The 72,089-nt window shown below is 43.1% G+C and overlaps 1 protein-coding gene across 1 annotated transcript; it reads right to left on the reverse strand.

The window, feature by feature from the left end:
- Positions 1–6,809: 6,809 nt before the first annotated feature.
- NARS2 (asparaginyl-tRNA synthetase 2, mitochondrial) lies at positions 6,810–52,591 on the reverse strand. The gene is made up of 15 exons (XM_026690131.2): positions 52,242–52,591; positions 51,278–51,424; positions 49,998–50,107; positions 46,273–46,393; positions 45,197–45,337; positions 42,468–42,548; positions 34,887–34,987; positions 30,331–30,463; positions 24,891–24,989; positions 24,032–24,069; positions 23,442–23,508; positions 20,078–20,215; positions 16,789–16,886; positions 11,832–11,858; positions 6,810–9,149 (listed from the first exon to the last, which is right to left on the reverse strand). The coding sequence occupies exons 2-15, from the start codon at positions 51,422–51,424 to the stop codon at positions 9,005–9,007; spliced, it is 1,446 nt and encodes a 481-aa protein (XP_026545916.1). The 5' UTR covers positions 52,242–52,591; the 3' UTR covers positions 6,810–9,004.
- Between the last annotated feature and the right edge of the window lie 19,498 nt (positions 52,592–72,089).

Consider the following 72,089-nt stretch of genomic DNA (forward strand, 5'->3'; position numbering starts at 1 on the left):
TTAAAGCTGCCAAGTTTGAAGACCCGTGGTCTAACTAATAGAGGAGTTGAAGTCCATGCATCTTGAAGCATGCTGGCTGGGGGATTCTGGGAGTTGAAGTCCACCTCTCTTCAAATGGCCTAGGTTGAGGTACAGTGGTGTAACTAATATTGAAGTTGAAGTCCACACATCTTGAAGCATGCTGGATAGGGGATTCTGGGAGGTGTGTGTGTGTGTGTGTGTGTGTGTGTACACATACACACACATACACACACACACTTTTTTCAGTGCTGTTGTAACTCTGAACTAAATGAGTGCTTGCAAGTCAGTGGCTACCTGCACTAGGCCCATGGCTGCTGACTCCATCTTAAAAAGTTGGAAGGACCAACCCCCAATTCAATGTCACTTCCATTGAAATGAAAGAAAACACAGGGAACGTGATCTAACCGTGTTCCTTTTCGATAGCGTGAAAACCTCGTACCCCGAGAAAAAACGTTTGGCGAAGATTTGGCAGCCACGGTCAACCCTTCTTTGAGGTGACACATATTTTTCTGAACCTATTGTTTCCTTCTTCTGTGCCTCATACTTCCAGGTCATAAAGGTGATGGAATTATCCCACAGGCCGGTTTCCTTAGAAAAAGCTGCTGGATTAGTTGAATAAACAATTCATTCTTACATAGAGCCCTGCAAAGTTCTACATGGCCACTAGAGAGCAGCAAAGAACAACAGAAGCTACTCACCTTTTGCCGCACTCTAGTGGTGATCTAGATAATCTCAGGCCACATACAAGTAGTCTTCAAATTACATTCATTTATTGACTGTTTGAAGTTAATAATACTAATAATATTTTATTATTTATACACAGTATACACATACAACGAAGCTAGAACAGCCCTGAAAAAAGTGGTGACCATTTTTCACACTTACGACCACTGCAGCATCCTCATAGTCACGTGATCACAATTCAGATGCTTGGCAACTGGCATGGATTTATGTCAGTTGCACTGCCCAGGGTCATGTGATCACCTTTTGCATCCTTCCGAGAAGCAAAGATTCACTTAACAACGGTGGCAAGAAAGGTTGTAAAGTGGGGGCAAACCTCACTTAACAACTGTCTTGGTTAGCAATGGAAATTTCGGCTCCATTGTGGTCGTAAGTCAAGGACTATCCCGACAGCTCGTCTTTTACCTAAAGCCCTTCCAATGCAACGATGCCAAGCAGCCATGCTAAATGCTCGCACCATCTTATCAATAAATAACCATTCTGAATTATTAAATTACAACGACTGAATTTCACGCCACTTCTTCTCCTTACCATTATTTAAGAAACATTTCCATCCTGGCCAGCAAGGTTTGTAGGGCTAAAGACAAGAAATTTTATACTCAAAAGCAAGCATATAGGGGGCCCTTGACTTACGAGCACAACAGAGCTCAACATTTATGTTGTTAAGAAAGACAGGTCATCATAATAATCAGAATAGAGCTGGAAGGGACCTTGGAGGTCTTCTAGTCCAGCCCCCTGCTTAAGCAGGAGACCTTATACTATTTCAGACCTGTGATTGTCCAGTTTCTTCTTGAAACACCTGGTGGCAAGCTGTTCCACTGGTTAATTGTTCTCACTGTTAAGAAGTTTCTCCTTCATTCCAGGGTTGCTTCTCTCCTGGATCAGTTTCCATCCATTGCTTCTTGTCCTGCCTTCAGGTGCTTTGGAGAATAGCTTGACTCCCCCCTCTTCTCTGGGGCAGCCCCTCAAATATTGGAAGGCTGCTATCGTGTCTCCCCTGGTCCTTCTTTTCTCTAGACTAGCCAAATCCAGATCATGCAACTGTTCTTCGTATGTTTTAGTCTCCAGGACATTCTAATCCTCTTGGTCGCTCTTCTCTGCCCCTTTTTCCAAAGTCTCAACAACATTTTTGGCAGTGGGGTGACCAAAACTGGATGCAGTATTCCAGGTGTGGCCTTCCTAAGGCTTTATAAAGAGGTGCTAAGACTTCACATGATTTTGATTTCATGCCTCTGTTTATACAACCAAGGATTGTATTATCTTTTTAAAGTTATCGTCCACTAGGACGATAGATGATGGATGGATGGATGGATGGAGGGACAGACAGACAAATGCCTTTGGAAGAGTTTGGGTGTGTCTCTGCCTCTCAGTCCACAAACCAGGGTGGTCCGCTGGAGAAGATGCTGGATCAGAAGTGAAGAGATCAAGATTCTAGTCCTCCTTGGTTGCACCCGTTCCGTGTTACGCTCTTGCGGGAAAACGCAGGGAGCAAAACATCAGGCATGTAAGCCACCTTTTGCATGAAATTGGGCGGTCTCCTAGGCACATCTCCTAGGCGGTCTCCTACCGTCCCTGTCCTATTGTTTCTCTTATTCTTTTATTTTTCTTATATGTACCCATTTCATGTATTCACAACTATGTATACATTTATACTTATTATCTTGTAAACAATTGGCAAATCAAATAAATAAATAAATAAATAAATAAACATGCACACCCTAACTTCTTCTTCTTGTAACAAAGGCAGGGAAAAAAAAAACACGCCTTGGAAACGACGGCGATCTTATTAGCATTTTTTTTCCTCATCGGGAAGGAATTGAATGGAGCAGGTTACAGCAATGTTTACAGGCATTGCCAGGTTACCAAAAGCCAGGAAGGTTTTTCTCCCTCCACGCTCCTGTGTGGAAATAGGAATCTCTCGGCTTGCCAAAAATTTCCTCCTCCTGCAAAATCAGCAGAATGTAGCCCGGTGCAAACCAGGAAGCCGAGACGGTGAAGCAACCACTCAAAAAGAGTTCCTTCGTGTCTGCTGGCTGAGAAAAATAAGCCCTAATCTGCTCACCGGTGTTGTGTCATCTGTGAGTCAAGCACCCGCACCCACCGTGGCATGATGAGATGATGTCGCTCTTTCGGTATCGGTGCGAGCCGGGAAACAAATCTGGTGTTGTGCAGAGAAATTCTCCCACAGTTCTTTCTTCCCCAAATATTACAGGGATCTTGTAGGTCATCTGGTCCAACACCAGTCTCGACAGATTACAGATTAATAAAGTTGGAAGGGACCTTGTAGGTCATCTAGTCCAACCTCCCCCCCCCCCCGCCTAAGCAGGAGACCCTACACCATTTCTGACCAACGGCAATCCAGTCTCTTCTTGAAAACCTCCAGTGATGATGCTCCCACAACTTCCAAAAGCAACTTTTGTTCCATGGGTTGATTGTTCTCACTGTCAGAAAGTTTCTCCTTATTTCCAGGTTGAATCTCTCCTTGTTCAGTTTCCATCCATTATTCTTTGTTTGGCCTTCGGGTGCTTTGAAAAATAGCTTGACCCCCTTCCTCCTCCCTGTGGCAGCCCCTCAAATATTGGAAGGCTGCTCTCCTGTCTCCCCTGGTCCTTCTCTTCCCTAGACTAGCCAGGCCCAGTTCCTGTAACCGTTCTTCCTATGTTTTATCCTCCAGTCCCCTAATCAGGGGTGGGATTCTACTGGTTCAGACTGGTTCTATAGAAATTTGGCACGTATGTTCCCCTCAGCTTCTAGGTGCTCACTAAGAAAGGAATTTTCGAATTGACCACCAGAGCATTATATTATTATTAACACGCTCTGATGCTAAGGGATTCTATTCTACCTCCCCACCTGAAAAAATCTGTTCCTAATACAATACACAAGCAGAGGAGAGGAGTTTCAGATTCAGTTTCAGAGCACCAAGCAGCTTTAGTACAGAACAGTTGAGCTAAGCCATGCCCAGGCTCCTTGCTGTCTCCTTCTTGCTCACCCAGCAAATACTGTTTGAGTTTCCAAACAGTCCTCAACTCTCTCACACACTGACAGGACGCTAGCCAGATGAATACCGATGGATGCTGGTGGGCAGAGGCAGAATTTCTTCCCCTTGTTTTCCTCCCCCAAAACCAAGCCCAACCACATAGTTTCGTAGCAGAGCACAGGTATTGAGCTAGTGTGTGTGTGTGTGTGTGTGTGTGTGTGTGTAGCTAAAATTTCCAGAAGCCTCATTCCCTACATCCAATAGTGAAATATCCTAGTAACTGTAATTCAGCAGTAATTTCCTGCTTCTGATTTACACGTCTATTTTACTTTTATTGCCGTTGTAACCAACGATCCATAGAAGCATCCCATTAATTTTAAAGCCCTTATAAAGAAGGTCTATATTATTGGGAGAAAAAAAAAGCATTTAAGATTTGGGCTTCTTCCAAGGTTTTCTAAAAAAATTTTTTTGGCCAACTCTATCTTCTAGATCACATCTCCATATTTACTGCATGCTGGATTGTAACTCAAGTTTGTCTATCCTCCTAGGAATTGAGATCCCTATCACAAGAGCCACTAATAAACCAAGTTACACGCTTAACCCTAACCTGGTTTAACCACATGCAAATGCCATGTTCATAGATCATACTCTAGCCAGATAAAAGAAAGCATATTACAGCATATGACACATGTTGTCCTTACTTATGACAATTCATTTAGTGACTTCGAAGTTACAACGGCAGTGAAAAACTGAGGCCCATTTTTCACACTTACAACTATTGCAATATCCACAAGGTCACCTGATCAAAATTCAGAGGCTTGGAAACTGGCTTGTATTTATGTCGGTTGTGGTTTTCCCGGGGTTGCTTTCCTGAAACCACCTCGCGTGCAAATTCCACGGGGAATCCAGATTGACTTTATAACCTTGCTCCTGACTTAACCACTGCAGCGACTCACTTAACAACGGGGGCAAGACAGGTGGTAAAACGGGACACAGCTGTCCCATTAACAACCGTCTTGCTTAGCCACAGAAATTTCGGGCTCATTTACGGTCGTTCAATCAAGGATTATCTATATGGCTGGACAGCTTGAATCGTACACGGTGACCACACAACATGCTGGATTCACACAACTTTCGGGTTTAAAATTTAGACTCTCATGAGCCAAGTGCAACTCTGGGTGAACAGGTTGTAATTTTTTTGGGCCACGAGGAGGAAACGACTTGCCACTGCCTTCTCTTGGGTTCTTCTAATTTCCCAGTCTCAACAGATTACAGATTACTGGAGTTTGAAGGGATCTTGTAGGTCATCTAGTCCAACCCCCCACCCAAGTGGGAGACCCTACACCATTTCTGACAAATGGCAGTCCAATCTCTTTTTGAAGGTCTCAAGTGATGGCGCTCCCACAACTTCCAAAGGCAACTTCTGTTCCATTGGTTGATTGTTCTCACTATCAGAAAGTTTCTCCTTATTTCCAGGTTAAATCTTTCTTTGTTCCATTTCTATCCATTATTACTTGTCTGGCCTTCGGGTGCCTTGGAAAATACCTTGACCTCCTCCTCCCTGTGGCAGCCCCTCAAATATTGGAAGACTTCTACCCATGTCTCCCCTGGTCCTTCTCTTCCCTAGACTAGCCAGGCCTAGTTCCTGCAACCGTCCATTGTATGTTTTAACCTCCAGTCCCTTAATTATCTTGGTTGCTCTTCTCTGTACTTTTTCTAGAGTCTCAACATCTTTTTCATAGCGTGGTGCCCAAAATTTGATGCAGTACTCTAGGTGTGGTCTTACTAAGGCTTTACAGAGTGGTATTAGTACCTCCCTTGATCTTGATTGTATCCTTCTGTTAATGCAACTTAGGATGGCATTGGCTTTTTTGGCTGCCGCGGCACACTGTAGGTACACACTGTAGGTAGGTTTCCGAGTGGTCCCCTATCCATAATGACTCTTTACTGTGAATGAACAGAATTCACAGAGATGCATTAAAAAGGTTTGCTTTTATATATACTTTGTGTTTGATTTGAATGAGGCTTGGGTCAGAACAGAGACACATCCATAGCCAAGAGTCATCAATCATGCTCTCCAGTTAGAATTTTGCAAAAAAAAAAAAATCAGTCACCTAGTTACTATCTATGAAAACATTTATGGAATGCACTTTCGGTATGCAAGCTGCCGCACTGCTCCCCCTTCCCTTTCTGTTGGCAACTCTAAAAAGACGATAAGAAATATTTTATGAGTTGACACATACCCAATTCCAGCAATTGTTCTTCATACATTTTGTCTTCAGGCATTTCACTATCTCAGTTGCTCTTCTCTGTACTTTTTCCAAAGTCACAATATCTTTTTTTTCTAATGTGCTGACCAAAACTGGATACAGTATTCCAGGTGTGGCCTTAACTAAGGCTTAGTAAGGATTCTTGTTGCTTCTAACGTGGCAATGTTCTTGAGTTGTATTAGTTTGTTTTATATTGCAATGAAGCATGGAACAGCTTTGAATGAAAAGTAGATTAAATATGATTGTCAAGAAATTAATGAGTTCAGCAGCAACTTTTTACCTGTTAGATTATCAAATTTTTATATCACCTTTTAAACTTTATTTTAAGGATTCCTCATGTTATTTTCCACATAACAACAATCCTGTGATGCAGGTTGGACTGAGTAGAGTGACTGGCCCAAGATCACCCAAATGGCTTTCATGCCTAAGGCAGCACTAGAACTCAGAGTCACCTGTTGATGGGCCCAGTCACCCAGCTGGCTTTCATGCCTAAAATCGGACGAGAGCTCAGTCGCCTAGTGATGGGTCCAAAGTCATCCAGCTGGCTTTCATGCCTAAGGCAGGACTAGAACTCACGGTCTCCGGTACACCAGTTTCTGGCATTTCATTTTGTTTTTTGTTTTTTTCAAACTTACGAAATCAGAATATAATTCAAAATGTTAATTAGGGAAACCCCAAAGCTTAAAGTGGAAAGTTGAAAAAACAAAAACCAAGTATCATATTGGAAAATCAGCTTCGTGGCTAAGCTGCGCAGTCTTTTTTCCCCCCCAAAGTCACGAAGAATCAAACGCATCTTGAAGGAGATTTTTATCTTTTTAATCTTGATAAGACCGAGTCAAAAAGCTCAGATGCGCTTGCGTTTTTACAATTTCGAAGCCGTGGCGCTTAACAATTTTGCAGCTGCTTTAATCTTTGCTTTATCCAGTCGCAAGTTAATTAAACGTCTTGCTTTTCCAGGTTCTGAGCTCTCTCTCTCTCTGCTGCGCTCCAATTATCTTAGCTGGTAGATGAAGACCTTGCATATATCTATTTAGGTAGGCCTCGATTTGCAACCACGAGGACTAGAATTTCTGTCACTAAGGGGAGCGGTTGCTAAGCGAGTCGTGCCTGATTTTACGATCTTTTTCGCTCCGGTTGTCCAAGGAATCGTTGTAGTCGTTAAGTGAATGACACGGTCGTTAAGCAAATTCATCTTGACCCCGGGACACATTCCAACAGTCGAAAATACAGGCCAGTTGCCAAGCTCCTGAATTCTGACCACCTGACTGTGGAAATGCTGCTGGTGATAAGTTGTTGTTTTTACCCCCCCAGTGCCATTGTAGCTTGGAATGGTCACTAAAGGAACAGTCGTAACTCGAGGACGACCTGAGTAAGAGGACTTCACCCAAGGCAGGTTTCCTAAGGTTAAAAGGGCCCTGCTGTTTTTAAAAACTGGTTTGTTTTTTTTAAAAAAAGAATAAATACACCAATGGTGGGATTCAAATTGTTTTACCACCGGTTCGGTGGGGGTGGCTTGGTGGGCATGCTTTGCCCAACGCCGATGTGCAGTGTTGTGGTTCGCCGGCAGCAGGTGGGGATGGCTGAGGTCTCGGAGAGCGAGGACTCAGATGGGGGGGGCTGCGGGTGATGCAGGGATGGGGCCAGGACCATCAGGGAGTGGAATGCTACCTTCGGAGATTGTGGAGGCTGGCAGCAGTGAGGAAGAGGTCCCTGAGGAGCCTGTGCCAACTGCACATGCGCGCAGGGCTGTTAGAAGGAAAGAGCAGCTGCAGCAGCACGGGCGACTCGGGAGTAAGGCTGCAAGGTAATGGGCCCTCCCTTATGAGATAAAAGCCAGCTGAGAAACTGGAGTTCTTTGCAGGAAGCAAAGAAGTTTTTGCACTCAAGCCTTGTGGACGTTCAGACTCTCTTAGTTTGTGTTTGGAGACTTTTTGTGTTTGAAATATTTCTTGGCAACTTTATCTAGTGTTCTTGGCAGCCTTGCACCACCTTGGCAAGGCTCGTCCTTATCGGAGACAATTAGATTGAAACAGCCTTTGAACCGAGAAGGAACGGAATTCGTAAAGAATCATTAAAAGGTTTTGCTGTTACCTCTGTTCCGTGTTTGTTTCCTAGGAACAAGGTTTGGGTCAGAACATGCAACTTTTCCCACACCACCTGAGACTTGCAGTGCCAATCAGCTGAATGTCAACTCATAAAACATCCCTATGCCTGTTTTAGTAGTTGTCATAAAAAGGGGGGGAAGGGGAGGAAGGAAATCTGGAAGAGCAGTGCAGCCGTTTGAAAGTGGAAGTACGTTCCAACTCTTATCTTGAAAAGATTGTAACTAAAATACCAGAGCTTTTGCCCACGAATATATTTAATTGGAGAACGTGAATGATGACACCCAGCCCGTGAACTGTGCTCAATTGGAGAATCTGGTTGATGAGACACCCAGGGGAGAGGGGGGAAACAGGGTCACAGGGGACTGTAAATGACGTAGGCCAGAGTTGGCTTCACACAGGGCAGTGCCAGTACGTCACCTGTAATGAATTCTTTGAAGTTTTTTGAAGTTTGGCTCAAGAATCATGATTTAATTAGGGCGATTGCTGGAATCCTGACACTGAGAAGATAAAAAAGAGAAAAGCGCAGGGGCGAGTAATTGGCAGGCGCCAATCCTGGACTTTTCTATTCTTTATCCTCTAAGCTGATTGTCCTTTTTTTCCCCCTCCTCTCAGCTAATCGTTGGAGGCTTTTTTTTTTTTTACTACCGGTTCGGCTGAACCGGTCCGAACCAATATCCACCACTGATATACACGATTAAATATTTCTGCAGGCAGGACAGACTTCAAACCGGAGTTTTTAACTTCTCTTTAGTGGAAAAAGGAAAAATACAAAAAAGAGACAGGGGAACAAAAAAAAAAGGAAGTCTCTTATGTTTTTGCTCTCTCTCAATGTTGCACAGAGTCATTTACACACGCCGTACATTTACAAGAGAAGCAAAACAGAAAGTTGGCTATAAAATGCACGAGTGGGGAAATCGTGGGAACGGGATAACGTCCTTAATATTCTGAACTCCTAGGATGCATTGCAGGTACCGCTCGAACCCCATTCCGAATCCTCCATGAGGGCTGGATCCAAATTGGCGCAGCTCTACGTACCTGCACGGCAAGGAAATGGGATAATTTAGCCTTGGGTTTATTTTCCAATCAGTTTAAAAATCACTTATTATCTGCAATCAGAGCTTCCTGTTTACTATAAAGCTACAGCACCCGACATTCTATTAAAACTTGAACTTACAATCTCCTGGTGATTGGGACAAAGTCACCCAGCTGGCTCTCATGCCTAAGGCAGGACTAGAACTTACAATCTCCTGGTGATTGGGACAAAGTCACCCAGCTGGCTTTCATGCCTAAGGCAGGACTAGAACTTACAATCTCCTGGTGATTGGCCCAAAGTCACCCAGCTGGCTTTCATGCCTAAGGCAGGACTAGAACTTACAACCTCCTGGTGATTGGCCCAAAGTCACCCAGCTGGCTTTCATTCCTAAGGCAGGACTAGAACTCACCATCTCCTGGTGATTGGCCCAAAGTCACCCAGCTGGCTTTCATGCCTAAGGCGGGACTAGAACTCACCGTCTCCTGGTGATTGGCCCAAAGTCACCCAGCTGGCTTTAATGCCTTAAGGTGGGACTAGAACTCATTGTCTCCTGGTGATTGGCCCATAGATACCCAACTATTTTCCATGTTTAAAGGTGACCAGGGCTCCGTGTCCCCTGATTTCTAGTCTAGCACTGGCTCTCTTTACAAAAAAAGGGAAAATAAATAATTGAAAATTACAGCCTGTTTTACAGGGGGTTCTGTGGTTATGTCTTTCTCTAACACTACACCTGTTTTATCTGTACTTTGGCTCCTTTGAGTTATTCACTGCTTCTCGAAAAATTTAAGAATCACAGGCAGAGGAGTTATCTCAGAGGAGTTGAGAGTAGGGTTTTTGGGTTTTTTTTTTTTTTTTTGCCTTTGCAGATTTTTGTAAATTTGGAAAGAAAGAAGGAAATGATGTCATGGAGCAGAGTTGGGGGAGGGAGAGAAAAATGAAGGATAGAAGAAAAGAAAGGGGAACTGTGACAAAATGTAAAAATATCTTTATCTGGTGTTTGGAAAGCTTTCTGATGTCGTCTGACTTGGTGTTTTTTGTGTGTGTGTGTGTGTGTGTGCCTCCAATGGAAACTCAGATCATGTTTTCAAGTTTACCTTCCAGAGGACTTTTCGCGCTCAAAAGTTTAACAAGGACAGATAGCCCTCAACTTACAACCACAATGGAGCCCAGAATTTCCGCCGCTAAGCGAGACAGTTGTTAAGTGAGCTTTACCTTTACCATTTTACAACCTTTCTTGTCGCCGTGGTTAAGTGAATCCAGCTCCCTCGTTGTTTTCGCTTATCAGAAGGTCGAAAAAAAAAAAAAGAAACTGGAGGAAGGCAGTTTAAAACCCGAAGTACATTCCACACTTATAAAGACTTATAACTAAATTACCAGATCTTCTACCTGAGAAAATACTTAATTGGAGAATGTGATTGATGACACCCAGCATGTGGACGTGCTTCATTGGAGAATCTGATTTATGACATCCCCAGGGGGGAGGGAGGAAACACGGCCAGAGCTGACTGTAAATTATGTATGGCAGAGTCGGCTTCATACCGGCTAATGCCGGTCATGTTGCTTCTAATACATTTTCTGGATTCTTTTGAAGCTTGGCTCGAGGCTCATGGTTTAATTAAGGAAATCAGTGGAATCCTGAGAAAGATCACATAACCTCAGGGAATGCTGCAATGGTCGTAAATGTGACAAATGGTCCTAAATCTCTTTTTTTCAGTGCCGTTGTAACTTCGAACGGTCACTAAATGAACCGCTTTAAGTTGAGGACTACCTGTAATGTGCTAAGGGCTATTCACAACCCAGATTCAAGATTCCAACCAGCCGGTCCCCTGAAACCAGTTATGTTCCTCGTATTTTCGGCACTTGGCAACCGGCCTGCAGTTACGGTAATCCTGTGATCCCATGACCACAATTTATGTTTCTGCCATAAATCCGTGTTTTCCTTCCATTTTCCAGCAAAAATGCCCCTTCTGAATAATAGTTTTGCTTAACGACTGTGGCGTTTGTTTTATAACAGCTGCATTCACTTAACAACTGCTGCAAAGGAGACTGCAAAATCAGGTTACAATCATGTTGGTTATCCATTTAATGGCTGGTATGACTAATTTGGGTCTAATTATGGTTGTAAGTCAAGGACTACTTGTATAGTGTGTGTCCAGTGGTGGGATTCAAGTTTTTTTACTACCGGTTCTGTGGCGTAGCTTGGTGGGTGTGGCAGGGGAAGGAAACTGCAAAATTCCCAGTCCCTCCCCCCACCCCACTAACCTGCTTTCCAGCTCCGTTCTCCTGTGCAGGGCAACCAAAGAAGACCCAGCCAATCAGCTGGGACTTGGGAGGCGGAGAATAGATGGGGGCGGGGCCAGTCAGAGGTGGGATTTGCCGGTTCTCCGAACTACTCAAAATTTCTGCTACCGGTTCTCCACAACTGGTCAGAACCTGCTGAATACCACATCTGTGTGTGTCCCTTGGTTAATTTTTTTTTTTAAAGTACTTCCCTGTGTCCCACCTGGTGGCATTTTGTCACATTTATTATAAAAGGTCTAATAAATTTTGTCATGTTTATTATAAAGGGTTGTCACTAACATAAATGCTGGCTTTTGGTTGAATTGAGAATTCATTCGCTTTTTCTCAGAAGATTTCCAAAGGCCAATGAAAGAGATGAATAAGATCTAGGAAATATATCTTACCACTGATAGGTGTCTTCAAGCATCAACCTGTGGAAACAAAAACAAAATAATATATTCTCAGTCAGAGGAAGTTTGCAAAACTATCAAATCCGCATGCCGCCCAGAGCCGACAGAGGAGATGGCACATAAATAATATTATAATTAAATCAGTATCAATGTTGGAAGTTTTGTAGCATCTTAAAAAAATGTCCAAATGAAGGCAGCTAGGGTCATCTTTAAAGATAAAATATGGGCTATAACAGCCTTGTGTTTGCAGAATTTTGTTTTACTTTAAACACGGACTGAAAAAAATGGAAAAGCATCTTTTTTTGTGTTCCGACATTTGAATGAGTTTAAAAGAGCAAATTTATAGACAAAGGCAAGCATTTTCTCCTGCCTGTGAATGGACCCAACAGATTTTACGACAAATTTATAAAGGAAGACAGGAAAGAATACAATCTCTCGTGCTGTTAATGAAGTCGATTCACAGCTGAGTCCAGGAGTTTATGATCTTTAAAAGGTAGAAGGAATGATAGTCAGAGGTCATAGAATCAAAGGTGGCACATGAAAGTGGAAGGCCCTTAAAGGAGTGCAGAGGATATGTAAGAAAAACAATGAAATAAATAATATATTGTAGGTGCAGCAGCCAAAAAAGCCAATGCAATCCTAAATTGAATTAACAGAGGGATACAATCGAGATCAAAGGAGGTACTAATACCACTCTGTAAAGCCTTAGTAAGACCACACCTAGAGCACGGCATCAAATTTTGGGCACCACGTTATAAAAAAGATGTTGAGACTCTAGAAAAAGTACAGAGAAGAGCAACCAGGATGATTAAGGGACTGGAGGTTAAAACATACAATGGACGGTTGCAGGAACTGGGCTTGGCTAGTCTAGGGAAGGGAAGGACCAGGGGAGACATGATAGCGGTCTTCCAATATTTGAGGGGTTGCCACAGAGAGGAAGGGCTCAAGCTATTTTCCAAGATACCCGAAGGCCAGACAAGGAATAATGGATGGAAACTGAACAAGGAGAGATTCAACCTGGAAATAAGGAGAAACTTTCTGACAGTGAGAACAATCAACATATGGAACAGAAGTAGCCCTTGGAAGTTGTGGGAGCGCCATGAGTTGAGACTTTCAAGAAGAGACTGGGCTGCCATTTGTCAGAAATGGTGTAAGGTCTCCCGCCTGGGCGGGGGGTTGGACTAGATGTCCTACAAGGTCCCTTCAAGATAAACTCTGATTATCTGTTATCTGTGCCCCCAACCCAGAGGTGGGCTGCTGCCGGTTCACACTGGTTCAGATGAACTGGTAGTTAAGATTCTGTGCAGTTTGGCGAACCAGCAAATACCACCACTGGCTGGTCCTGTCTCTGCTCATTCTTCGGCCTGTTTTATGGGCCATTTTTTGGACCATTTTTTCAGGCCAAAAATAGCCTGAAATGGCCCCCAAAACAGCCTGAAAACAGCCCGAGAAACAGCCTGTTTTTGTGTTTTCTGGGCCAAGAACAGCCTGGAAACAGCCCCCAAAATGGTCTGAAAACGACCCCAAAAACAGGCCGAAAAATGGGCAGGGGCGGGGCCACCAGTGGTGGGTGGGATTAGTCCCAACCGGATGAATCCTACCTGTTCCTTTGAGGTGAGTGGCTGGGAGGCGGGGCTGGGCGTGATGAGTGACGTGACACACCCAGCCAGAGAACTGGTGGTTAAGTTATTTTAATCCCACCACTGCTCCAACCCTTGAGCCCTTGGTTTGGAACTGGGAAAAAAAGAGACTTGACCATTTTTCACACTTAACGACCATTGCATCATTCACATAGTCACATGATCAAAATTCAGATAGCCCTTAGCAATAGCCCTTAGACTTATATACCGCTTCACAGTGCTTCACAGCTCCTCTCTAAGTGATTTACAGAGTCAGCCTATCGCCCCAAACAATCTGGGTCCTCATTTTACCCACCTCGGAAGGATGGAAGGATGAGTCAACCAGGAGCACGTCAGGATCGAACTGCTGACAGTGGGCAGAGTTAGCCTGAAATAGTGCACCACCAAGACTCCCTTCCTCCCTCCCTCAGTGGTTTACAGAATCAGCCTCTTGCCCCCAACAATCTGGGTTCTCATTTTACTGACCTTGGAAGGACAGAAGGCTGAGTCAACCTTGAGCCTGGTGAGACCCGAACTGCCAAACTGCTGGCAGCTGGCAGTCAGCAGAAGCAGCCTGCAGTACTGCATTCTAACCACTGCACCACCACAGCTCTTAGATGCTTGGCAACCGACTCATATTTATGACGGTTGCAGTGTCCCGGGGTCACATGATCCCTTTTTGTGACCACCTGACAAGCAAAGAGAACGGCGAATCCAGATTCCCTTAACAACTGTGTCCCTAGCTTAACAATTGCAGTGATTCGCTTAACAACTGCGGCGAGAAAGGTTGAAAAATTCACTGAACAACAACAATAATAATTATTATTATTTATATACACAAAAAATGACAGTGTACACAGCAAATGAGATAACAATACGAAACCCAGCATAGTTATCTCATTTGCTGTGTACACTGTTGTTTTTTGTGTATATAAATAATACTTTATTGTCATTGTACGTATATACACAGTATACACATACAATGAAATTCACTTAACACCTAGAGACCAGACCCAACACGCACACAAATGTGTATCTCATTTAAGAACAGAAATTTTTGGTTCAATTGTGGTTATAAGTTAAGGACTACCTGTACTTTCTTGGAAAGAGTTTAAATCAACACTTTCTTTCTTTTCTCCCTTTTTAAAAAAATAAATAAATCTGTATTTCCCCCTCTTATTTTTTTTTTTCTTCATCTTTATTTTCGTTATATTTTGTGTTCTAATAAAGTTCAATTAAAAATACAATTTAAAAAAAAGCAGCCTGGACTTGGCCTGAGCACAAATAGGTTGATTATATGCTGTCAAGTTAAGTCTTGACCTTTAGTGACCAGCTAAGATTATAGAGAATTGCAGAGATAAATTGGAACAGAGAAGGCAGGAACTGTTAAGCAAAACTATTAAAGAGATAATAAAGGGAGAAAGTAAACAACAGCTCAGCCCTGCAGGAGGGTGTGTGAGAAACAGCCACACCTCCATCCACTCTGGCTTTCTCGGAAGGGCAAGTATTTGATCAGGGTGAGAGGGAACCACTTGCCAAATTGCTGGGGGGAAATCCCTAAGTGCTTTCTGGAATCCTGTGGAATCCATTTGATGCTGGGCGTGGAGCCCTTTTGCAGAAGGATCTGGGAGCCACAGAAAAAGCTGAAAAACCACCCCAGAAGAAAACTTAGCACAGCCCCTCAGTGAACATCAATTAGCAATTAGGACAGACACAAACTCCAGAGAGTAATTAGGACTGCAGAAAAAACAATGGCTACCAACCTGCCTTCCATGGAGGACCTGCATACTGCATGAGTCAAAAAGAGGGCTGTGAAAATATTTACAGACCCCTCACATCCTGGACATAAACTGTTCCAACTCCTTCCCTCAAAACGACGCTATAGAGCCCTGCACACCAGAACAACTAGACACAAGGACAGTTTTTCCCATCACTCTGCTAAACAAATAATTCCCTCAACACTGTCCAACTATTTACAAAGTCTGCACTACTATTACTGTTAATCTTCTCATCACTCCTTATCACCCATCCCCTCCCAACTTGTGACTGTATGACTGTAACTTTGTCACTTGTATCCTTATGATTTATATGGACTGTTTCCTAGTATGATTTGATTGCTTATTGTACCCTATGACTATCATTAAGTGTTGTACCTGATGATTCTTGACTCTTGACGAATGTCTCTTTTCTTTTATGTACGCTGAGAGCATTTGCACCAGAGACAAATTCCTTGTGTGTCCAATCTCACTTGGCCAATAAAAGAATTCTATTCTATTCAATCAAAAGTCACGATGACAACTCCTTTAATTTAATAACATATGGACGGACTCAATCCCGGTTTCAACTGGGAAACGGTGAGCAACTAGACCACATTAATAGAGGTGGAAGGGACCTTGTAGGTCATCTAGTCCAACCCCCCCCCCCGCCCAAGCAGGAGACCCTATTTCTGACAAATGGCAGTCCAACACCTTCTTGAAAGCCTCCAGTGATGAAGCTCCCACAACTTCTGAATGCATTGGTTGATTGTTCTCACCGTCAAGAAAATTTATCCTTATTCCTAGGTTGAATCTCTCCTTGATCAGTTTCCATCCATTATTCCTTGTCTGGCCAACAGGTGCCTCCCCAGACTCCTGGACTGGCCCGTGGTCCTCCCCATTGTCCGACTCTGCTGCCATCTCCGCAGGCTGCCGGCAAACCACAACATCCGGTTGGCTCCAGAATTGAATGGGGGGGCCCTTCTGGTTAGGAACCTTTGTGGCTCTTTGAGTGCTTAAGGTTGCCGACCCCTGCACTAAATGAACTATCTTACGTCAACGATTGCTAGAGATGGGATCTCTAGCGAACAGATTTCCCTGTTAAATCCTCTCGTGCCCGAGCCCCTTGCCTCTTCTTCCTTCCATTAATTGTGGATGTCTTTCAGAAAAACTGTCAGAGTGTTTGCAGCGTGGCTACTATTGTGAGACAAACCAGGAGCAAAATACAGCACAGTGGTTTATGTATAAGGCTACTATATACATACATATACGTGGTAATCAAATACCTGGCAAGTAATTAATCTTCTTTACTCTGCACGGAGAACCACAATGGAGACAGAACACAAGGAGAGAGAGGCACATCCTCTCATGGCCTCATTTATATATATATATAGCTTCTTAAAGTGGTAAATCCCTGTGGGACCCATCCTCAGTCTTAAAGGGGCAATAATCATTGCATTAGCCATACAACAGCTGGTCAGCTTTTAAATCTCAATACCTTGACAAAAACTCTTTGACTACATATTAAGAGGTTCCCGGACCCTTCCCCAACCATCCAGGCAGAGAAATCCCCCCTACCTCCGTAAGCGTGACTGTAGATAATCCACACGATCTTCTCTCAAACTTCCACCGAAAAGTTCTCCAACTTCTGGGACCAGTAGATCAACTGCTGCTACCTTTTAGGAAACAGAAGGTCAGAGGTTTGTTCAAAATCTCTCTCTGTGTGAAGGTACAAAACCACCAGGTAATCCCCAGAGGCATTCCTGAATGGTTAAAGGTAAATGTTTCTCCTGTCTGGTCATGTCTGACTCTAGGGGGCAGCATGCATCTCCGTTTCTTGGCCGATGCAGCCAGCGTTGTCCGAAGACACTTTCCGTGGTCATGTGGCCGGCATGACGATACATCGAGGTGCACGGAATGCTGTGACCTTCCCACCAAAGTGGTACCTATTCATCTACTCGCATTTGCATGCTTTCGAATGGCTAGGTCAGTGGTGGCTTACCTTTTTGGGTTCCTGCGCCGAAAATGGTGCGCGCACTCACATACTAGCACCCAGAAGGCAATGCGTGTGCCTTCCCATGCCCCCTGCGCATGCGCAGGCGATCCCCTCCTTCCCCCCCACAGCCCCCTTACCTGCACTGTGTCCCTGCCAGCTGATTTCCGGCCACTTTGAGGCCTTTTTTGGCCTCCCAGAGGCTCGAGGGAAGCCTCTGCAGCCTTTGGAGGCCGAAAAATGGGCCCGTTTTGTCACTTGCGGTATTTCCGGAAATATAGGCATGCCATAGATTCGCCATCACGGAGCTAGGTGGACAGGAGCTGGAGCAAGGGAGGGGAACTCACCCTGTCACGCAACGCCCTGGTCTCGAACCTGGCCTGTCAGCCTTCCAGCTGAAAAGCTTAGCATCTTTAGCTGCTGAGTCATCGCGCACCCTTATCAAAATATGACTTCTCTTGCAACAGAAGGAAAGCTGAATGTGAGTACAGGTAGTCCTCGACTTACAACCGTTCACTTAGTGACCGTTTGAAGTTACAGGGGCACTGAAAAAAGTGGCTTACGACCATTTTTCACACTTTTGACCATGGCAGCATTTCCATGGCCACGTAATTTATATTTGTATGTTTGACAACTGGTTCTTATTTATGACGGTCACCGTATCCCGGGGTCACATGATCTCATTTTGCTACCTTCTGGCAAGCCAAGTCAATGGGGAAGCCGGATTCACTTAACAACCATGTTATTAATTTTAACAACGCCAGTGATTCACTTAACAACTGAGGCAACAAAATTCGTAAAATGGGACAAAACTCACTTAACAAATTTCTCACTTGACAACATAAATTTTTTGGCGTCCATTTTGGTCGTAAGTTGAGGACTACCTGTAAAGACTAAGCCAAAGGACTATATTTTAATGACATTTGCACTCAATGAAACCGAACCCAAATGCAATTTCTATCTTGCCCATCACTCCACAGACAGTCCTCGATTTGCGACCACAACGGAGCCCAAAATTTGTCGCTAAGCAAGACAGTGGTCCAGTGAGTTTTGCCCCATTTTATGACCTTTTCAAAAGAGGATCACATGACCCTGGGAAACTGCAAGCATCATAAATATGAGTCAGTTGACAAAGGTCTAAATTTTGATCACACAACCAATGGGATGCTGCAGTCATAAGTGTGAAAAACAGCCACTATGTTCAATGCCTTTGTAATCTTGGTACGGGGTCTCTAAATGAACCGTTGTAAGTTGAGCACTCCCTGTACTTTCTGAATTGCAAAATTCTGCTCAGGTGCTTTTACAATAAAGAATTACCTCAGCTATGTGCGTTCCTGTATGGTCTACCTGTTCTGACTCAAATCCTTTTTGCAGTAAGACAACCAATAACCAAAGAGAACAGAAACCTTTTAATGATTCTTACGAATCCCCAGTTAAAAGGCTGCTGCAGACTAATTAACTTTGATAAGCACGAGCCTCGCCAAAACTGTGTGAGGCTGCCAAGAATAACAGATAAGAAATATTTCACAACACAAGAGTCTTCAAATACCAACTTAAGATACTGCAATGTCCACAAGGCTGAGTTTCAAAATGTCTTTGCTTCCTGCAAAGAACGTCTGATTCACAGCTGGCTTTTATCTTCTTGAAGGAGGGGCCATTACCTTGCAGCCTTACTCCTGAATCGCCCGTGCTGTTGCAGCTGCTCTTTCCTGCGAGCAGCCCTGCGCGCACACTTGCACTTGGCACAGGCTCCTCAGGAACCTCCTCATCACTGCTGCCAGCCCCCACAATCTCTGAAGGCAGCAGTCCACTCCCTAATGGTCCTGGCCCCTCATCTGAGTCCTCGCTCTCTTCCTCAGCCGTCCGCATCTGCTGCCGGCTAACCACAACACTACCTGGTCAGGCTGACTACCCCTTACTACCAGTCACCCTCTTCAATTAACCAGTGAAATGGTTTGCCTCCAGAAGTTGTTCGTGCTCCAATACCGTGTTGTGGCCCATCGGCACCAGCGAAGCTGGTGGCAGACTCGGATAGTGAGGAGGTTGGGGGAGGAACCTGGGCCAGTCCTAGAGTCTGGGGAAGGCTCTGATGAGGGCTCTGCTTCGGAGGCAGAGATGGGGCCACGACTGTCTAACAGTTATCAGCTGCCTTCAGAGTCAGATATCAGTGGGGCAGAAGAACAGCTGGAGCCTGTTCCCAGTGTGCACATGCACAGAGCTGTCAGAGGAAGGGAACAGTTAAGGAACAAGGATCAACTTGGGAGTAAAGGCACAGGTGGATGGCGAATGGCCCCTCCCATAGGGAATAAAGAGGAGCGAAAGGGGAGTGGTATTTGCAGGAGACAATTAGTTCATTTAATTAGAGTGAGGATTTGTTCCTGATTCCTTGCCAAGTATTTTCTGCTACAGTGTGGTGTTTGGAAGCTATCGGCCTGGCAACTCTCCAAGCCTGATAAGGTCTGTGGTTGTAAATCCCTCTTGAAAGACCATTTGCCAGGATGTTGCTGGATGCGTATGAGAGGAATTCACATTAGCCTAAATAACAGGGGTTTTGTCGGGACGAGGAGTCTGCTTCTTGATTTTTGGGAAGCCTAGGTTAGAACATACCGGAGATTTTTAAGAAGAGATTGGACATCCACTTGTCTGGAATGGAACAAGGTCTCCTGCTTGAGCAAGTGGCTGGACTAGAGGATCTCCAAGGTCCCAAAGACCTCTGGCTCTGTTATTCTTTCCTTCCTTCCACCTTGCCTAGCATTAAACAGGCCCCAAACGCAATGTAAATGCTTGCACCACAAACCAATTTCCCCCGAGAAGAGAATAGATTTCATTCCCAAAAAATCTAAAGAGCGTAACAAGAATGAATAAGTTTCTTACAGTCCTACGGGGTCCATCTTCGTTGTCCCGCATGTAGAACGGCTTAAGGTCGTAGGGATAGTCGTACACGAAAACAGGAATACCACCGCAGTGTCGCACCAGGTGCTTTTCGTGTTCGCTCTGGAGATCCTGCCCCCACTAAGGAAAGAGTTTAAAAAACAAAACAAACACTCAGGTTTTAAAATAAAACAAACTATGATAATCGCAGGTCGCTTTAAGTTTGCAAACTACTTGAAAGCATGGTGAACGATTATGTTCTGTACTTTTCTCAGGTTGCTGTGATGATTAGGTTACACACTTGCATTCAAATCTCCAAAATCAGGGTTTATGAACCTTGGAAATGTTAAAAGGTGCGTGGACTTCAACTCCCAGAATTCCCAGCCAGCAAGCTGGCTGGGGAATTCTGGGAGTTGAAGTCTGCACAACGTAAAATTGCTAAGATTGAAAAAGACTGCTCTAAATAGACAAAATTATCAGAGTTGGAAGGGGCCTAGAGGTCTTCTAGTCCAACCCCCTGCACAGGCAGGAGATCCTAAACTATTTCAGACAAATGGCTGTCCAACCTCTTCTTAAAAACCTCCAGTAATGGAGCACCCACAATGTCTTTTTTTTTAAAGAACATTTTTCTTACTTTTTGACAACAAACATAAACACAAAACAACGAACAAAACCTTCTTTCAGTTGTACAGTATGTGTTGGTTGGTACATATTTCTTGTGCACAATATCAATAGTCTGTCCTTCTTAGATTTAAATTTATACTCATATTATATGAATCAACTTTCCATGTCATATTGTTATTATTACATCATCATTAGACTTTGATGGCAAGTTCACATTATCCTTTTTGAGCAAATCTCAATTTTTACAAGTTCTAATTCATACTATAATTCCTTCCATTGTATTATACTTACTATTGTATTATATTTATATTTCATTCTCCTATTTTTCTATCTAACCATTGATAAAATAAATCCCATATTTTATAATATTCTTTTTCTTCTTGCTCTCTAATTGCCAATGTCAATTTACTTATCTCTGCACATTCCATTATTTTCTTGAGCACCCACAACTTCTGGAGACAAAGTTGTTCCACTGGTTAATTGTTCTCACTGTCAGGAAATTTCTCCCTAGTTCTAGGTTGCTTCTCTCCTTGATTAGTTTCCATCCATTACTCTTTTTCCTGCCTCTTCAGGTGCTTTGGAGAATAGCTTGGCTCCCTCTTCTTTGGGGCAGCCCCTCAAATATTGGAACACTGCTATCATGTCCCTCCTAATCTTTCTTTTCATCGAACTAGACATACTCAATTCCAGCAACTGTTCTTTGTATATTTTAGCCTCCAGTCCCCTAATCCTCTGTGTTGCTCTTCTCTGCACTCTTTCTTAGAGTCTCGACATCTTTTTTACATCGTGGCAAGCAAAACTGGATGTGGTATTCCAAGTGAGGTCTTCTAGCATTATAAGGCATTATAGCATGGTACTAACACTTCACGTGGCAATCCAACCGGTCAGTCCTAGAGGAGATCCACCCTGACTGCTCTTGAGAAGGCCAGATCCTGAAGATGATACTCAAAAAGGCTTTGGCCACCTCATGAGAAGGAAGGACTCGCTGGAGAAGAGCCGAATGCTGGGAACGATTGAGGGCAATAGAAGAAGGGGATGGCAGAGAAGGAGGTGGCTGGATGGAGTCACTGAAACAGTCGGCGAGAGCTTAAATGCGCTCCAGAAGTTGGTAGAGGACAGGAAGGCCTGGAGGAACGTTGTCCATGGGGTCACGATGGGTTGGACATTATTTCACAACTAACAACAACAACAACCACTTCACATGATCTTGATTCCATCCCTCTGTTAATGCAGCCTTGGCTTTTTTTTGGCCAATTTACTATGAAACAACCTCCTGGAGATTAGACTGGCTCTTCTCCATGTTGACATTTCTGACACTGTGGAGGAGGCAGATGTTTTGAGGAGCAACTTTCCCTGATGTTAGGACTCTTATCTTTCATGTTCATTGTTATTGTTTCAACCTCTCGGTTTTATACTCGTCACTGCTTTCGTGGTGTTTACTTCTACAGTTTTGGCTTATCAGGGAGGTTTTAAATTATTCCACCTATTTCTGCGTAAGATGTGGGATGTTGTTTTACTTTGTTTCCAGAGGCACAGAAATGTTGAAATAAATAGATACAGTTATATAATTATACCGATAGTAAAACGGTAAGCTACGCAATAAATACAGAGAGAAGTCCAATTCACAAGGGCAGCATCACCATGGGAATACAAAACCTGGTAAGATTCGTATGTTAGGGTGGCAGAGAATGTACTCTAATCCAGTGGTCCACGAGAAAAATTTGAGGGTCCACAGAGAAATGTCACCCCCAAAGCAATTAATCCAGCCGTGTGGGGACACGAGGCTGCGCCGCCCACATGGCCCGTGGGAACATAAGGCTTGTATCGCTTGCATCGCAAATAATACAAGTGAGGGGAGAGAGGAAAGGGCGGGGGGGGGGGAAACTTACCCCACTTGCCTGGCCTGGCCACTGAGCTGCTTCTTTCCGCTTCTTTCTTCTTCTGCTTTTGGCTACACACAAGGAAAGCAGCAAAAGTCTTTCTTTCTCTCCCCCAAACTCCGCCAGAAATGAGTCTTTAGGACCCTGCAAGGCCTCCTGCTCCAAAAGGCTGCGCTGGTGTGACAAGTCTCATAAAGACTCACTTCTGGCGGAGTCTGGGGGAGAGAAAGAAAGACTTTTGCTGCTTCTGCTGCTTTCCTTGCATGAAGCCAAAAGTTTCTCTCTCTCTCCCCGAGGACAGAGCTGGAGACGGTATTCTGTGATCCCAAATAAAGAATGATCGACTGCTAGGAAAATGCATTTTCCTGCAGACTTTTTGGGGGATTTTCCCAGGGTCTCTGGTCCGCGGGATTTAAAACGATGAGTTTGGTGGTCCTTGAGGTCCAAAAGGTTGGTGACCCCCGCTCTAATCCATGACAGTGAAAGTTGGAACTGCACTGATTATTGTGATGTGGTATATATCTACACAACTGGGCCGGTGAGCAGATGTCCCACATTTATATAGGTAGTCCTCGACGTACGACCACAATTGAGGCCAAAATTTATGTTGCCAAGTGAGATTTGCCAAGTGAGTTTTGCCCCATTTTACAAGTTTTGTTTCCATAGTTGTTAAGTGTAACACTGACATTAAGCTAGTAACACGGTTGTTAAATGAATCTGGCTTACCCCATTGATAGAAGGGGCCAAACTGGCCTTCTGAGTATTTGAGATACAAGTTTTCATTACTCTCACACTTTTTCATCAGCCTACTAAATGCCCGAGTTTTACCAACTCCCTCTCAAAAATCTCTGAAAAATACTCACGGTTGGTTTGTAAGTGAATTCTTGTCCAGCTCTGTCCAAAATTTCAATGGCTTCAGTATAGGACATTCTTTAAAAAATAAAAGGATTGTCAATTATTTTAAAGATTTGTACCCTGAATCCCAACAAAATTATTGGTGTAGTAGGAGAAGAACAGGCATAGTTGGGGGTGGGAGTTAAGCACGTCATCAGCTTAGAATCGTTACATTGCCACAAATGTTCTGAGTCCAGCCCCTCTTAAATTCTGCTGACCCTTATCTGGCACCAATTTAATATTGAACTTTAGTTGACCAGATTGTTGAGAGAAGGAGACTCCAAACTTGGCAACTTTAAGACTTATGGACTTCAACTCCCAGAATTCCCCAGCCAGCTTTGGAGATCCCTGGACTTAAGCAATAAATTATCTGAACTGCAACTTGATGTTTTGATCCACATTCTAAAATCTTCCATCTAAATCCTAATCAAATCCAATTTCAATTCATTTTTTTCCCCCAAGAGGAGTCAAAATTATTATATGCTGAGAAATATTAAGCCACAAATTATGCTTGTAAATTAAGCAACAACAAAACACTTCCCCCCCCCAACATACTTACATTATAAATGGGTTCTTCAGCATTTTTTCTAACTTGGCCTAAAGAGGAAAGGAAAAGGGAAAATTAATGGACAGTTAACATCAGAAATAACTTAGGTTTTGAAACAAAAACGTTTTGCGGAAATAGTTGGGACAAACAGTGAAGATTTCACAAAGGGCTCAAACTGAAAGCAAACAATTTCAGTTACGGGAGAAATTGAGAAATTTGAGAGGGAAAAAAAAACATGAGAAAATTGGGAGAAAAAAACTTAGCAAAATCGAAAGAGTCAAAGGTTTGTATCAAGATAAGCCCATTTCAAATGGGGTTTGAACTAATAATAAAGTGTGTTGCATATAATGAAGTATATTGCCTCTATAATGAAGTATATTGCCTCTATAATTTCAAACATGGGAAAACGCTCTTGTACTTTTGAACAAGCTATACTGATTTACACAAAAAGCTTGTCTAATTCAGTGTTCAGGGCAGCCAACTAGATGCACCCAAGAATAAGTCCACCTACAGGAGATGAACAAAATGTGGGCAGTTCTTGACTTACGATCACAGCTGAGCCCAAAATTTTTGTTGCTAAGCAAAACAGTTGTGAAAGATAATTTTGTCCCATTTTACGACTGTTCTTGCCATGCTTGTAAAGTGAACCACTGCAGTGGTTAAGTTAGCAAACAGTTTCAGTTTCCAAACAGCCCACAACTTTCTCAAACACTGACAGGACGCTAGCCAGATGAATACTGATGGAGGCTGGTTGGCAGAGGCAGAATTTCTTTTTCCCTTATTTTCCTCCCCCAAAACTAAGCCCGACCACATAGTTTTGCAGCGAAGCATGGGTATCGAGCTAGTTATAGATATATTAGAAAATATTTACCTCATGGCCAGGAGCGATACGTTTATGAAAAAGGTCAGCGTCCTGAGGGCAGTTGGAGACAACTCGGTCTGTCACGGTTTTGAAAAGATCTTCTATAACCTGAGGGGGGGAAAAAAAGGAGGAGGGGGAAGAAAACAGGTTAAAAGAGAAAAAAAGATAAGAAAATTTCCTGTTCCAGAGAAGATAACCCCAAGTACAGAAAGTCCTCGACTTATGACCGCAATTGGGTGCTCAAGAATTTATGTTGCTACATGAAACATTTGTGAAGTGAGCTCTGTCCCATTTTCTGGCTTTACTTGCCACTTTTGTGAAGTGAATAACTGCAGTTGTTAAATGAGTAACTGGGTTGTTAAGTGAATCTTGTCAGAGAAGGTCGCAAAAGGGGGAGGATAGGGCAATGTGTCGTAATCGTGAGTCAATGGCTGAGCCTCTGAATTTTGATCACGGGACTATCATGTGACATAAACGAAGTACGGTCATAAATCCCAATTTTCAGTGCTGTTATAACTTCGAACGGTCACTAAACGAACTGTTGTAAGTTCAAGGACTGCCTGTAGATGTCCTTTTTATAAATAAATAAGCCATAAATCAATTGCAAGCAGGTTTATCATTCCTCAGTGGATCTCAAGCAATTTCCCCCAACTTAGTGCCCGTAGACATACTGGACCACAACCTCAATCCAGGTAGTTCTCGACTTATGACCACAACTGACCCCCAGATTTCTGTTGCTAAGCGAGGCAGTTGCCAAGTGAATTTTGCCCCCTTTTTGCGACCTTCCTTGTCACAATTAAGTAAATCAGACCAGTTGTGAAGTCTCACGGTCATGAAATGAATGGCCGTAAGTGTGAAAAATGGTCATGTCACTTTTTTTTTTAGTATTCCTCTACTGTGTCTCAGAGCTGGGAGATGTAAACATGTCATATTTTTTAGAGGAGGGGAGGGAGAGAGAAAGAAAGAGAGAGGGAGGGAGGGAGGGAGAGAAAGAAAGAGAGGGGGAGAGAGTGAGAGAAAAGAGAGGGAGGAGTGGGAGACAAAAAGAGAGAAGGGGAGAGGGAGAGAGAGGGGAGGGGGAGGGAGAGTGAGAAAGAGAGGGGGAGAGGGAGAAAGAAAGAGAGAAGAGGGAGAGAGGGGGAGAGGAAGAGAGAGAAAGAGAGGGAGAAACAGAGAAGGGGAGAGAAAGAGAGGGAGAGAGAGGGTGGGGGAGAGAGAGAAAGAGAGGGAGGGAGGGAAAGAGAGAAGGGGAGGGGGACAAAATGAGAGAGAGAGAAAGAGAGGGGGGAGAGGGAAGGAGAGAGAGAAAGAGACGGTGGGGGAGAGAAAGAGGAGGAGAGGGGGAGAAAGTGAGAGAGAGAGAGAGAGAGAAAGAGAGAGGGGGTTCTGTTGCGCCGTGTGAGAACGGGAATGGCGAACTTGTGGCCAAGAAACGTTTCCTCGAAAGAGGAACTTTCCATTCCACAAACTTCCACCATGAGCAAAACTACACAGTCAACAAAAGCCGGCAAATATTTCCATTCATCTGTGCTGAAATTAATTCCAGGAAACCATTTTTTTTTAAATTGTAAAAACCCCTTTTATTTTTCCAGCAGAGGAGGTACGTATCCTGCCCTGTCAGCAGCAGCAAAAACTGGCTAGAATGAAAGAGGAGAAAAAGATATATATATATAAGATAGATAGATATCTAAGTTGCCATAGAGATTGAAAAAAGACCTGAAAGCATGAATAGAAGAGATGATTCCACCGGACTGTCAATCATTTGGAAGCCTGCACTCTCAAACAAAAAAATCTCCACACCACAAGCCAGGCAAACACCTGGGCACAAACAGATCCCCCCTGATACCTCCAGCTTAAACACACCCCAACCAGGCACCCAGATGAAACCCAGCTTCCTAACTAATGATAACCGTCCCTTTACTCGGAGCCAAGCTGCACTAAAAGCCTCCAATACAGGGACACAATGTTGCCAGCCAATCAAAACACAAAAAAGCCACAAAACAGACAGAAGATATTAGAAACACCAATCAAGCAGAACACAACTCCAAGACCAATAAACACAGACCAAGACTCCCAACCAATCGGGATGAAGAAAAAACCATTCCGGCACAGCAGTAGGCTAGCACCAAATTTAAAACTGAAACAACTGTAAAAGTCTGACTCACAGACGAACAAAATACAGAAGCCTGATGATGGCAGATGAGATTCTGCTGAAACGTTAAGTTTTCGCGGGTATTTATATGTATGGTATTCAGCTTTGTTCGGGTATTTTCCCACGTCATTATAGTTGTGCTTTTAAAGTTGTAGCAACGGTTCGGCAGAATCTCATCTGCCATCATCAGGCTTCTGTATTGTGTTTGTCTGTGAGTCAGACTTGTGATGGCCTTGCGAGTTCTCCTGTTGTGGTATCCTGGGTCCTGCGTTGTAATCTCCTGGGTCGACCCAGGAGAGATTAAGAGTATCTTGGTGACGTTTCGGCGAGGTCCCACTCGCCATCTTCAGGCTGGTGCTTTCGGCTTCATGCCAGTGCAAGCAGTGTGTGATCAGAGCTGCCGTCTCTCTATAAATACTGGTGGTGGGGGCTGGTGTGCTGGGCTGGTTGGCTGCACTGCTGCCTCTTGATTGGTTGATGGAGTTGATGTTGGTATAATGGGCTGTGTGATGGCCTTGTGAGTTTTGTTGTGGAGATATCCTGGATCTTGTGCTGTAATCTCCTGGGTCATTTGTTTTGTAGTGATCTTTTTTCCATTAGCCTCCCGGGTTTTAACGGCTTGGGTAATGGGTTGTATGATGGCCTTGCGAGTTCTTTTGTTGTGGTATCCTGGGTCGACCCAGGAGATTACAACGCAGGACCCAGGATACCATAACAGGAGAACTCGCAAGGCCATCACAAGTCTGACTCACAGACGAACACTATACAGAAGCCTGATGATGGCAGATGAGATTCTGCCGAAACGTTGCTACAACTTTAAAAGCACAACTATAATGACGTGGGAAAATACCCGAACAAAGCTGAATACCATACATATATATGTAAGTATGTATGTATATATGTAGTTCCTCGGCTTACGACCACAATGGAGCCCAAAATTTATGTTGCTAAGCGAAACAGTCGGTGAGTGAGTTTTGCCCCGTTTAACGACCCGTCTTGCCACAGCTCTTAAGCGCATCATGGCAGTTGTTAAGTTAGTTGTACGGTTGTTCAGTGAATCTGGTTTCCCCATGGACTTTGCTTGTCAGAATGTCTCAAAAAAGGATCACATGACCCCGGGATACTGCAACAGGCACAAGTACATGCCAGTTGCCAAGCGATTTTGAATTTTGACCACGTGACCGTGGAGATGCTATAACAGTTGTAAGGTGTGAAAAAACGGTTGTTAAATCACTTCCTTTCAGGGCCATTGTTAACTTTGCTTGCCCCCGTCGCTTGTACGAAGTTGATTTGCGGTGTGAGCATGCCAGCCTGTTGCTCGCATGGTCCAGTTCCAAAGAGGCCACGATCCATGGCCTGGTGGTTAGGGACCTTTGGAGTAGGGAATGTGTACCTGTAGGGTTATAACCCGTGGTGGGATTCAAATTGTTTTAGCATCGGTTCGGGGAGTGTGGATTGGTGGGCGTGCTTTGCCTAATGTGCGTGTGCAGCTTTCCCACACCAGCTGAGGCCTACAGCGCCAAGAAGATAGGCTCAAAATCCAGAGGGATCTCGACAGACTAGAACACTGGGCCGTATCTAACAAAATGAAATTCAATGTAGAGAAAAGTAAAGTCCTACACTTAGGCAAGAAAAACCAAAAGGACACATATAGACTGGGTGAAACCAGGCTCAATTGCAGTAACTGTGAGAAGGATCTTGGAGTCTTAGTGGACAACCAGCTAAATATGAGCCAGCCATGTGCAGCAGCCGCCAAAAAAATAATGCAATCCTAAGTTGCATTAACAGAGGGATACAATCGAGATCAAGGGAGGTACTAATACCACTTTATAAAGCCTCAGTAAGACCACACCTAGAGTACTCCATCCAGTTTTGGTCACCACATTATAAAAAAGATGTTGGGACTCTAGAAAAAGTGCAGAGAAGAGCAACCAGGATGATGAGTGGACTGGAGGCTAAAACATATGATGAACGGTTGCAGGAACTGGGCCTGGCTAGTCTAGCGAAGAGAAGGACCAGGGGAGACATGATAGCAGTCTTCCAATATTTGAGGGGCTGCCACAGGGAGGAGGAAGGGGGTCAAGCTATTTTCCAAAGCACCCGAAGGCCAGACAAGGAATAATGGATGGAAACTGAACAAGGAGAGATTCAACCTGGAAATAAGGAGAAACTTTCTGACAGGGAGAGCAATCAACCAATGGAACAGAAGTTGCCCTCGGAAGTTGTGGGAGCTTCATCACTTGAGACTTTCAAGAAGAGATTGGACTCCCATTTGTCAGAAATGGTGTAGGGTCTCCCGCTTGGGCGGGGGGTTGGACTAGATGACCTATAAGGTCCCTTCCAACTCTGATTATCTGTTATCTGATCGTGGGAGGCTTTTTTTTACTACCGGTTTGCCCAAACCGGTCCGAAACGGTAGCATATCACTATTGATTATAACTCTAAACCTCTTTTTTTTTTTTTTTTGGCAGCTCCAGAATCCACTCTAACTGTATGCTTTTCTATATGGCAGTCCTTGACTTATAACTGTCCATTTAGTGATCGTTCAAAGTTACAGCAGCATTGAAAAAGTGATTTAGGACTGGTCCTCACACTTACAACTCTCATAGAATGGTCACAAACCGAAATCTGGGTGTTTGGTGACCAGCACATATTTATGATGGTAGCTGTGTCCCGGGGATCAGGTAATCCCAATTTGCAACCTTCCCAGCTGGCTTCTGGGAAGCAGTTCATGGAAGGAAGCTGGACTCGCTTTAACGACTCACTTTACAATGGTAGCCAAAGGTGTTTTTTTCTTCTTCTATGCTTTGTTTGTATCATCGGTGGGCCTCCTAGAGTCGCTGTGAGTGAGGAGGCGGCTATATCAATTTTCCAAATATATTAATAAATAAAAGAGGACATAAAACCGAGCCAGACTCGCTTAGCAACAGGCTCATTTCGTGATCAAAAATCTGCTCTCGATTGAGGGTTGTATGTTACGAACTCCCTGTAATTATCAAATGGGAAATACAGAGGTCCAGCAATATAAATCCCCAAAGGAAAAAAAAATGTGATGAGATACTTCAAGATTTTATACAAAACTGAAGAAAACCTGAAAAATCTTAGCTCTGATTTGAGACTGTGTTTTAAGGTGGACCTTAAAACCTTTAAAAAAATAATAATTAAGCGTTCTTTGGCTTCCAGACAGCTCCCCTACCCCTTCTACAAAACTGGGAAAAACTTAAATTAAATGCACCAAACCTGCAGCCCTCACACCCAGAAAAAGCTCTATTTACAGTTTCTCCCGGGAAATCTTACCTGCATTATATCCTGAAGTGTGTCCACAAAAAATAGTTCGGCCTCCACCATATAAAACTCGGCCAGGTGCCTGCGGGTTTGAGAATTGTCTGCTCGGAAGGTCGGTCCAAAAGTGAACACTTTAGTAAATGCCCTGCAATGCATAAAACAACGCAAAACAGGTAAAAATGCTGCCTGCTGGCTAGGGTGCACTCACGCTGAGACACACCTGAACATGGAAATGATCACATTTACAGGTAGTGCGTGATTTACGACTGTCCATTAACCAGGTAAACTGAATCTTTCTTGAGATCTTAGCAAAGTTTTAAGCAAGTGACATGGAATGACATGAGAGCAGTTTTCCAATGTTTAAATGGTTGTCACAGAGAAGAAGAGGGGGTCAAGCTATTCTCCAAAACAACTGAAGGCAGGACAAGAAGCAATGGATGGAAATTAACCGAGGAGAGAAGCAATGTAGAACTAAGGAGGAATTTCCTAACAGTGAGAATAATTCATCACTGGAGCGATTTATCTCCAGAAGCTGTGGGTGCTCCATCACTGCAGAATGAAGAAGAAATTGGAGAGCCATTTGTCTGAAACGTTACAGCATCTCCCGCTTGAACAGGGGTTGGGCTAGAAGACCTCCAAGGTCCTTTTTAACTCGTTGTTATTCTGTAAACCAACTGGAAAATGACTGTAAACAGTCATAATACATTTGTTGGTCTGTTAAGACATTTCTTCTGGAAAAGACCAAGATTTTCTCTCTGGATCCAGTCAAAAATGAATTGATAGGATTCCAAAGATTTTAGTGTTCCAGTATTTGAGGGGCTGCCCCAAAGAAGAGGGAGTCAAGTTTTTCTCCAAAGCACCTGAGGGCAAGACAAGAAGCAATGGATGGAAACTCATCAAGGAGAGAAGCAATCTGGAATTAAGGAGGAATTTCCTGACAGAACTAGTGGAACAGCTTGCCACCAGAAAGTTGTGGATCCTCCAACACTGGAGGTTTTTAAGAAGAGATTGGATAAACATTTGTCTGAAATGGTATAAGTTCTTCCTGCTTTGAGCAGGGGTTGGACTAGAACAGTAGCCGTCAACCAGTGGGCCAGGCACCACTGATGGTCCGCGAGAAAATTTTGGTGGTCTGCAGAGAAATGTCACCTTTAAAGCAATTAATCCAGGCTGCGCAGGAGCACAAGGCTGCACCGCCCACATGGCCTGTGGGAACACAAGGCTTGCGTCGCTTGCATTGTGAACAACACAAGGTAGTGAGGGGAGGGGGGAAAGGGTGGAGGGGGGAAATTGCCCCACACGCCTCGCCTGGCCACTGGGCTGCTTTTTTTACGCTTCTTTCTTCTTCTGCTTTTGGCTGCACGCAAGGAAAACAGCTAAAGTCTTTCTTTCTCTCCCCCAAACTCCACCAGCAATGAGTCTTTGGGACCCTGCAAGGCCTCCTGCTTCAAGAGGCTGCGCCGGCAAAGACTCATTTCCGGCAGAGTTTGGGGAAAGAGAAAGAAAGACCTCTGCTGCTTCTGCTGCTTTCCTTGCATGAAGCCAAAAGTCTCTCTCTCTTTTCCCCCCTGAGAACGGAGCTGGAGATGGTATCCTGCGATCCCAAATAAAGAATGATTGATCGGTAGGAAAACGGGGTTGGGAATTTTCCTGCAGACTTTTTTTTGGGATTTCCCCAGGGTCTCTGGTCTTTGGGATTTAAAATTATGGGTTTGGTGGTCCCTGAGGTCCAAAAGGTTGGCGGCCCCTGGAGTAGATGAGCTACAAGGTCCCTTCCAACACTGTTATTCTTAAACCAACGAGAAAATTATTAAGGTAACCAATGCATGAGAGATTGTGAAGACAGGACAGAAGAGGAACTGGAAATATCAAGACTTGATCCTAGAGAAAGAGAGATGTGGAACAAAAGAAGAAAGAAATGAAAATGTGACGTGCATGAGGTTGTGCTAATTGTAGATATGAAAAGAAACACCTGGTGAAATGAGGATGTCTACCAGAAGCAAAAAATTGAATAGACAGGAAATGGATTACTGCAAAAAAATGCTGAGAGCAAGATGCCGTGTAATGTATGGTGGAAAAGAAAGAAGTGCAAAGAATGCGATTAATATATTATTATTCCCAGAATGAAGTCCCCGCACCTTAAAAGTTGCCAAGTTTGAAAAGGACTGATCTGAACGGAATGAATGAGGATTAAAAATGGAAAACAAATACAGGAAGGAAGAGAGAACAGGTCGAGAGAAAAACTAGGTTGGCTCGTTAGAGGAATTAAACTCTTCAAAAAAAAAAAAAAAGACAACTGAAAAGTTTAAAGGAAGGCAATATACAGATTTAACAAATTAACAAGAAGGGACCTTGTAGGTCATCTAGTCCAACCTCCCCCACCCAAGCAGGAGACCCAGAGTTGGTTGTTAGGCTACAAAGGTGAGTTATAAATCTGATTTATCGACCTTCCTTCTCTCTTTTTTACCTCATGCATTTTAGGTAATCCTCGACTTACAACCAGAATCAGGACCAGAATTTCCACTGCTAAGCAAGGCGGTTAAGCGAGCCGCGCCCGATTTTACCTTTTTTTGTCGCGATCGTTAAGTGAATTGCTGCAGTCATTAAGTGACAATTCTCACTGCAGGACTCTGGAGATGCTGTGATAGTCATAAGTAGAAGGAGCAATATCTTTTTTAAGTGCTGTTGTATTTCCCAATCATAGTCGTATCTCCCGCACACGCCCCGCCCCTGTACGGCAGCTACCCAACAATCAGCTGGCGGGCTGGTGGCATGCCACTTCACGGCCCTAAAATATCGTCCACATCCACCTAATTCGTCTGTTATAACCCATTAAAGGTTGGGTTGTGAATCCCCTTTGAAGATCTTAGGAGTGGCATTTTGGCTCCAATGAAGGAATTCTCTCCGGAAAAAAATATACATATATAGATAGATAGATTTAGCTCTTCTAAATTTGGTTTGCATTTGATCTATTTTGAAGGGCTCGGTTTGTTTGGGGTTTTTAAAAATTAAAAAGGAACAAGTTGTTGAAGAGCAAAGTGTCAAGCACAAACCCAAAATCCTGTATTGTACACTGAACAGCCTGCTTATTTATTCTACCGGGTGATACTAAACAGGCCGAGATTACCTCAGAATAGAGATTCTGAACAATGCTAAACATAACTAGCTGGATTATTTCAATGATGATTATTGGTGGCCTTCACAACCGTTTCGTTTAGTGACCGTTCGAAATTATAACAACCCTGAAAAAAGCGACTCGTAACTGTTTCTCACACGTATGACGTGTCATGCCCCTGTTGGAGTCTGACTCCAAGGGAGAGATGAAACAGCTAACAGGGAGCGGGAGTGTGGCTCCAGTGGTTGTGGAGGAAACTGAGGAAGGGCACAGGCCGGCTGGGCATTCAGAGGAAGACCCAGAGCCATCCCCTCTTCATCCTAGGGCATGCAGGAAGGAGCAGATAAGGGAGAAATGTGAGTGGCGTGGTCTATGAGGGAGGAAGAGGCCCTGATCCCTTTCATCGGCTGCAGCTGGGAGGACTGGTTAAAAGGACAAACTGCGCATGGCAAGGTTCTGGAAGCAAAGCGTGCATTCTTGTCGGAACTTATCTGTGTTTTGGCTTCCTCTCAACTGTGGTTGCTGCGTTATCTGGTAGAAGTCTGCAATTAATCATCCTTGCCTGCCGTAGTAATTCCTTCAGTGTGGTTTGTGTTGGGTTTTTTAATTTGAATTAATGCGGACTGTATTTACTCCCTCCATAAACTGTTTTCTTGAAGAGTATGATTTCCAGCCAAGGATAATTGGACATTGGGGCCAAGTTGGAGGCATTAAAGGGACTTTCTTCTATTTTTGTGGCTTGGTTATTTTTGTGTCACACCCCGGGTCATCACACAACTGTTGCAGAATCCCCATGGTTGTCAACTAAAAAAATACTCCTTTGGTTAGTTGCCAGCAGAAAGGGAGTGGAGGAAAGCAGGGCATTCCTTAAATGCCTCTGATGATCGCCTTGGCAGCCCAAAGCTGTCGACGCGCAAAAATATTACTGGAGAGCATGATTGATGACTCTTGGCTATGGAGGTATCCCACTGGAGAATATACATCCAGGGAATGGGGAGAAGGGAAAACCAGGGTCAAGGGAGAAATGAATGATGTATTTTAGTGTCGGCTGCGCCCAGCTAACGCCGACATGATCACTCCTAATAAATCAATGTTTTTTCTTTGAACAGTATCGTGGCTTGGCCAGCTCGACGAACGACAACAGTCACACGATCAAAATTCGGACGCTCGGCCACTGGCTCGTATTTATGACATTTGCAGTGTCCCGGGGCTCACGTGATCCCCTTTTGCGACCTTTTGACAAGCCAAGTCAAGGGGGAAGGCAGATTCACTTAAGGACCGTGTGACTAACTTAAACAGCAGCAGTGATTCACTTAACAACTTGGTCATTAAATGGGGGCAAAACTCACTTAACTGTCTCCGTAACAGAAATTTTGGGCTCAGTTCTGGTCGTTAAGTTGAGGACCATGGGTATCACAGACTAAAATCATGCTTAAATTCCCGCGAGCCATACCCATTCATGACTTCCAAATGGAGTTGTCCTGAAACCGTGAGAAACGCTGGAATATTGAAGAAGTGACGTCCTTCTCCGCGTTTTTGCTCTTCCTTTGCAGGCTGCAGGAATTAAATGGTAGGAAAAAAATAATAATTAATCCGTTCTGGAATTGGGTTAATCTCTCCTGAAAAGGCAACCAAACCCCAGCCCTCCGAGCATTTTTAAGCATGTGGCTTGCGAAGGAATCTATTGAACTCAAAATAAACAAATTTAGCAGTGTATCCTAGCAACAAGTGTGAAAATCTTTTTGTCTTAAAAAAGATCAGCTCTGCAGAAAGATCTATATACAGTAAGCCTTGCAGGAAGAAATAGCTTGTGAGCCGAATGGAGCGTGCAAATTTCACAAATCAATCAATCCTTCGGAATAATCAAGCTGTCAACTCGTAAAGCATTCCCCTTTGCCTGTTTTGAGTTGCCGTAAGAAGGAGGGGAGAAACCTGAAGGAGCAGTATGGCAATTAAAACCAGAAGTACAGAAGTACATTTCCACTCTTATCTTATCAAGATTGTAGCCTAGGCTACTGGATTGTAGCCCCTGAAAATCCTTCATTGGAGAATGTGATTGATGACACCTAGCATGAACGTGTTTAGTTGGAGAATCTGATTTATGACATACCCAGAGGGGTGGGGGGAAACAGGGTCATAGGTTACATGTTACATAGGTTACATAAATTACATGTGTCAGAGTTGGCTAGTGCTGACATGTTCCTCCTTCAAAAGAATCTTTTGGATTCTTTTGAAGCTTGGCTCGAGGTTCATGATTTAATTAGGGCAATCGTCGGAACCCTGATAGCTGCATGATTTTTTCCCCATTCCATTTTTTTAATGCTAAAATACAAATAATACACTGTAGAATACAAATCAAAACTAAGTACAGTGGTGTTTGTGCAATAGAAACTGGAATGAAGACTTGTCTGGATGATTTGGGGCCAACTATCAGGAGACAGTGAGTTCTAGTTCCGATTTAGGCATGAAAACTGGGTGGGTAACTTTGGGCCAATCACCAGGAGATGGTGAGTTCTAGTCCTGCTTTAGAAATGAAAGCTGGTTGACTTTGGGCCAGTCTCCCTCTCTCTCTCAGCCACCTCACAGGGTTGCTGTTATGAGGATAATAGGAGGAGTCAGGCCTGTTAGGTATATTTGCCCCCCTGAATTATTTGTAAAAATAATAAAAGGGGATGCAAATGAATAAAAGTGAAATGGGAAAGCTGGATTTGCCTAAAGACTGTATGATTCACTTAACAACTGCAGTGATTCAACTTAACAACCCTGGTGAAAACGCTCTAGAATTGGATGCGACTCATATAACAACCTTCTTGCTTAACCATGAAAGTACTGATCTTGGTTGCATTTGTAAGTCATGGATTACTCTGGATTTACAAGGCTGACAAACTCTCATCATTGCTCTGCGTTAAGAACTTTTCTATAAGTCTCCCATCAAGTCCAAAATGGTGGCCATTACTCTAAATCAGCCATCTTGAAAACATTTGGGCCAGAAACATAAATTATGGATTCTCTCCTATCGGAAACCCAATTCGGGTCCTCAGGACACTTCCCAAGTAACTAGACCTCATGCCACAGAGCAGAGGGAATAAAAGGGAAAGGTGAATTACTTCAAAACCTCTCCCTTTCGCCCCATACAGGTAGTCCTCAAGTTACGACCACAGGAACCTCTGTTGCTAAGCAACATGGTTGTTAAGTGACTTCAAATACAGGTGTTTCCCGACTTGCGTTTTATGTAGCGGCCATTCCAAGTTACCACAACACTAAAAAAAAAGAGAGATATTTATGACCGATAGTGACTTACAACTGGTCCTTGCACTTATAACTGTCGTAGCATTCCCATGATCACGGGTTCAAAATTCGGGCCCTTGGCCATTGGTTTCGTTCATCGTTAGCGACCTTTCCAGCATGCTTTTGACAAGCCAAGTCAATGGGGAGGCGGGGGGGGGGAGCTGGATTCGCTTAATGACCACATGATTCACTTAACAGCTGCACTGATCCGCTTAACAACTGGGGCTGAAAGGTCATAAAATCAGCCGCAACTTGTTTAACCGCCGTTTAGCCACGATAAAAATAAAGCTCATAAAATCAGGCCGTGAGTCACTTAAACCCCCGCCTTGCTTAGCATCAGAAATTCTGCTCTCAATTGTGGCCGTAAATTGAGGACTTACATGTAGGCCGGAAAGTCTGAAGCACTTCAACCAATTCTTTTTCCCCCCTTTTTCCCCCAAGCAGCTGAACTCGTTCGGCCAGTGAACTGTGCCAAAATTTAAGCCAAGGCTGGTATCTCATTTTTTCCCCAAAAGATAATCGCTTGTTTATACAAAGGGTTGGAAGTTTAACAGGTCAGAAGAAATGGAATGGTCCCAAAAGAGCTTTTTAGAAATAAAATGCTCCTTTTTTTTAAGAAAAAGTTTCTATCCAACCCTTAAGACATGTGTTGTGTGTGTGTGAAGTGGTTGATTTTCACTCCGGGAGCAATTAAACCTGCTAAGCATGTTAATTTAACGTTTTCATAAATGAGGTTCATCTGTTTTAAAAATCGAGCGCTGGAAAATAAAAAGGCTGTTCGAATTTTGTCCTGCAAGGATGTTATTGCTCTGGTTTTTTTTTTTCTACTGCCCCCTTAAACCATCATTGATGTAACAGACGAACAAACAGCGAGAAGATTCTTCTATGCGTGCAGAGACACGAAACGGTAAAACAAGAATCCAAAATTTTGCATCCAAATGAAGGAGAAAGGGAGTGCGAACCAGAACGGGCAGCGTGCAAACTGTATGCCAGCTAATTTCCGGTTTCGATGTTGTTATGGGCCTGAATGACGGATGGGAGCCCATTCATCCAAGCCTCCCAGATCTGCCGTGTGGATGCAGCGTGGAGACCGAGCATCTGTCTCTTCCGAATATTTCTTTCTTTCTATCCTGCCTTGATTATTTTTAGAAATAACTCAGCAAATATATCCAACGCAATTTCCTCCTCTTTTCCCCACAACAACCCTGTGAGGTGGGTTGGGATGAGAGAGAAGGAGGAGACTCTTAGCTGGTTTTCATGCCTAAGGCAGGACTAGAACGCACCGTCTACTGGTGATTGGCCTGAAGTCACCCAGTCAGCTTGTGTGCCTAAAGCGGGACTAGAACTCACCGTTTCCTGGTGATTGGTCCAAAGTGACCCAGCTGGCTTTCATGCCTAAGGCAGGACTAGAACTCACCATCTCCTGGTGATTGGGCCAAAGTCACCCAGCCGGCTTTCATGCCTAAAGCAGGACTGGAACTCACAGTCTCCTGGTGACTGGCCCAAAATCACCCCAGCTGGCTTTCATGCCTAAGGCGGGACTAGAACTCACCGTCTCCTGGTGATTGGCCCAAAATCACCCCAGCTGGCTTTCATGCCTAAGGCAGGACGCGAACTTCCTGTCTCCTGGTGATTGGTCCAAAGTGACTCAGCTGGCTTTCATGCCTAAGGCGGGACTAGAACTCACCGTCTCCTGGTGATTGGTCCAAAGTCACCCAGCTGGCTTTCAGGCCTAAGGCAGAACTAGAACTCACTGTCTCCTGGTGATTGGCCCAAAGTCACCCAGCTGGCTTTCAGGCCTAAGGCGGGACTAGAACTCATCGTCTCCTGGTGATTGGCCCAAAGTCACCCAGCTGGCTTTCAGGCCTAAGGCGGGACTAGAACTCATCGTCTCCTGGTGATTGGCCCAAAGTCACCCAGCTGGCTTTCAGGCCTAAGGCAGAACTAGAACTCACTGTCTCCTGGTGATTGGGCCAAAGTCACCCAATCAGCTTTCGTGTCTAGGGTGAGACTAGAACTCACCGTCTCCTGATAATTGGCCCAGTCACCTAGTCAGCTTTCATGCTTAGGGTGGGACTAGAACTCACAGTCCTTTGGTAATTGACCCAATTGTGATTGGACACTCAGTTGTTAAGCGAAATGGTTGGGAAGTGACTGTGCTTAAAGACTTTCTCCATTTTTCCTTTGCTTTCCAGGCCTGCGACGGTCATAATGGCGAGGACTGATTGCCAAGTTCCCTTATCCCAGGGGTCAGGGAACTTTTTTACCTTTTACCCCCCAAAAAATTTATAAACGCCGACGTTACCCCCTTGATTTGAAAGGAAGGTCCTTGTGTATGTAAACTATACAAACAGAATGTCGGAAATAAAATGCCTGGGGGTAATGAGAACGGTCGCGCCAGCGCGACCGTCCTCATTACCCCCAGGATTTTCAGTTTTACCCCATTTGGGGTAATTTACCCCTGTTGCCCGACCACTGCCTTATCCGAAACTGCATTAAGTGCGAACGAGGCAGCTGCTAAATGAGGACAACCTGCGCCATTTTCCAACTGAGCTATCCAGGGTCTATACTGTGACGGGCGGCTCTAGAAACTCAAAAAAATACACAAATAATGTCATACACAACTCCCCCCAAAAAAAAAAAGATTAAAAGAACCCTTTTAAAAGCCAGACAGGTTCACAGAACACCAGACACGCTTATTAAATTGCAAATCGAGCTAATTGACAATTTGGCAAGAGACGAAAAGCTTCGCAGCTGGACGAAAACATCTGGGAGATGATAAAAGGTTGCAGCTGTAAACCCATCCTTTCTCATCCCTCTCCCTGTCTTTTTAAAGTTTATTTTCTAACTCCGACGGCAAAAATAATAAATAAATAAATAAATAAATCCGTTTTTTGTTGCGAAAAAAATCATCCTTGGAGGCTTTCAAGACCCAACCGCTACCTTCAAACACAGCAAGGAAAGAAAAGAAAGAAAAAAAATCAGATTTATTATTTGTTGCTTCTTTTATAACACCCCACCTGGAGATACAGCTGTGTAAGAGGTTTGCTTTCTTTTACTATTATCTTCCCACAGATTCAAAGCCCTTCCTTGATCTTTTGAAGCATTCCTGTATCTCTATCTGTCCCCGTTTTTGGGCCTCAGTGGAGGCCAGCCAGTTTTTGAGAAGCATTAAACAAACCACAAGAAAGCAAAGTTTGGCTCGCACAGTTATCCAAAACCCTGATATAAAGTTTGGCAGCCCTGGGGCAGCAGACTTGTTGTAGTCACAAGCACCCTAAGTTAAGGTACGTTTAAAACTGCGATAAAAATAAATAAATAATAGAGCCAGCTTTGCAAATGTACAAAGAATCCATTTCCAGAAGGGGCTGTTGCGATCCATGCAGTCCTCAACTTATAACCACAATTGAGCACCCAAATTTTTGTTGCTAAGCAAGACATAATTATTACTAAAAATTTGATAAAAGAATTTAAAATGGAATGGGAATAAAATACGATTTAAAATGAAATTGGAATAAAATACGATTTAAAATGAAATTGGAATAAAATACGATTTAAAATGAAATTGGAATAAAATACAAATTAAAATGGAATGGGAATAAAATACGATTTAAAATGAAATTGGAATAAAATACAGTCCATAATGAAATTGGAATAAAATACAATAACTTAATATAGTTTTTGATTTACGACAATAATTGAGCACCCAAATTTTTGTTGCTAAGCGTGACATTTGTGAAATGAATTGTGCTCCATTTTAAGCCCTTTCTGGACACGCTTCATCCACTCATTTATTGATTAATTAGCCCCTCAGGCAGGATCTTAATTAAGGCTTATTTGGGGGGTAGGGCTTATATCGGGAGCACATGTGAAAAATCAAGCTCGGACTTACTTTCAGGGTAGGTCGTATTTTGGGGGAAAGAGGGTATTTTAATATTTTAGGTCTGCCTTTCTCTAAGAGAAGAGCAAGTTGCTCGCCGAAACAATGCAGCTTATAATCAAATTGATCAGAAAAATTTAAACTTGTAAACAACAGGAAGAAAAACATCATCTAATCTAGCGGGCAAAGCTTAAACGCAGAGATCTTATCCAAGTCACTAATATTTTAACGGACTTTCTCAAGATCAGAGAAGTTAAGGAGTTTACGGTAGCCAAACCAACTGATCTAAGCAAGATGATTTTTTTGGCTGCAGCAAGAAATGCTCAGAGATGGATATGGATAGGAAGGCACGTTGGCCAACATGGTGAGAAAACACTGAGAAAAACTCCCTTTTTTTTTTTTTACAACCACTTTTTAGATGTCCTGGTGCTATCAGCCTGGGTTACAGGTATTGTTTTTCCCTCAAAATAAGACCCTGCTTTATAATTTTTTTTTGCCACCAAAAAAGGCACCAGGTCTTATTTTCAGGGGATGTCATCCACTGACTAACCTCACTTGCGCGTGTCACTCCCGGCCTCCTTTTCACTGCGAGAGGCCGGAACTTCTTCTTCTGTGGCTGGCAAGGCTTTCCTGAAGGCCTCTGCAGCTGATAAGAGAGCTCTGGATCGATCCAAAGCTTTATCAGCTACAGAGGCCTTCAGAAAGCCTTGCCAACTTTGCCAGCTGCAGAAGAAATGGGTCAGCAAGGCAGGTGTCAGGGCGTGCGAGGCCTGGCTACAACTGTCCAAAAGTAAGTAGTAGGGCAGCTCCACCTCTCCATCCCCATCCTAGCTTAATTTTTACCCATCCACTCTGGAGTGGGCGTGATCTTAACTAGGGCTTATTTTGGGGGTAGGGTTATATTGGGCACACATGTAAAAATCAAGCTACGACTTACTTTCAGAGTAGGTCGTATTTTTGGGAAAACGGGGTAGTCCTTGACATATGACTACAATGGACCCTGGAATTTCTGCTGTTTAAGCAAAACTAGTTGTTGGTCCTATTTTACGACCTTTCTCACAGCTGTTAAGTGAATCACTGCCGTTGATAAGTTAATAATATGGTTGTTAAGCGAATCTGGTTTTTCCCATTGACTTTGCTTGTCAGAAGTTGGCAAAAGGGGCTGACGTGACCCTCCCCGGGATGCTGCCATCGTCATAAATACGAATCCGTTACTGAGCTTTCTGATCGTGTGATCATGGGGATCCTGCAACGGTCATAAGGATGAAAAAACGGCCATAAGTCACTTTTTTTCAGTGCCGTTGTAACTTGGATCACATGGTTGTAAGTTCCAGGACTGCCTGTACTCTTCTATAACAGATTATTTTATGATGTGGTTTGACTGCCTTTGTAGAAGTAAGTCCTCGAGTTATGTCTGTATAATGAAGCCTGCCGATCAAGCCATAACTTGGTGACCAAATAGATTTTATGATCTTTTTTTTTTTTGAGGCGCTCCTTAAGCAAGTGTTGAGGTTGTGAAGCAAATCCCCCAGTCATTAAGTGAACCAAAATCCTCCAGTCATCCAACCAAAATCCAGGGGAAAATATCCGTTTTTCAGCAAAACCGCCGTGAAATGAAGTCGCATGACTGAAGGACACCACAAACCAGTGGCGGAGTGCTCAAAAATGCAATTGTGTGTGACCCCAGAGAGAGAGACAGAGAGAGAGAGAGAGACAGAGAGAGAGAAAGGGGGGGGAGGGGTCAGTCTGGATGGCCTCTGAGGGAACCCTTCCAGCTCCGATGTTTTATGAATCTGGATGGGGAAATGATGGCAGTTGCATACTAGAGAATACTACTTTGGTGATGAGCATGGACGTTACCCTTACCTCAACTTTGAAGACTTCGCCCGCACCCTCACAGTCATTGGCAGTAATTATCGGGGTGTGTATATGGGTGTACCCGTTTTCCTGCAAGGAGCAAAAAAGGAGAGAAAGAAACATGGTTATTCTGAGCACGAAGGGAGACTCAGCCAATTTCATTGTACACAGGTTGTACTCTGTCTTGACAATAAAGGTTGATTAATTGATCCCGGCTGATTTGAGAATAGAACAATGGCTTAATCCATTCATCAACTGCAACCTGGCCAGTAAACAGTTTAACAGATAAACAAGAGTTGGAAGGGACCTTGTGGGTCATCTAGTCCAACCCCCTGCTCAAACAGGGGACCCTATACCCATTTCACACAAGTGGCTGTCAAATCTCCTCTTAAAAACCTCCAGTGATGGGGCACCCACAACTTCTGGTGGCAAGCCAGTTCCACTGGTTAATCGTTCTCACTGTTAGGAAATTTCTCCCTAGTTCTAAGTTGCTTCTCTCCTTGATTGGTTTCCATCCATTATTTCTTGCCCTGCTTTGAGGTGCGTTGGAGAATAGCTTGACTCCCTCTTCTTCGTAGGAGCCCCTCAAAAATTGGAGCAGTGCTACCCTGTTTCTCTGAAAATACGACCTACCCTGAAAAGTAAGTCCTAGCTTGATTTTTACAGGGGGGAATGGAACTGCCCTACTACTTACCTGCCCTACTACTTACTTCGCACCCCCCGACACCTGCCTTGCTGGCCCATTTTTTCTGCAGCAACACTTTCCTGAAGGTCTCTGTGGCTGATAAGAAAGCTCTGGATCGATCCAGAGCTCAGTTATTGGCTGCAGAGGCCTTCAGGAAAGCCTTAACGGCCGCAGAAGTTCCTGAAGGCCTCTGACAACGAAAAGGAGGCTGGGGGCACAAGGGAGGTTGGTCAGTAGATGAATATGCCCCGGAAGTAAGACCTGGTGCCTTTTTTTGGTGGCAAAAAAATATTGTAAGACAGGGTCTTATTTTCAGGGAAAAATGTCCCCCAATAGTCCTTCTTTTAATTAAACTAGAGGTCATCTATCTGAGGTGACAAGAGATGGGGTTCAAACCCTTGGATGACCAGGCCCTCTCTATTCTGGACTACTTTATAAGGCTGCCCAAGGATAAAACAAAGCTGGTTTGGCTTTAATGCCCTCCGAGAAAGGGCATAACACAAAGGCAATAATATTATTTTTCCAGAGAGAACTTGAAGGTGTACAAATGCTGCCCTCTGGTGGTCGAATGTCTGAATATTTTTTAATTCACAACTGGGTTAGGGTAATTTATTTTAAGACAGTCCCAGCTACTGAAGAACCCCAACTATTGTTTGCAGGAGCCCCAAAATGATAATGCATCATTATTTCTAAAAGCCAGTTTGGTGTAGCGGTTAAGGCACCAGGCAAAAAACCAAGAGACAGCGAGTTCTAATTTCTCCTTACCTTAGGCAAGAAAGCCAGCTGGGTGACTTTGTGCCGATCGCCAGGAGACTGTGAGTTCTAGTCCCGCCTTAAGCAAGAAAGCCAGCTGGGTGACTTTGGGCCAATCACCAGGAGACTGTGAATTCTAGTCCTGCCTTAGGCCCAAAAGCCAGCTGGGTGACTTTGGCCCAATCCCCAGGAGACTGTGAATTCTAGTCCTGCCTTAGGCCCGAAAGCCAGCTGGGTGACTTTGGGCCGATTGCCAGGAGACTGTGAGTTCTAGTCCCGCCTTAAACAAGAAAGCCAGCTGGGTGACTTTGGCCCGATCGCCAGGAGACTGTGAGTTCTAGTCCCACTTTAGGCAAGAAGCCAGCTGAGTGACTCTGGGCCAGTCATTGCCCCTCAGCCCTAGGAAGGAAGCAATAGCAAACCAATACCAAACATGCAAAGCTTGGCCAATATTGCCAAAAAAACCTGCAGGGACGTCATCAGAAATCAAACTGACTTGAGGGCAAATACAGAAAAAAAAATCAATTCTAATGGTGCAATTCTTGTAGAGCCAGGAACTTCAGATGGCCAAAAGCTTCTAAGATTTAGTGTTATCACAAGGTTCAAATCAGTAAAATGTTCTTGTATAAGGAAAGCCATGTATGTTATTAGCATCCGTTGCTATGAATGTTTTTATGTTTTACTTGTTAATTACTTTATACACATCTAGACATGCTTATGAAGCTGCTAATGTAGCAGGAAAAATACCTTAATCTATCACAGCCTAAAATCAGCAATCTGGTTGCACCTTTTCAGCCAAACAAATTTGATTAAAAGGCAGAAGTTTTTGCTAACAAAAGCATCTGCTTTTAATTAAATTTGTTAGTCTGTGAAAGGTGTCACCAGGCAGCTGATTTTTGAGCTAGCTAATGAACTGATAAAATTACATAAATAATATATACTGATTATCAAGTCCTTGTTAACTCTGAGCCACAGCATAAATTGAATTGCTCCATAATAATCTGTTCCTAATCAGGATCTTCATATGCAACATAAAATACATTTAATTAAGTTAACACACGAATGTAAGAATCTAATCAGTTGTCCTTGATTTACAGTCATAATGAAGCCTGCCATTACAGACATAAATTCACAAATGTCTCACACAATGACGTAAATTTTGGGCTTAATTGTAGTTGTAAGTCAAGGACTACCTGGATATGGGTCTCCCGGCTAGCAGGCACTTCTGTCAACGAACGGGCAGCTTTCCGACCTGATGGTCCTAGATCCTGTGGCAGGCAGTTCCCAAGACCGGAATTACCTTGAAATAGGAGTGGATTGCTGCCGTGGCTTCACTGCGTACCCTCAACAGGGCGCCCAGTACGTTGGTTCTGCATCGGAAGTGAGGCAGCTCCCGGAGATATTCCAGGGAGTGATGGACTTTATATTTCAGAGGGAAGGCCTAAAGAAGGGAGAATATATACAAAGTATATAGAAGCAGTTTGGTGTAGTGGTTAAGGCACTAAACTAGAAAGCAGGAGATGGTGAATTCTAGTCCTGCCTTAGGCATGAAAGCCAGCTGGGTGACTTTGGGCCAATCACCAGGAACCTGTGAATTCTAGTCCTGCCTTTGGCATGAAAGGCAGCTGGGTGACTTTGGGCCAATCACCAGGAACCTGTGAATTCTAGTCCTGCCTTAGGCATGAAATCCAGCTGGGTGACTTTGGGCCAATCACCAGGAACCTGTGAATTCTAGTCCTGCCTTAGGCATGAAATTCAGCTGGGTGACTTTGGGCCAATCACCAGGAACCTGTGAATTCTAGTCCTGCCTTTGGCATGAAAGGCAGCTGGGTGACTTTGGGCCAATCACCAGGAACCTGTGAATTCTAGTCCTGCCTTAGGCATGAAATCCAGCTGGGTGACTTTGGGCCAATCACCAGGAACCTGTGAATTCTAGTCCTGCCTTTGGCATGAAATCCAGCTGGGTGACTTTGGGCCAATCACCAGGAACCTGTGAATTCTAGTCCTGCCTTTGGCATGAAATCCAGCTGGGTGACTTTGGGCCAATCACCAGGAACCTGTGAATTCTAGTCTCGCCTTAGGCATGAAAGCCAACTGGGTGATTTTGAGCCAGTCCCCCTCCCTCCCCCCCTCTCTCAGACCAACCCGCCTCACAGGGTTGTTGTTGTGGGGAAAATAGCAAGAAGAAGGAATACTAGGCATATCCACAACCTTGGTAAAAACAATAAAGGTAGGGTACAGATAAAACAAACGAAAAATAAAGTATCCTTTCTCAAGAATAAGCTGTACGAGCCCACAACTGAATCCCTTTGCAGAAAAGTTTCGAGCAAAAAATTACTGACCCAGCGTTGCCCCACAGGAGGACAATCCCCTTACCAAAACGTCACAAGGTCCCACCACACGTATATTCTCCGCCGCCAGCTCCACCCCTTGTCCCTTGTGCGGGCTTTTCACCAGCTTCCCTCGCACTTCCACGGAACTGCCAAAAGTCAGCGTCCTGAATTGAAACCAGAAACCAGTTTTAGGGCAAAAACATTGACCGAAGGACTTTGGATCAGTGAGAATATCTGAAGCACAAACTCTGTCAGAGCTCCGACAAACGACCCCCCATTCAAATCGTAAGCCTCTAGCCGCATCTCTCAGAGTAAAAAAAGATGATTTATTAGGAGTGGCCATGTTGGCGTTACCTGGGTACAGCTGACTCTAAGACACATCTTTCATTTCACCCTTGATCCTGGTCTTCCCTCCACCCCCGTTTTACTTTCATTTTTATTGCCTGTCCTTCCTCCTCACTTTCAGAGCCTGGTGGGAGAAGCATTTATCTCCAAACAATCATAGAGTTTGTAGTCTACATCGATTTGCAAAACAATGGGATGAAGGAATATTCCTGAACTTTTACGATTTACCTCATGGCTACTGTGAAATTGTGTGTGAATGCATCAATGCAGTGCACGTTTCCAGCTTGCAGAGCTTGGATTCATGGAATGAGTTTAGCAAAAATGTAAATATTGCTATACAGCCTCCGGCTTGGAACTTCCGGTTTTGCGTGGCTTCGGCGGCAGCAGGAATTCGCTTGTCTGCGATTCCTGCTGCTCTTGCTGCCAAGGTGCCCCCGATCCAAATGGGTCTGGGGGATATGGCTGCCCTGTAGAGGCAGCCGAAGAGAGAGGGGATCCGGACAGGGGTTTGGGGGTGTCGCAGACCCCCTCCCCAGCCGGAAAAACCCCTTTTTCCCAAGGTGGTGGAGCGGCGGTCAGTGATGGCCGTCACAAAGAAGCCTGCAGCCGGGTAAGATTTGTGCTGGAAGAAGCTGGAAAAGTGAAGTGCTGGCTGAGCCGAGACAATAACAACTCTTAAATACCCTGGAAACTGAACTGCTTGAATTGCCCAAGGATACACTGTTTCCCAAAGAAGATCGGAAAGCTGCGGTGAAAGCTGTTAAGGGGAAATATTTTTTTTTCTCCACTCTCCCTCCCCATAGAAATAGCAGACGGAGATCTGGAAAATCTACCTGGGCACAGAAGGTAACTCAATTTGAAATTTAAAGCCAAGGGATAAAGGATTTCTGGACATTGGATTTAAAAAAACTTAAAATTCTTTTTATTTTTTACAAGGGGAAGGGAAGAGATAAAGACTTATTATAAGATTGTACTGAAGGAGATTGCTTTGAGTCTATAAGAACAGGATTAAAAGACATTAAGACTTCTAGAAGATCATCTTGGAAGTGTGTATTTGAATTCTACCCCAGGAGGTGAAAATATAGAAAAAAGAAAGTGATAAATGAAACTGTTTGTTCTGATTTGGTTTGCTTTGTGACTTTGAGATTTCTGTGAAATTTTGTTTTTTAAAAAAAAAGGGACTAAAGACATTAGGGTTGCGTTAAAAAAGAAAGAAAGAAAAAATGGCATTATCTTTTGAAGGACTACAAATGGAATTTCAAAAACTGAAAAAAAGAGGATAAGGGCTCTTCTGGATCTATCTTTCGCTTTTTGGAAACGGCGATTTCTACCTATCAAGAAATGTGACGACAGGAAGGCTGGGATGAAGGAGAAGAAGCCATCTTTAATGGACAAACACACTTAGTGGAGGAAGAAAAGCGGAAGGGGGGCAAGGAAAAGATGAACTTAGAACTTAAAAAAGCAACCAAGAAAAAGAAAAATGAGATGAAAAAGCGATATGATGTCAGAAAGCAACAGAAAAGAGAAATACAACAGAGAGGGAAGACTAAGAGAGTGAAATTGGAGAGACGGGGGTGTGTGTGTGTGTCAAAAAGTTAGAATGGAGAAGAAAGAAAGGGGAAAAGGAAAGAGAAGTCATAAAGGCTTTAAACAAGATGCAAAAAAACAATTTTTTTTCAGAGATAAGGGGTGAGATAATTTTTTTAAAAAATGATTCTGCAAAAGTACATAAGAATGCATTGTAGACATTAGTATCTGAAGCTGAGTTAGAAAATTAGAATATTATATGATTTAAAAATGTATTAAAGGGAAGTCATGATTTAATTATAGAGTTTAATTTCTTATGAAATATTATCTTTATTGTTTAAGAATTAATAATAGAATTTAATTTCCTATGAAACATTGTTTTTACTATATTATAAATTTAATATTTCTTTTTTATTTGTTTTTAGTTTTATTATTACTTATCAAACTCAATATTATTTGTTTGTTTTACTATTTTGAAATGTAATACTTTGCATGTACGGAGCAGAATCAGCACGGAAAATATGTATTATTTTAAGTGTTATTTAGGGGGAAGATAAAAAGTTGTCATACTTCAATTTGGGTTTACAGGAGAAATATTGTATTAGATAGAAAGGATAAGTAGGTGATTGAAAGAAAACGGACCAAAGATGCAAATATAATTATTTAATTGAGATGGAATAAATAAAATAGAATTAAAAGAATGAGTAGGAGAGAGAAAATATATGGAAAATAGAGAATGTTAAATAAGATATGAGATAGTATATTAAGTGAGTATAAATTTTGATTGATGTCTGTATAAAAAGAGTTAACTCGGGGTAAGCCGCCTTCCAAAAAGAAGTTTTATGTATTTATGTTTTGTGTAATGTTTGTTTAAGTCTGACAGGATGTGGAAGAATACTAATGAAAATATATTCAATGAGTATACATTTTTAAGGCAGAAGAAATATGATTAAATAGAAGGAAAGGGAGAAATATACAGCCTCCGGCTCCATAACTAAGCTCCATTTCATGCTGAATAAACTAAATTATTAATGTATCTTAAACAGAAAGCTATCTTTAGATTCTTTTTTTTTACTCCAAAAGCCTTTTATTAAAAGAAATTTGATAAATATAAAAAAAAGGCCCGATTTAAATTTTTTTATTTTTATTTTTTTAAAAATCATCGATTTTTATCCACCCTGGTGGAACGGCTTGCCACCAGAAGTTATAGATAGCTCCATCACTGGAGGTTTTTGAGAAGAGCTTGGATAGCCATTTATCCGAAATGGTATAGGGCAGTGGTGGCTAAACTTTTTGGGCTTTTCTGCCAAAAATTGTGTGCGTGCTTGTGTGCGCGCACTCACATGCCAGCAGCCAGAAGGCAATGCGTGAGCCCCCACCATGCCCCCTGCGCATGTGCGCGCTGCCCCCTTACCTGCACTGCACCTCACAGCTGGTTTGAGGCCTTTTTCGGCCTCCCAGAGGCTTGAAAAAAAGCCTCTGCAGGCTTTTCAGGACAAATAATAGGCCCATTTCATCACTTCCAGTATTACAGGAAGTGGAGAAATAGGCCTATTATTCATCCTGCAAAGGCTTTTTTCAGGCCTCTGGGAGGCCGAAAAAGGCCTCAAATCATCCCAAAAAATCAGCTGTGAGGTGCGTGCATGCGCAGTGAGGTAAGTTTGCCTGCAGCTCGAATGCCGGCAGAAATGGCTCTGCTTGACACCTGTGGCACACGTGCCATAGGTTCGCCGTCACAGATATAGGGTCTTCTGTTTGAGCAGGAGGTAAGACTAGAAGACCTCCAAGGTCCCTTCCAACTCCGTTATGCTTTGAAAGCCACTTTCTTATGCAGCCTGAAGTAGTGTAGGCCCACCCCCTCACCCCCATCCAGCTACCCAGAGAAGAAGAATCAACCTGGACTCCAAACGTGGATCTGCCACCACTTGGAGATACTCCAACGAGGAGCCGTCGCTGACGTGGAGAAACAAAATCCCTTTCTGAGACCGGACCGAACGGACCCAACCCTGGACAGGAAAGAAAGCAGGGATTAAATGGACGTGTAGGACCAAGAGGGAGTTAGGCAGAGTTCTGGAGCTGAAAATGAATTTTAAAAATACTTTGGTGGTATTCTTTTCTATAGTTTTATTTTTTAATCTTGCTGCCCAGAGTTACTCTACGGTTAAGATGTGCGGCCAATAAATTTGATAGATTAGATAATGATAGACAGATAATGAGATAGATAGATAGATAGATAGATAGATAGATAGAGAGAGAGAGAGAGAGAGAGAGAGAGAGACAGACAGACAGACAGACAGACAGACATGATAGGTAGTGATATAGACAGACAGATACAGATAAATGATAGACAGACTGATAGATGACAGATTGATTGATAGTTAGATAAGACAGATGATAGATGATACAGACAGACAGATAAGTTGATAGACAGGCAGACAGATGATAGATAATGGATGATATAGACAGACAGAAAAGATACAGATAGATGATAGACAGATGAGATAGATATAAGCTAGATGTAGATGATAATGATATAGACAGACAGACAGATAGATGATAGAAAAATAGACAGATAGATTAGATTGATAGGTAGATAAGATAGATGATAGATTGATAGGTGATAGATAGGATGGATGGATAGATGAGATAGATGATAGATTGGATGGATGGATGTAGATAGAAGATAGATAAAATAGATGGATGGACAGATAAGATAGATGATAGATGGATAGACAGGATGGGTGGATGGATAGATATATAGATGATGGATAGACATATATAGATTAGATAAGATGATAGTTAGATGGCTTCTTGATAAGCAAAGACAACAGGGAAGCTGGATTCGCTTAATGACCACCTGACTCACTTAACAAATACAACAATTTGTTTAACAACTGTGGCCAAAAGGAAGTAGAATTCTGCCTGATGACTTTGGGCCAATCACCAGGAGACGGTGAGTTCTAGTCCCACCTTAAGCCTGAAAGCTGCTGGGTGACCTTGAGCCACTCACTCTCTCTCAGCGCAACCCACCTCACAGGATCGTTGTGGAGAAAACAGGAGGAGGAGGAAGAATTATTAAGTATCTTCACCGCCTTGAGTTACTTATAAGGCAACAAGAGGGAGCTAAAAGTCTAATAAATAAATAACAAGATGGCGGTTGTGCTCTTCCCACCTACCTGAATTTTAACATCGTGTCCAGTTGGATCTCGGACCTCCAAGGCCTCCCGGATTGGGAGCAGCCTGGGAGCCACCATGCTCTTTGCAGATGGAACGGAGGAGGAACAGCGCCGAAGAACGAAGCGCACACAGCGGACCCCAAACATCTAGCAGTTTAAGAGACAAGCGGGAAATAAAATGCAAACTTAACGGAATGACAGAGTTGGAAGGGACCTCGGAGGTCTTCTAGTCCAACCCCCTGCTCAAGCAGGAGACCCCTATGCCATTTCAGACAAATGGATGTCTTTTTAAAACTTAGCCTTTTGCACACAAATGCACAAGGGCCCAGAGCCAGGGGTTGGGCAAATCAAATTATATATGCAAAAGTATCTTAAGTATCTTAAGTATCTTCTTAACCTTGAAATAAATAAGAAATAATTTCTTTCTTTTCTTTCTTCTTTCTCTCTTCTTTCTTTCTTTCCCTTCCTTCCTTTCCCCTTCCTTCCTTTCCCCTTCCTTCCTTCCTTCCTTTCCCCTTCCTTCCTTCCTTTCTTTTTTCTTTCTTTCTTCCCCTTCCTTCCTTTCCCCTTCCTTCCCTTTTTTTTCTTTTTCATTTCTTTCTTTTTTTCTCCCCTTTCCTTCATTGCTTTCCCCTTCCTTCCCCTTTCTCTCATTTTTCTTTTTTCTTTCTTTCTCCTCCTCCTTCCTTCCTTCCTTCCTTTCCCCTTCCTTTCTTTCTTTTTCATTTCTTTCTTTCTTTCTCCCCTTTCCTTCATTGCTTTCCCCTTCCTTCCTCTTCCTTTCTCTTCCTTCTTTCTTTTTTCTCTTTTCCTTCTTTCTCTTTTCTTTCTTCCTCTATTTCTTTTTCTCACCACAAAACCAACCCAGCTTAAAGTTTACACTAAATGTTTTAAAACTAAATTAAACTAATTTAAAACTTTATTGAAGCCTTATTGATTTATTTTTCTATTTTTATTTTGATACCTTTTCCAGCTTTAGGTTCCAGTTCTTCTGCAACCCACCTTCTCCAAGCGGGCGCCCCACCGTCAGGGATACCCAAAGCTGCAAATATTTCAGGGAATCCCTAGAAGGAGCAACGCGATGCAATAAATCCCGGCTCTCTGCTGCTCTCTAGCGCCCGTCTGGATGGTTGCAGCTCAAGCATAAGTCCCAGCATGCCCAACCGTCCGCGCATTATGGGTTCTGCTTCTAGCCCGCATTGCCCCACCGCAAAATTGAATTTCTGCACCCCCACAACTGGCTGCAAATCGCCTCGATCTGATGCAAACCAGGAATTGCAAAGCCCCCTTCTCCGCCCCCTTCCATCCCAGGACGGGTCACCAGGCAGCCAATGAGAATGAAGAAATGGGCTCTAGGTCAGCCAATCGGAAGAAGGAAATTCTTTGCGGAAGTGAACGCCTCCCGCAAGCGCGCTGGATCACGGGAGTTATAGTTCTTGGCTTCCCTGTTACGGGAAGTGGGGAGGAGGTGGGAGGCGAACGAATGAGGTGAGATGAATGAATGAATAAGGTTTTTACTTTGTTTGCAGTACGCAATGAATAATCTGACCTATATTGTACATGTGCATACATATAAATAACTGAGTAATCTAATAGTAATAATAAAATGATAACATAGCCACAATAAATGAAGAATTGAAACATAAACATAATATTTTACTATTATTAATATATTATAATTAAAATAATAAGCAATATGTTAACTAATACACATTGATTTAGTTATTAATACCGTACATTAACATTTTTGTTAGGGTTAGGATTTTATTTACTTGTTTACATTTCACCTTTATTATTTTCATAAATAAGTCAAGGCATTATTTATAAAAACTTTATTATACACCAATGATAATAATAGGAAGAAATCCCCACAAAGATTTGGATCCACCTGTCGTGGTAACGAAGTACAGATAGCTCCTCGACTTGCAACCACAACTGAGCCCAAAATTTCTGTTGCTAGGCGAGAGAGTTGTCAAGTGAATTTTGCGACATTTTATTTGCCACAGTCGTTAAGTGAATCACTGCAGTTATTAAGTTGGTAACACGGTTGTTAAGCGAATCTGGCTTTGCCCATTGACTTGGCTTGTCAGAAGGTCGCAAAAGAGGGAGTACATGATCCTGAGACCGTCATAAATACGAATCAGTTGCCCAAATTTTGATCACGTGACCAGGGGGATGTTGCAACGGTCGTAAGTGTGAAAAATGGTCAGGATCAGTCACTGTTTTTCAGTGCTGTTGTGAAGGATCAGATGATGGAATGTATGTACAGAGGAGGCCCTGGGGATCAGAGGAAGGGTCATATGTGGAGATAGGACCCAGGTATGGATGGAATGGACGTGAGAGTGAGGAACATGAATTCTGATAAAACATTTTCTCTTGTGTTCATTTCTGTGCCTTAAACAGCCTTGAGACTGGACTGCCATCTGCCAGAAATGGTGTAGGGTTTGCTGCTTGGGGGCGTTGGACTAGATGACCTACAAAGTCCCTTCCAACTCTGGTATTCTACTGTATATTCAATGGAATAGAAGTTGCCTTCAGAAGTTGTGGGAGCGCCATCACTTGAGACCTTCAAGAAGAGATTGGACTGCCATTTGTCAGAAATGGTGTAGGGTCTCCTGCTTGGGCAGGGGGTTAGACTAGATGACCTACAAGGTCCCTTCCAACTCTGTTATTCTGTATCTGTATCTGCTCTTCCTGTCCCTCTCTACAGAAGGAGGGGGCTTACGGGGGAGTGTGGTTGCTGCCTCAGACAAAGATTTAAAATTTCTTTTACTTTTCTCTATGGAAAGTGGGGGGGTCACAGGGAGTGGTGGTGCTGCCTTGAGCTGCTCTGCAATAGGAAAGGGGTTGGAACTGCACATTCTTAGCGAGGCAGAACTTAGCACCTTAAACCACTAGCCAGGATATTAGGGACAAGAATAGCTGGCTTATATGAAAAAAACCCCAAAACCACATAGCTGGCATATGAAACTGGGACACTTTGCAAAATACCAGTGACCTGGGGTGAAACATAGGTGACACGACATTTAGCTATGTAAGAGGTTGAGATCCAAATAATCAATGAATGTTGTCTGTTATGCATGCATTATTAGGGAAGGGCGAACGGCTGAATGCGACCACTCCTTGACTATAAAAATTGCTGTAAGATTGTAATCAGGGCCTTTGGTTAGCTTTCAAACCAAGGTCCTTTTATCTTAGTACCAAAAGAAAAGTTTAATTTTGTATCACACCTTGTGTCCGGTGACTTATCCCGGCTTTGACACCAAGCAAGAGCCCGGTTTTGGGGACAACAGTTGTAACTTTAGACGGTCACTAAACAAATGGTTGCAAATCAAGGACCACCTATAATTCAAAATGTGTGTTTTGAAAAAAGAGGGTTTCTAGGAGAGGCAAGAGTGTCGGGGGGAAGACCGTGGTGAACGCCATCTATGAAAAATTATTATATATAATCAGTGTTTTTATGACAGCTCATAGAGAAGTGTCCATTGATCATAATTGTTAAAATGCTAGATTTGGATCTACTGTAAATTCTAATTCAGGAACGTGAATTTTGAGCAGAAATCTATTGCTAAGTCAACACCATGGAGCAGGGTTTCTCAACCTGCAACTTTAAGAGGCTTGGACTTCAAATCCCAGAATCCTGTGTTGGCTGGGGAATTCTGGGAGTTGAAGTCCACACATCGTAAAGTTGCCAGTGTGGAGAAACATTGATTTACTATGGTTTGGGGAATTCTGGGAATTGAAACTCACACATCGTGAAATTGCCAAGGTTGAAAAACAATTCCATACCATTTCTGACAAAGGGCAGTCCAATCTCTTCTTGAAAGCTTCCAGTGGTGAAGTTCCCACAACTTCTGAAGGCAACTTCTGTTCCGTGGGTTTATTGTTTTCACTGTCAGAACATTTCTCCTTATTTCCAGGTTGAATCTCTCCTTGTTCAGTTTCCATCCATTGTTCCTTATCTGGCCTTCAAGTGCCTTGGAAAATAGCTTGACCCCTTCCTCTCTCTGGCATCCCCTCAAATATTGGAAGACTGCTCTCCTGTCTCCCCTGGTCCTTCTCTTCACTAGACTAGCCAGGCCCAGTTCCTGTAACTGTTCTTCATATGTTTTAGCCTCCACTCTCCTAATCATCTTGGTTGCTCTTCTCTGCACTTGTTGTGGTTCGCCAGCAGCCTGGGCAAACGGCAGCAGAATTGGACAATGGAGAAGAACGGGGACCAGTCCGGGACTCTGGAGAGGACTCGGGTAAGGGCCCTGCGTCTGATGCAGAGATGGGGCCAAGACCATCTGGGAGTTGTGTGCTGACTCCACAGCCTCCAGAGTCTGGCAGCAGTGAGGAAGAGAAACAAGGGGAGCCTGTTCCCAGTGAGCGTATGTGCACAGTTGCCAGAAGGCAAGAGCAGCTGAGACAAAAGGGGCGACTCGGGAGTAAGGCTTGGAGGTGATTGCCCCTCCCATAAGGTATAAAGGACAGGCAAAGGTAGAGAAACCTTTGCAGGAAGCAAAGTCGTTCACTCTGTTCGGATTAAACCTTGAAGCTCTGTGTAGATTTTGTAGTTCGGTTGGTTTTTTTATAGTTAATTTTTCACTTTAGTTGTTGGCAGCAATTCAAAGGAGAGAAAGGTGGGTGCTTATCTCTAGGGATTGTTTGGGACTCATTACCGGCTGGGAATGAACATAATTCCCCGCGTTGAAATAAAGCAAGAGTTGTTTTAACTGAGCATGTGCTTAATCACGGTCTCAGGAAACTTTGGTCAGAACAGCACTCTTTCTAGAGTCGCAACATCTTTTTTATAGTGTGGTGACCAAAACTGGATGCAGTACTCTAGGTGTGGCCTTACTAAGGCTTTACAGAGTGGTATTAGTACCTCCCCTGATCTTGACTGTCTCCCTCTGTTAATGCAGCTTAGGAAAACAACGACACTAAAAATATGATCACCTTTTTCAAACTTCTGACAAACAAAGCTAATAGGGAAGTGAGATTCGCTTAACAACTCTGGTGAGGGAAGTCCTAAACTGGGGCAAAACTCGCTTAATGACCGTCTTGCTTAACAGCGTCCATTTTGGGCTTGACTGTGGTCATAAACCTTCAATGTGGAGAAGTGGAAATCTTTGGTAAAATGGCAACCATATTTTTAACGTTCAGGAGGATTGGCTATATTATGAAGATTAACTTACTGTATGACTCGAAGAGCAAGCCTGAAATTTTTCTGAATGTCAAAAAGAAGCTAGCGTGGCATTCTTTCTGAACGAAACAGATGGTTAAAATGCATACAGATTTAAATTAGCATGTTAATCAAAGCCAACAGTTTGTATACTCTGGATGTGGAGAAAAAAAAAAAAGGCATTTAGAAACTTTAAGCTCCTTAGTGAGGACATGTTTGCAACTGGCTACTAATCCCCTTTCTCTCCAGGGCTTCCTTAATCCTGGTCAACCGACAATACAATTCCGGATTAAAGATTTTTCAACCCTAGCAAAATAGAGATTAGCTTCACGGTTGTTGTTTTTTGCATTCCTCTGAGCTTTCTCCACACCCGTGTTGTCCTCCAGGTATCTGCCCTCTGAAGATGGAAACCAGGCACAGTTCTTGCTAGAAAGTGGGCCGAGAAGAGCAAGAGAGATGATTTGGGGAAGGGAGGGGCTGAACCAGAGGTGGTATTCAGCCAGTTCTGACCGGTTCTGGAGAACCGGTAGCGGAAACTTTGAGTAGTTCGGAGAACCAGCAACTACCACCTCTGACTGGCCTCACCCCCATCTATTCTCTGCCTCCTGAGTCCCAGATAATCGGCTGGGTCTTCTTTGGTTGCCCTGCACAGGAGAACGGAGCTGGAAAGCAGGTTAGTGGGGTGAGGAGGGAATGGGGATATTGCAGTATCCTTCCCCTGCCACGCCCACCAAGCCACATCACGCCCACCAAGTCACGCTCACAGAACCGGTAGTAAAAAAAATTGAGTCCCGCCACTGGGCTAAACCATGTGATGAAGAGGTAAGGGAGCTAGGAATGTTTAATCTAAGGCTCAGGGGGGACATAACAGCTATTTCCAATACTTGAAGGGTTGTGATAGGGAAGGGGGTGTCCATTTATTCCCCCTCGCACCAGAGACAGAGGGCCAGACAAGAAGTTATGGGTGTGGAAGCTTATCAAAGAGCGATCCAACCAGAGGTGGTACTCAACAAGTTCTGACCAGTTCTGGAGAACCGGTAGCGGAAATTTTGAGTAGTTCGGAGAACCGGCAAATCCCACCTCTGACTGGAGATTTTACAGTATCCTTCCCCTGCCACACCCACCACCAAGCACGGCCACCGAACCGGTACTAAAAATTTTTTTAATCCCACCACTGGATCCAACCTAGAAGGAAGGAGTCTGTAGAGATTCTCCATCATCCAGGTCATGGTTGTCCCAAAAGTGCTTTTGAAGACAATTCACTTCTCATCCAAGAAGCTTCTTCAGTCCAGTTGCCTCCTGAAAAAGCACCTTTGCGACCCGAATGACGGAGAATCTCTACAGACTTTGAGCTATACAATTTGGGATGAACCCCTTTGGAATCAAGTGGGAGTAGGAATGGATTTCCAGAGGGGAAAAAAATTGCAGGCTACGGGAACCATTTGCACCACTCAGGTGACCCTGAGGACACAGATAAACCTCCAAGTGGCCTCAACAACCCTCTAAAAAGATGCAAATGACCAGCTGTCTGCAATGAAGGATGGGATGAACAACCTTTGAATGGTGCAGGAATATGAACGAATTTCCAGAAAAATTGCAGACTACAGGAACCATTTGCGCTTCAGTTTGAAATGCAGACAACACAGACTCATTCCGCAACAGCCTGTGCCTGTCTTCAACAGGGAAGGGACGCCGGGCAGAAAAACATCCTGCGAAGGCTCCACACCCTTTTGCACTACGCAAGTGACCCTGAGGACACAGATAAACCTTCAAGCGGCCTCAACGACCCTCTAAAAGGATGCAAATGACCAGCTGTCTGCAAGGAATATAAATCCTTCCATTCCCCAACATCCAGCCAGAGCTGGAGAAACTCCTTGGATGAGAAGTGAAATGGCCTCAAAAGAAAAAAAAACAAGAAAGTCCATTTGCCTCCTGAAAAAAGCACCTTTGGGACTAGAAGGAAGGAGAAATTTCCTGACAATAATTAATCAATGGAATAGGTTGTTTCATAGGTGCTCCATCAGTGGAGATTTTCTGGACAACCTGGAGAGTATAAGGATCCCTGTCTTCAGCAGGGGGTAGAACAGCGGTCTAGAACAGGGGTCGCCAACCGGTGGGCTGCAGCAAAATTTTGGTGGTCCTCAGAGAAATGTCACCCCCCGAGCAACCCCCAAAGCAATTAATCCAGGCTGTGCAGGAACTCAAGCCCACATGGCCCATGGGAACCCTCCCCACCCACTCACTCCTTAACTGGCAAACTTGCCTGCTAAGTTGCTATTTTTCTTTTCTTTTTTCTCGACCATCAGCTGTTCTGCTGTGCCAGGAGATTTAGATTAGCTAGAAAGCAGGAAATGGTTGCATTCTTTACTTTCTAGCTAGTCTTTAGATCTTCCGCTCTGCTTTTAAGCAGAGCCCAACCTTCCTTAGGACTGAAGCTTCTATTATTCAGTGCAGGTAGCCGATAGCAGAAAGATAGATCTCTGAATGATTCTGTGAGCAACTCAATCTGCCTGCCTGCTTTGCCTGATTTTGGCTAAAAGTTGCACCCTTCTTTATAAAAAATTCAATATTTACATACATGGTGTGTTGTGAGTTAATTTTGTGAGTTTGCTTGCTAGCAAATGCTATGAGTTTGCTTGCAAGCAAATTTTATGTGACAGACTCAGATAGCCGATGGCAGAAACACAGATCTCTAAGTGAATCTGTGATTCTGTGAGCAACCCAATCTGCCTGCCTGCTTTGACTGATTTTGGGTGAAAGTGTACAATGTACTTTTATTTACAAAAGTCATCAACTCGTGGGATCTACAAAATGCTATTTTTTTAACATTTAGGCAGCTATGACATACGATGAACGGTTATGGGAATTGAGTATGTCTAGTCTAATGAAAAGAAGGATGAGGGATGACATGAAAGCAGTCTTCCAATAATAGAATATATAAATAGAATAGATTAGCAGAATTGGAATGGGCCCCTCGGAGGTTTTCTAGTCCAATCCCCTCAGAAAGGAGGAGCCCTGTACTATTTCAGACAAATGGTTGTCCAATCTCTTCTTGAAAGCCTCCTGTGATGGAGCGCCCACAACTTCTGGTGGCAAGTAGTTCCACTGGTTAATTGTTCTCAAGGTCAGGAATTCCTCCTTAAGTTCTAAGTTGCTTCTCTCCTTGATCAGTTTCCATCCATGGCTTCTTGTCCTGCCCTCAGGTGCTCTGGAGAATAGCTTGACTCCCGAGGGGCTCCTACAAAGACGAGGGGGTCAAATTATTTTCCAAAGTGCCAAAAGACAAAACAAAAAACAACAGATGGAAACTAACCAAGGAGAGAAGCCACCTAGAACTAAGGAGAAATTTCTTCAGGGCGAGAGCAATCAACCAACTGTCTTTAGAAGTTTTTGGTGCTCCACATCACTGGAGGCTTTCAAAAAGAGACTGAACAATCATTTGTCTGAAATAGGGTCTCTTGCTGGAGCAGGGGGTTGGACTAGAAGACCTCCAAGGTCCCTTCCAACTCGATTATTCTATATTCTGTTTTTTGAAGAATGTTCTTCATCTTTCAGAGGCGACATACCCAATCTCCAAAAGATGGCAGTGTTACACAATAGAAGAACAAATCTGCCTGTGTTAAAAAGAAAGAAAGAAACTTTATGTCCGGAGAGGGTTTGTGTGTTTTGCTAAACCTTTCCCCTCATATTTGTAAGACGATATTTTCCCAGCCATCTCTTCTGTTTGGAGAATTGCTTCAGAAACACTACACCTTCATTAACTTCCCTTGTATTTTTCTAAAGCAAAGCCCAGTACTGATTACAATTTATGGACATTTTAGAAAAATCTGTGCTTGGCCACTTGCTAGCCCTCCAGATATATATATATATATATATATACATACATACATACATACATACATATATATGTGTGTGGTTTCCCAAGCAACAAAAAGAGTGAGAGAGAGAGAGAAAGCATCCGATGTTGATTTTCGTGAGGAACAAAACCTTGAATGGAATTAAAAAAATTCTCCTGGAAATCATTTCATGGTGTCACCGTTCCTCAGCCCCCAAACTGGATGCAAAATTGGTTGGAACGAACTATGAATCTCGAAGAGAATGGAAGTAGAGGTGAGGTTGAATTTCTGAGGCAGCTTTAAACAAACCTTGTTTGATCTGGGTTTGGTTTAATCTGTGGTTCTATTCCCTATTTATAAAGTTAGCACCCACCCCTCTCCTAGGAGAATGCAATTTATTTTGAGAAATATTAAAAAGGCAGAATATTATATTTCCCTGGATGATCAAAGAAGAAATGTGTTTTAAAGACAGAGAGCAGCTGCCTTCCCCACCAGAGATTTGGTGCCCGTTGAGAAAGACTGGGCCAGACTATCTACAAGACAAAAGACCTCCAGCTCCAGGGTGATGAGATTAAGGCATGACCATCCAGGCCATAATAGCATTAAGCCATCTAGCAGCAAAGCTCTCCACATGGCACAATCCCCTAAAGACATTGTATCACCTGTTGAACTTCAACCAAACTTGACTCAGTCTTTCCTTTCCTAGCTATGACCCCTTCAACAGCCAATAGAATGCATGTTCTTGCACAGGAACAGGAAGCTCAAGAGCAAAAGCCCAAGAGAAGGTATAAATACCCCTCTCTCTCAACTCTCAGCTGCCCAATGGTTGACTTTGTGAGTCACCTACCATCCTCAATTCAATTCCCTGTGTACTGTTTGGAAAGGGTGTCTAGTTCACAGTAGGTAGTCTATAATGACTCTCATGAGTTGGTTTCGAAGAGTTAATTCATGCATCCATTATTAATGTGTGGATAGAAATTCAGTGTATGTTCATTAGAGACTAATTAATAGCCAAGATTCATCAAATTAAGGTCATGCTTCGGAAATAGGTCTAGCATGGTCATCTCAACGAATGTAGCCTTCCATTCCCTTCCTCTCATTCCCTTCCCTTCCTTTCCTCCCTTTCCTCCCCTCCCCCCTCCCCCTCCTTCTCTTCCTTTCCATTCCCTTCCTTCCTTTTTCCTTCCCTACCCTTCCTTTTTCCTTCCCTTCCTTTCCTTTTTCCTTCCTTCCCTTCCCTTCCTTTCCTTTTTCCTTCCGTTCCTTTCCTTTTTCCTTCCTTCCTTTCCCTTCCCTTCCTTTCCTCCCTTTCCCTCCCTTCCCTCCTTCCCTTCCTTTCCATTCCCTTCCTTCCCTTCCTTTTTCCTTCCCTTCCTTTCCTTTTTCCTTCCCTTCCTTTCCTTTTTCCTTCCTTCCTTTCCTTTTTCCTTCCCTTCCTTTCCTTTTTCCTTCCTTCCCTTCCTTTCCTCCTTTCCCTCTCTTCCCCTCCTTCCCTTCCTTTCCATTCCCTTCCTTCCTTTCCTTTTTCCTTCCCTTCCCTTCCATCCCTTCCCTTCCCTTTCCTTTCTCCCTCTCCTCTCGTTCCCTCCTCTGTTCTTGCCTCCCCCCAGGTTTTAGGTTTTCTGAAATCTGCTTTTTAAAAATATTCTGGCTGATAAACTGGAATCCCCATGGAGAATACTTTTTTAATAGAAAAGAAGGGAAAGGTGTTGGATTCTAAATTATGGACCTGTTACCTTTCTCTGGTGCCTTTCCATCATCTGCTCCTTTCAAAGTATGGACAGATGGTAGAATGAACCAGATTTCCCTCTTCAAGGGATTTGGAAGATTAATGTCAGCCTCACCAGGTAGACCAGACAGGAAACTTGGCCAGATGAGTTCATTCTGTTTCGTCGGAAAATTACATTAACAGAATCTTAACAACATCTTGCAAATGTGAAATTTCAGTACAGTTTTCCCGTGGTTACCTTTACAGTTGGATACAGGTAACTCCTTGACCACAGTTGAGCCCCAAATTTCCCATGAGACAGTTGTTAAGTCAGTTTTGCCCTATTTTACAACCTTTCTTACCGCAGTCGTTAAGTGAATCATGCCGTTGTTAAGGCTACCTCTGGCGAGCACAGGGAGGGCTGTGCGGCCCCCTAAAGACATGCCACCCCACACCATTACTGACCCACTGCCAAACTGGTCGTGCTGGAGGATGTTGCAGGCAGCAGAACGTTCTCCACGGCGTCTCCAGACCCTGTCACGTCTGTCACATGTGCTCAGTGTGAACCTGCTTTCATCTGTGAAGAGCACAGGGCGCCAGTGGCGAATTTGCCAATCTTGGTGTTCTCTGGCAAATGCCAAACGTCCTGCATGGTGTTGGGCTCTAAGCACAACCCCCACCTGTGGACGTCTGGCTCTCATACCACCCTCATGGAGTCTGTTTCTGACCGTTTGAGTAGCCACATGCACATTTGTGGCTCCCTGGAGATCTGTTTGCAGGGCTCTGGCAGTGCTCCTCCTGTTCCTCCTTGCACAAAGGCAGAGGTAGCGGTCCTGATGCTGGGTTGTTGCCCTCCTACGGCCTCCTCCACATCTCCTGATGTACTGGCTTGTCTCCTGGTAGTGCCTCCATGCTCTGGACACTATGCTGACAGACACAGCAAACCTTCTTGCCACAGCTCGCATTGATGTGCCATCCTGGATGAGCTGCACTACCTGAGCCACTTGTGTGAGTTGTAGACTCCGTCTCATGCTACCACTAGAGTGAAAGCACCGCCAGCATTCAAAAGGGACTAAACCATCAGCCAGAAAGCATAGGACCCGAGAAGTGGTCTGTGGTCACCACCTGCAGAACCGCTCCTTTATTGGGGATGTCTTGCTAACTGCCTCTGCTTTCCACCTGTTGTCTATTCCATTTGCACAACAGCATGTGACATGGATTGTCAATCAGTGTTGCTACCTAAGTGGACAGTTTGATTTCACAGAAGTAGGATTGACTTGGAGTTACCTTGTGTTGTTTTAAGCGTTCCCTTTATTTTTTTGAGCAGTGTATTTCAGAATCTTACAAATGACAAAAAAAACATTTTTTCTATTCTTTTCTGTTTGTCTCTCTAAATTCAATTTGGTATTCTTTGCAGTGGCATTAAAAGAGTTGCCACTGTCGTACGAGCCACCGACAAAGCCTTAAAACTAGTTTGTTTATGTGTGTTTGATCTAAACATGAACTAGCCAAGCAAAGTCTCGACTCGGCCTCGGCCAAAGAACCAAGCCAATATGTGAAATATGATTTCAGGAAGGCAGAGCCCTCAGCAAATCTCCTGAGGTACTTACGACGGCCTTGATTTTACCTCCTGGAGGAGGAAAAACTGGTAGATTGATCGCTAGTATTCATCAGGCCTCCCTCAGACACTATTTTAAATATTTTCCTGCTTCTTAAATTATTGGTTTTCTTCTTCCTAGGGTGCTCAGCCTTTCTGGTAAGGCTGATTGTAATTACTCTTGTGTGTCATTTGCTTGTTTTTGTGTGTATATTTATTCGCTGGGAAATCAGCACGTATCTGGAGACTGAATCTTGCTAAATAAAACCAGCCTTTTGGCTGAAAGATTTGTGCACATCCCCGTCTTCAGAGGCGTCTCTTCAGCCAAGTTGCTGAAAGGTAACGTAACTATTGATGAAAGGTTTTCTTTCTTTTTTTTCTTTTTTCTTTCTGGAAAACGCCTGAACTCTGATTCAGCTTGATTCATTTTAGAACTGTAGAGGCCGCTGAGTTTATTAATCAGAACCATTTCTGTTATTCAGATTAATAAACTCAGCGGAAACTAGAGATGAAGAGAGGATGAAACCTGTTAATATTCCAAGGAAGTTTTTCTTTCTTCGTTCTTTCTTTCTTTCTTTCTTTCTTTCTTTCTTTCTTTCTTTCTTCCTTCCTTCCTTCCTTCCTTCCTTCCTTCCTTCCTTCCTTCCTTCCTTCCTTTTTCTTCTTCCTTCTTTTCATGTTTCATTTTCTTTCTCTTTCTTTCCTTCTCTTTCTTTTTCCTTTTTCTTTCTTCTTTTTCCTTCCTTCCTTCTTTCTTTTTCTTTCTCTTTTTGTATCTTTCCTTCCTTCCTTCCTTCCTTCCTTCCTTCCTTCCTTCCTTCCTTCCTTTTTCTTTCTCATTCTGTCTCTTTCCTTCCTTCCTTCCTTCCTTCCTTCCTTCCTTCCTTCCTTCCTTCTTCTTCCTTCCTTCTTTTCTTTCTCTTTCTTTCCTTCTCTTTCTTTTTCTCTTTCCTTTTTCTTTCTTCTTTTTCCTTCCTTCCTTCTTTCTTTTTCTGTATCTTTCTGTATCTTTCCTTCTTCCTTCCTTCTTCCTTCCTTCTTCCTTCCTTCTTCCTTCCTTTTTCTTTCTTTCTTTCTTTCTTTCTTTCTTTCTTTCTTTCTTTCTTTCTTTCTTTCTTTCTTTCTTTCTTTCTTTCTTTCTTTCTTTCTTTCTTTCTTTCTTTCTTTCTTTCTTTCTTGTCAACTCAATGCAGCAAACATATCTAATCCTCTGTCTTCTTTTTCTTCTCACAACAACCACCCCGTGAGGTGGGTTCAGTCACGAGAGGGGACTGAATGAAATCACTCAGTTCCTAAGGCGGGACTAGAACTCACTGTCTCCTAGTGATTGGCCCAAACACACCTAGCTGTCTTTCATGCCTAGGGCAGGACTAGAACTCACCACCTCCTAGTTCCCAGCCTGGTGCCTTCAAACTAGCCTTATTTTACAGTACCTTCTAAATTTTGTGAAAGATGCCTTCCTACTCTTAATAATTAAGGCTAGTTTTGACAGGGCTATATAGCTACCCTCAAACTATAAGAAATTGATGTGGAAGGTCCCTTCCTGCCTCCCCCCCCCCCCAAAAAAAAAAAACCATTGTGCTGCATGGAGTAATTGCAGTTGGCAGTTCAGAATAGCCTAACAGGCATTAAGTCTGAGAGATGACAGTTAAAAGCTGGTCTGTTATAAGACAGGCTGTTTCCAGGGCTTTGTGGAGATCAAAGAAAGATGGAGGTTAAGAAAAGCCGCACAGATGGTTTAAATCAAGTAAAAAAAATAAAATAAAAGAGAAGACCCCACTCCATTTTGTGGAACAGATCCAGGAATCAGTTTCACCGTTATGTCTAAGGATACTTAATGCAGGATTTATTTACAAGTGTGTGTGTTTTGTGGAGGTAGACACTAAGTTAGTTTGCAAGTGGGTGTCGCATTTCAGTTCCTGTCATCCTCAGTCAAGACGGAGAACAGTATGGGTGCTGTAAATGCAGCCCGACCCAAAATTTGATCGTGTGTGTGTGTGTGTGTGTGTGTGTGTGTGTGTGTGTGAAGGCAACCATTGTAACTTTGAGTGACCGCTAAGCAATCCATCGTAAGTCGATAACTACCTGTATAGAGCATCTGTGTGACGATGTCCCTCTGTGGACGACTCCATTCCCCATCATGGTTTATGACTGCATGACTGTAACTTTGTCGCTTGTATCCTTGCGATTTATATTGGCTGTTTCCTAGTATGATTTAATTGCTTATTGTTCCTTATGATTCTTGACCGTTAGTTTTGTACCTTATGATTCTTGACTCTTGACGAATGTATCTTTTCTTTTATGTGCACTGAGAGCATTTGCACCAAGACAAATTCCTTATGTGCCCAACCACACTTGGCCAATAAAGAATGCATTCTATCTATATCTATCTATCTATCTATCTATCTATCTATCTATCTATCTATCTATCTATCTATCTATCTATCTATCATCTATCTATCTATCATCTATTATCTATCTATTATATATCTATCATCAATAACTCTCTATCTCTATCATTCATAGATATCTACCTATCTACCTATCATCTCTCTCTCTCTCTCTCTATCTATCTATCTATCTATCCCTAATCTATCTCAATCTACATATCTCTCTTTCTCTATTATTTTTCTATCCTGTCTGTCTATCTCTCTCATCTATCCCTCTATCTATCTAATCTATAATCTATTATCAATCTATAATTCTCTATCATCCATCCATATCTACTTATCTTCCTATCATCCATCCATCCATCTGTCTATATCTATCCATCTATCTATATCTATCTTTCTATCTTTCTATCTTTCTATCTATCTATCTATCTATCTATCTATCTATCTATCTATCTATCTATCATCTATCTATCTATCATCTATTATCTATCTATTATATATCTATCATCAATAACTCTCTATCTCTATCATTCATAGATATCTACCTATCTACTTATCATCTCTCTCTCTCTCTCTCTCTCTCTCTCTATCTATCTATCCCTAATCTATCTCAATCTACATATCTCTCTTTCTCTATTATTTTTCTATCCTGTCTGTCTATCTCTCTCATCTATCCCTCTATCTATCTAATCTATAATCTATTATCAATCTATAATTCTCTATCTATCATCCATCCATATCTACTTATCTTCCTATCATCCATCCATCCATCTGTCTATATCTATCCATCTTTCTATCTATCTATCTATCTTTCTATCTATCTATCTATCTATCTATCTATCTATCTATCTATCTATCTATCTATCTATCTATCTATAGTCCAATGTTAGTTTACTCCGTCATGCAACCGAAGAGAAGCCGGAAAAAGCAAGGAAGTCCAATTGCCTCTTGAAAAAGCACCTTTTTGGGCCAACCATGATCTGGTTGACTGAGAATCTCCACAGACACTTATGAGAGACCTTACATTGCACCCACAGTGCAAGAAAAGCTAGTGTGCTCTCGCAACCCCTTTGCCTTGGGCGTTCAGCCACCCCTTGATTTCCCCTTAAATCTTTTCATGCTCTATATGTCTATCTACACCGAGCGAAACAGTCACAAAAGAGTCAGAAGTGAATCTATGGGTCAGATTTCCCTTGTTAACTCGTGCCATCTGTTTTCAGCTGTTTGAAGAGGCACCCACCCAAAATCCCCATTACTGTCTCCCGTGCCAAGGTGGTGAAGAAGTAATTTCAGGAGTTTTCGGAATTTCCAAAAGCAGCAATTATGTCACGAGCCCAGAGCAACGGTGGCAGCGGGAAGGGGGGGAAGCGATATTTCCATTACTCTGTTTCACGCTAATAATAACGTAGCTTGGGATTTGTAGCTTGGCGGTTACCGTTTGGCCAACAATCTTATTCTTAAAAAAAATAAGAACGGACAGTTTCTCAAATCTCATTTTTGGCGCCTCCAAGGTGAGACATCGCAATTTCCGTTCCTATTCAAAGTGTCCTTACAGCCACCGTTCCTTTAGCTGGTTTGAATTATTTTGAACGGGGGGTGGGGAAGAGAAGGAAAAAAAAATGGTTCCGGAGAAGAAAGTTGGACTTCTAAATTTCATTTATGGTATAAATTTGGAATGGGACAACATTCTACAGCCAACTTTCTACAGCCAGTCGCCATGGGAGAATTCAACAGTTGAATTTAGTGAATTAAAATAACTAAAAAATCGTTTTAACTTTTGTCGTTCTCATTTCATTTTGTCCCTCTTTTCTTGAATGATTCTATCCCACTATTTCTTTGATATTTGTGTAACTCGTTTTGCAGCAAGTTACCCAGGATGAGTTGTCATAGACCCATATAAGCTGCCTCTTTAAAAAGTGCACTCTGCTTCAGTGGTGGGATTCAAAAAATTTTTTACTACCGGTTCTGTGGGCACGGCTTGGTGGGTGTGGCCATGTGACTTGGTGGGCGTGGCTTTTTTTTTTTTGCTTTTTTTGCAGTTATCCCCCCACACCCGTTTTTTTGGCCTTCTGGGCTTCAAAAGAGCCTCTGGGGGGTGTTTTTGCTCCTAGAATGCTCCTCTGAGGCTCAGGAAAGGAAAAAATGGAGGGCGGCCCTGAGCCCCTCCCTCTATTTTTTTGTCTTCCTGGGCCTGAAACAGCTGATCATATGAACAGCTGATTGTTGGGAGGGGAAAAAAAGAAATACCTTAAAGGGCCAGCGTCAGGTGGGTGGGGCAAGCGAGCCAGCGGCGACTGGGCAACTGGGTCGGGGTCGTGGCCAGCCAGAACTTACTACCGGTTCGGCGATCCAGGCCAAATCCTTGCTACCGGTTCGCCCGATCCGGTGCGAACTGGTTGAATACCACCACCGCCTGCTTCATGGTCGCGAGAGTGAAACACTACATTGTTGGAGGTGTGCCATCACCATGTTAGCCAAGGACAGGGAGGTAAGGATTGGAAAGGATGAAGGTGTCGGTTACAGAATCATAAGGGTGGGAAGGAACTTTCAAATCTTTCAGTAAAGAACTCTGATGAGCTCTAGCTACAGGTCGTCCTTGACTTACGACCACAGCTGAGCCCAAAATTTCCATTGCTAATTGAGACAGCTAAGTGAGTTTTGCCCCATTTCACAGCCCTTCCTGCCCCATTGTTAGGCAAATCAGTGCAGCTGTCAAGTTAGTAATAGAAGAACGGAGTTGGAAGGGACCTTGGTCTTCTAATCCAACCCTGTTGGATACAGGAAACCTTGTACCATCCCAGACAAATGACTGTCCAATCTCTTCTTAAAAACCTCCAGTGATGAAGCACCCACAACTTCTGGTGGCAAGCTGTTCCACTGATTAATTGTTCTCACTGTCAGGAAATTTCTCCTAAATTCTAAATTAATTATTTAATTTCTAAATTGCTTCTCTCTTTGATTAGTTTCCATCCGTTGCTCTTTTTCCTGCCTCTTCAGGTGCTTTGGAGAATAGCTTGACTCCCTCTTCTTTTGGGGCAGCCCCTGAGATATTGGAAGACTGCTATCATGTCACCCCTAATCCTTCTCTTCATTAAACTGGACATACCCAATTCTAGCAACCGTTCTTTCTATGTTAAGTAGCATTATCTAGCTGACCCATTTTGAAAATGGTGGAACCGACCATATTTTCTTGGGAAGCTGGATTCCCACAGTTGTAGGTTAAAGTGTAAAGTTAAATAATTGTCCTAGAGAGAGAACAAAAAGATTTCCAACCCTTTGTTCAAGCAAAGATTTGACCTTTTATCTGCTGGTTTGAACTCCGAACCTGGATCTAAAAACTGTGAAAGCAAACTCTGTGCAGTCAAAAACTGTTTCCACTCCTTTCTTTTTAAACACAAAATATTTTTTTTATTTGTCACCGAAGGCTACACGTGGTCACTTCTGTTCTGAGAGAAATTTTTTTGTTGTCATTTTGATTTTTTGTTTTTGTTTTCTAGAAGGTATCTACATCTGCATGTATTTACAAGGTCGTTTTATTTACAGTCAAGAATACAGTGTTAGAAACACAAAAATGTCAAGAGAAAAAAAATTCTCAAGAAAAAGATCAGTTCCAGATCTCTAGGAAATTTTACACACAGTAACAAGAACAGATTTTGTTTTGTCAGTGCTGGGATTGCAATTGTGATTTGGACAGAAAGCCTTCTTCTCCAACCAGCCTGAGGGCAGATATTTCCCTTTATATAAAGTGTATTTTTTTAAATTTATCACAGATAAAATATCCAATTATACTGTCCTAACAGTTAGCGTAACTTTCCTCCATTCCTTGGTGTGTGTGTGTGTGTAAATATATTCTCACACATATATTTTAATTGTCAGTTGACAGGTTTGTGAAGATTGTTGTTACACACATTGTTGTGGGATTATCATCATCTTACATTTCAGGATAAATTCTGGATGGATCCTTCTACTATGAAAACAATAATCCCCAGCTGATTTAATATTCTTGAGGCACATTTATAAAAGATTCAAGGAGGGAATTTAGGGGGAGACGCAGAGGGATGTCTATGGAGATTTTCAGTCATCCAGGCCATGGTTGTCCCAAAGGAGTTTTCTCAAGAGGTCGCTGGACTTTCTTGGTGTTTTTTCCCTTGAAGACATTTTGCTTCTTCAGAACTGAAGAAGCTTCTTGGGTGAGAAGCGAAACCTCTTCAAGGAAAAACAAACTAAGTCCAGTCACCTCTTGAAAATGCACCTTTGGGACAAGCAGACCGACGGTCCATCCATGGATATTCTGGATTAAAGTCTTCTCATTTGCCATTTGGATTGGGTTGATCACAAACCATCTTGAAACAAAGTGGAATCTATAAAAATGCTTCAAGATGGTGGGAAGCCTTTTTCAAATTCACTAACCTTCATTGACATTCTTTTCTGTAGATAATCCATTTTATTAAATTCATTATCAAAGCCCTACACTAATTGGGGCTAGATTTTTTTGTCAATTTTCTTTTCCAAATAATTTTTTTTGTCATCGTTGTCTTTTAAGTTTTCTTTCAAAATGTTTTTGGGATCAGAGCTGTTTTGGATAGGACACAAATAAAGCACGTCCATTTATTATAATAGATTTATACAGGTTGTCTTCAACTTAACCATCATGTTTAGGGACCATTCGAAGTTACAAGGGCAATGAAAAAAGCGACTTACGACCGTTTTCACACTTATGACCGTTGCAGCATCCCCATGGTCATGTGATTTACATTCAAGAAGCTTGACAACCGGCTCACACTTACGACGGTTGCATTGTCTCAGGGGTCATGTGATAATCTTTTGTGACCTTCTGACAAGCCAAGTCAATGGGGAAGCCAGATTCACCTCACAATAGTTGTTATTAACAACTGTGGCAAGGAAAGTCGTAAAGTGGAACAAACTTAATAAATATCTCATTTAGCCACATCAATTCTGAGTTCAGTCGTAAGTTGAGGACTATATGGGAACGTCTAATTGGATGGTTCTATTTCAAACATCACCCAGTGGTTTGTTTTTTTTATGCAGGGTCTCATATGCATCAATTTTATTAGGTGCTGCTGATGCTATATCAGAAAACACACTTTAATGGTGCATGTGTGCACAATTATGTGCTGCGTCACTAGAATAATTTCTTTGGTTTGAAATATTCAGCAATACAGGAGCATCAGATCAGGACTTGCTGCTAGAGAAAACTACATTCAAATTTTTGGTGGAATTTTCTTCACAACTTTTCCCTCACTTTGGGAACAACTCCTGATTTGTAAAGCGTGTGGAGGCTTTACAAAGAAGAGAAAACTGATTTATTTCTTGTCTTGGAGGCAAAATCAGGATGGTGGGAATTGTTTGATCCTAAAAGCAAGGTTCTTGTCACCGCCTGGAGAAAAACGGGTGAATGGTGGCCACAAAATTGGCAAACCGAAGAAGTGACATTGGATTGAGTGTTGAGGGAGAGAGATGCCAAGAGTTTGTATTAATTTGTGATACAAATCAAAATCTTTGCCTCAAAGGATCAGTAGCAGTTTTGCCTAAACTGACTCCTTGGCAACTTTTAAGACTTGTGGACTTTAACTCCCAGAATTCCCCAGCCTGCCATGTTGACGGGAGAATTCTGGAAGTTGAAGTCCACAAATCTTAAAACTTGCCAAGGCTGGATACCCCTACCTTAGAGTTTGATGTAACTGTTGTTTGCAACTCCTACAAGTATTAGCTCAATCCCAATAGTTAAAGGAGCTAGGATTGGGGAGGATCACTCTAACGAATTTAGTTTCCACTTTTTTTTTGTTTTGTTTTGCAGGGACATGCTAAGAAGTGAAGTGTGGATAACTGCCACTATTGTGATCTGTTTTGGCAATTCTAGTGGAGAAATATTGTGTGTTCTAGGACACAAAAGCAAGTAACAACTGGGTTTATTTTGGTTCCTTAACAGATACGCCCTTGTGAAAGAGTTCCAGGTATGTAGGAAGAGTATGCCACACAGAAGGAGCACTAAACTATGCTAAACCACTTTAATTGTGCCAAGCATAAGAATTTCTGCTTTTCATCCATGATAACATTTGAGCAAGAAGCCAAGCTATAAATTTCAATGCA

Source organism: Notechis scutatus, chromosome 5, assembly GCF_049901735.1.
Source record: "Notechis scutatus isolate UNSWTSFEM ecotype Mainland chromosome 5, rNotScu1.2, whole genome shotgun sequence".
Classification (NCBI taxonomy): Eukaryota; Metazoa; Chordata; class Lepidosauria; order Squamata; family Elapidae; genus Notechis; species Notechis scutatus.

Excerpts from the sequence above, each read along its gene's own strand:
- NARS2 (XM_026690131.2), bottom strand. The coding sequence starts at position 51,424 with ATGTTTGGGGTCCGCTGTGTGCGCTTCGTTCTTCGGCGCTGTTCCTCC. Across the intron at positions 46,394-49,997 it reads GATCCACGTTTGGAGTCCAG|GACGCTGACTTTTGGCAGTT; the intron begins GTTGATTCTTCT and ends GTTTCAATTCAG. Across the intron at positions 23,509-24,031 it reads CTGAAGAACCCATTTATAAT|AATGTCCTATACTGAAGCCA; the intron begins GTAAGTATGTTG and ends TATTTTTTAAAG.